We start from the raw sequence: 72,089 nt of genomic DNA on the forward strand, positions 1-72,089 counted from the left end.
AGGATTAACTGAATCCCCAAAGGACTCCTCACTGGTTCTCTGCACAACTGTGGATGTAACAACACGATCACTGAGATAATACAGAAAAATCACCAGTACATGGCCTTCTCCAGCGTCAGCCTCCACACACACGTTTACTTTTGGAACAACTGAAGGTTTACAGCACTGAAGCTTTTGGCAGATCTGACGTAGCATGTTTAAATGAGGTGGGCGATCGCTGTACAACTTAAATGGACCGATAATAAACCACCTACAGTTTCAGGATGAGATATTTGAGATATGAATTTACACCTATGGGATACTTAATGTCTGTTTAAATTAGAACATTTCTGAAACTGGTGCTCCCCAGAGGCAGCATAAAAAACACAGCAATGAATTACAGCCACCAGTTTGATTCCCTGTATTATCTACTCAGCACAGTGACTGAGACTTTTACACATGCTGAACATTACAATTCATTTAAATTGGATTTGTTTGTGAAGTTTTTCTCTACTTTTCTGTATCTGTTGGTACCTCTCTGCTGCGATTTCTGTGCTCATGCAACGTTTTGTTTCCCTGGGGGAACAATAAAATTATCTTTAAAATAACAACATTGCACCCTTTGAAAAGATGTTTTCTCTCCATATTAGCTGCAATAACACATTCTCCCAGAAAATGACTTAAAGTAGAATGAGCCTGTTAATGGCCTTACAGAATTATATGCATTGTTTTACTCTAAAAGTGCAGTTTCTACTTGGATTATATGTAAAAACATACTGAAGTTCTGTAAATCCCCACAATTACTGCTGAGGCCCAAACATTCCTGTTAAAGTTCATCAGTCCCTTCAGGGTTCACGTCTATGCAGCATGTGGAACTTGAAGCAGCCCAGTTTACTATTGTATGAACACATATTCATCAAGGTCCAGGGTTTCAAATGCACAACAGTACAGGCGTGGCATAAATGCTCTGAGCATTTCTCAGCCAGCTGAGGTTCATGATCACTGAGGACCCAACCAGGGCCCCATTTCTCCAAAATATCTTAAGGCTAAGATGATCTTAGCCCATAGACAATGGGATTAACATCATCTCATTCTTAAGATGCTTTTAGAAAATGTGTTATTCTGGCATACAATCCTGGTCCAAGTCTTGATTGTGTTTGTTACTGTGTGGTACTTTGATTGAACACAAATGTGTTTATAATTCATAGTAACCGACCCTTTTGTATGTATGCACTAATGGAAATATAATATCAACTGAAAGAATAATGCTATTATGACAGGGCCTAAAGATCAGGTCAAAATTCAGGAGCTTCATCGTTTCACTTTACATTGTGATTTTTTGCTGCATATTACCCAAAAGTAATAACTACCAATCAAATTGCCACAACGTAAATGTCACATACATTGATCCTACCTGCAGGGCCCTTGAGGGGCAAAGGGATCTGGGGGCCTGGGGGTCAGTCACCTACTGGTTTGGTATAATAATATTATGGCTCTGTGATCTCTGTTTGATGTGTTATGTTCTGTCACAGTGTGACCGTAATATAACTATTGGCCAGTAATTTAATTGAGTTGTTGATCAGTAATTGAATATGTTTATGTGAACAGTTTATCTGTCTGCTGTGAGACTGCAGAAAGACAATAAATCAGACTGATCATCACCCTAACCCTAACCCAATCTTCTGTGTTTAAAATTTAATCCAAGTAGAAATGCTTCTTATATGTGTTCGCATGTAAAGTAGTTCGACTGTCAGCTGATAAAAACATTCAGCCAAAGGAAGTTAGTTTGTCTTTGAGTCGTGTTTGGATGTAAAACCTCAGTTTGTCTGCAGATAAATAATGTGGCTTCATGAAACTGTGAAGACATTCCTGTCATTCACAGCACACACACGCATGCATGCACACACACACAAACACACGCATGCACGCACACACACACACGCATGCACGCACACACACACACACACAAACACACGCATGCACGCACACACACACAAACACGCATGCACGCACACACACACAAACACACGCATGCACGCACACACACACAAACACACGCATGCACGCACACACACACAAACACACACACACGCATGCACGCACACACACGCATGCATGCACACACACACACACACACACACAAACACACGCATGCACGCACACACACAAACACACGCATGCACGCACACAGATGATTGCAGTGGTGAGTGATGTTTATGTTTCTTGGGTTGTGTTTTCTTTCCTTGGTGAGGAGATAAAACTGAGGTTGTGGTGGGATTTGACCCCAGATCAGCCATGGCACTAGATTATATTACTGATTATCATGTAATCTTATTGTTCCAGCAACAGGAAACGAGATCAGTTACTTCCAGTAGTTCAGCCTCTCTGTAATAAAAAACAAGTGTTTTTTATTTAAATTGATTAACAGCTTTATTCATCATCTCCCAGAATCTAACATGCTAAATATAACACACAGGTTACAGATGTCACCGCGTAACAGCAAAATAAACACATACTGATCAGCGACTGAAGGTATGTGGATACATTCACATGTCATTTTAATTTCATAGAACGTGTCAAGTCAGGTTTTAAGATATTTCAACATGAAGTTCAGGATTTACAGCATGTGCATAATATTCCATCAAGACCAAACACGTAATTTAATTATTTTGTTTCAGTTGCTTCTTGTAAACCAAAGACGCAGCTGAAGTCCACCAGAGACGAGCAGGCAGCTGACATCTGCTAGCACAACATGATCTTCATCTTCTTCTTCATTGGTGAGTTCAGCTCCATGTTTCTGTCTCATCTCTCATTAGCAGGAAAGATGGACATGAACATAAAGAAACTGAAGTGTAGGACAATATCAGGTGTGTTGATACAGGTAGGACAGTATCAGGTGTTAATGCAGGTAGGACAGTATCAGGTGTGTTAATGCAGGTAGGACAGTATCAGGTGTTAATGCAGGTAGGACAGTATCAGGTGTTAATGCAGGTAGGACAATATCAGGTGTGTTGATGCAGGTAGGACAGTATCAGGTGTGTTGATGCAGGTAGGACAGTATCAGGTGTGTTAATGCAGGTAGGAAAGTATCAGGTGTGTCAATGCAGGTAGGATAGTATCAGGTGTCAATGCAGGTAGGACAGTATCAGGTGTTAATGCAGGTAGGACAGTATCAGGTGTTAATGCAGGTAGGACAGTATCAGGTGTGTTAATGCAGGTAGGACAGTATCAGGTGTTGATGCAGGTAGGACAGTATCAGGTGTTGATGCAGGTAGGACAGTATCAGGTGTGTTGATGCAGGTAGGACAGTATCAGGTGTGTTAATGCAGGTAGGACAGTATCAGGTGTGTTGATGCAGGTAGGACAGTATCAGGTGTGTTGATGCAGGTCAGACAGTATCAGGTGTGTTAATGCAAGTCAGACAGTATCAGGTGTGTTGATACAGGTAGGACAGTATCAGGTGTTAATGCAGGTAGGACAATATCAGGTGTTAATGCAGGTAGGACAGTATCAGGTGTTAATGCAGGTAGGACAATATCAGGTGTGTTGATGCAGGTAGGACAGTATCAGGTGTGTTGATGCAGGTAGGACAGTATCAGGTGTGTTAATGCAGGTAGGAAAGTATCAGGTGTGTCAATGCAGGTAGGATAGTATCAGGTGTCAATGCAGGTAGGATAGTATCAGGTGTTAATGCAGGTAGGACAGTATCAGGTGTGTTAATGCAGGTAGGACAGTATCAGGTGTTGATGCAGGTAGGACAGTATCAGGTGTTGATGCAGGTAGGACAGTATCAGGTGTGTTGATGCAGGTAGGACAGTATCAGGTGTGTTAATGCAGGTAGGACAGTATCAGGTGTGTTGATGCAGGTAGGACAGTATCAGGTGTGTTGATGCAGGTCAGACAGTATCAGGTGTGTTAATGCAAGTCAGACAGTATCAGGTGTGTTAATGCAGGTCAGACAGTATCAGGTGTGTTAATGCAGGTAGGACAGTATCAGGTGTGTTAATGCAGGTAGGACAGTATCAGGTGTGTTAATGCAAGTAGGACAGTATCAGGTGTGTTAATGCAGGTAGGACAGTATCAGGTGTGTTAATGCAGGTAGGACAGTATCAGATGTTAATGCAGGTAGGACAGTATCAGGTGTGTTAATGCAGGTAGGAAAGTATCAGGTGTGTCAATGCAGGTAGGATAGTATCAGGTGTGTCAATGCAGGTAGGATAGTATCAGGTGTGTTAATGCAGGTAGGAAAGAATCAGGTGTGTTGATGCAGGTAGGACAGTATCAGGTGTGTTAATGCAGGTAGGAAAGTATCAGGTGTGTCAATGCAGGTAGGATAGTATCAGGTGTCAATGCAGGTAGGATAGTATCAGGTGTTAATGCAGGTAGGACAGTATCAGGTGTGTTAATGCAGGTAGGACAGTATCAGGTGTTGATGCAGGTAGGACAGTATCAGGTGTTGATGCAGGTAGGACAGTATCAGGTGTGTTGATGCAGGTAGGACAGTATCAGGTGTGTTAATGCAGGTCAGACAGTATCAGGTGTGTTGATGCAGGTAGGACAGTATCAGGTGTGTTAATGCAGGTAGGACAGTATCAGGTGTGTTAATGCAGGTAGGACAGTATCAGGTGTGTTAATGCAGGTAGGACAGTATCAGGTGTGTTAATGCAGGTAGGACAGTATCAGGTGTGTTAATGCAAGTCGGACAGTATCAGGTGTGTTAATGCAGGTACGACAGTATCAGGTGTGTTAATGCAAGTCGGACAGTATCAGGTGTGTTAATGCAAGTCGGACAGTATCAGGTGTGTTAATGCAGGTACGACAGTATCAGGTGTGTTAATGCAGGTAGGACAGTATCAGGTGTGTTAATGCAGGTAGGACAGTATCAGGTGTGTTAATGCAGGTAGGACAGTATCAGGTGTGTTAATGCAGGTAGGACAGTATCAGGTGTGTTGATGCTGGTTGGACAGTATCAGGTGTGTTAATGCAGGATCAGGTTGTGGATATTTTGGCAGGAAAGTCTCTCAGCAGACATGTGATCACATGTTGATCTCTGATAGAGAATATTTCCACTTGCTGCTGCTTGTTCTTCCTCTGAGTCATGTCAGATTTGAATACTTTCCTCCACAATTCATAACAGACTCTTCTGTCTTCGTTTGTTCTTCCTTCCTACTCAGTGCAGAGTGGGTTGTTGCTAAATCAATAAAGTCAAATAAAAATCTTGTGTTTGATGGAAATTAGACACAGCAGTACAATCAGTCATGTGTTACCTCAGGCTGACAGTTTTCAAAGATCACATGTGAACCTCCCTGCTTTAACTCAGGAAATGTCCCAGTCTGTCTGACAGTATCATACATGTATATAATCTATAAGACATTGCTGCAGCACTTGATTGAATCGACATAATGTTCCTCCTGAGTGAAATATTTAAACCACATAGTCCATGTGTTTATGGCTGCATCAGTCCATCATATGGAAATATTCTTCATGTCTGCTGCATAATATTACACACATTAATCCAAAATTCTGATAGATTTGGGATCTGTGCTACTATTTAAAGTCTTTGACCATTCTGTTGCCTCTCTTTGCAGGTCTTCTTCCGGCAGCTTGGCTCCAGGACCAGCAGGACCAGTGCCCCCGCGGGTCCTGTAATCCCCAGCTCGGTGACCTAATGGTGGGTCGGGCTGCTCAGCTCTCAGCCTCTTCCACATGCGGCCTGGATGGACCACAGAACTACTGCATCATTGGATACTTGGAGGTCAGAGTTCAAATTTCAACATGGGCAGGGTTCAGGTCTGAACATGGACACAATGGTTTCTGTATGTAAGATCAAAGATTCTCCACAGAAGCCTTTAGAATCCATGAGTGAAATAATTGTGTTTGTTTAAATGTTATTATCACCAAATGATCACTTTCTTTATAAAAAACACAAATTTCTCAATACTGAGTTCAGTTTTTCTAAACTCTTCATACACTCAGCAGCACAGCAGCAGACGTGGACTAACCTGTGGAGAACTTTTTTCTCATTCAAACTCAACCACCACAGAATCTTTGTATTTACACTCCATTAAAAACAAACAAACAAACAAACAAAAAGTTAAATTTAAATTTAAAACCAACATAACACAGAATGACTAAATTGGAGTACAATTTTCTCAATTCTGGTACATCTACATGACAAACAAATAAACAACCCTTTAGAGGTTCTTATCATCATGGAGGTGGAAGGTTTGTAATCAGATTTCTCCTGGATGCAACATAATGTTAGCGGTGATATGGATGAGAGGACAAGGTTGACTAGCACAGCTGAAAACACTATTTATATGTGTAGCTATCCTGCACATATGCATAGTAGATATATACATGTTTGTTTTGTATCACATCACTAGAATTACTTCAGGAAAATAATCCTACTAAACCATATTGCAGATTAATTTCTGTAACAAATGCTTTAAGAAGAATCCAGGTCCTGATTCTGTTCCTGGATCCTGATGAGTAGATGGCGCCTTGCATGGCAGTCTCCTCCATCAGCGTATGAATGTGTGTGTCAATGGGTGAATTTACTATTTGCCAGGTCCAATTATTTTTTTATATTGGTTTACACACAAAAAAACAGAAATCCATTATAAAAAAAACAAAAGCTCCTTGAAAGACAATAGTAATAGATGGAGAGTTTTTCCTGCTGCTGCTCATGGGGGGATGTTGGGTCTCTGTAGATTAAAGAGTTCGGTCTAGACCTGCTCTATGTGAAAAGTGCCCTGAGATGACTTCTGTTATGATTTGGTGCTATATAAATAAAATGAATTGCTTGTTAGTGTTTTAGGTAACTGTAATGAGTGACAAAGTTTTCTTATTTGGAGACAAATGTCAATATTACTTAAAGTCTTAGAGTCGATCCTGAAGTGAACATCAAGTGTTTTGGATGTGAGAATAACTGTTGTGCTGAGCTGGTGCTATATATATATAATGTATATATATGTGTGTATGTTATGTATGTATAAATATACACATACAGTATGTGTGTATATTTATACATACATATACATACACACATATATATAATGTATATATATGTGTGTATGTATATGTATGTATAAATATACACATACAGTATGTGTGTATATATATGTGTGTATGTGTGTGTATATGTATAAATATACACATACAGTATGTGTGTATATATATGTGTGTATGTATATGTATGTATAAATATACACATACAGTATGTGTGTGTATACAGTGTGAATACATATGTGTGTGTATATGTATAAATATACACATACAGTATGTGTGTATATACAGTGTGAATACATATGTGTGTGTATATGTATAAATATACACATACAGTATGTGTGTATATATATGTGTGTATGTATATGTATGTATAAATATACACATACAGTATGTGTGTGTATACAGTGTGAATACATATGTGTGTGTATATGTATAAATATACACATACAGTATGTGTGTGTATACAGTGTGAATACATATGTGTGTGTATATGTATAAATATAAACATACAGTATGTGTGTATATACGGTGTGAATACATATGTGTGTGTATATGTATAAATATACACATACAGTATGTGTGTGTATACAGTGTGAATACATATGTGTGTGTGTGACTAAACCGCAGCTGAACTTTGTGGTTTTTTTCTTTCTCTCTCTCTGATTGATGCATTTCTGGCTCATCGTCTATATTTCATACTGGAACATGTTCTGATCTGTTCACTTCTCCTCAAGGAAACACTTCACCTCATTACTTTTTACTTCTTTCTTTTTTCTCCTCCTATATTCACTCTGTCTCACGTTTCTTCATTCTTTAGGATTTCTATTTCCTCACAGAAATATTTGGTGTCAACCACAGTTTTTGTATCATACAGAATAAAAAGATTTGTCTTAACATTCAAATTACACTGATTTGATGCATTTCTGCCAAAGTTGTTCTGATACTGCAAATGTAGTGATGCAGTGATACAAATGCACTCTTCTGTTCAAACTATACCACATAGGAAGCATGGTTTTCACAACATTTACCACACATGTAGACACTGAGTGCAGATTTCAGATGAGTCACAATGTCCCCATTGCTGTTCCTGATGAAGAGAAATCTGTTTCTGTTATCACTATGAGAACATGCAGAGGTACAAAAGTTTTGACTCTGTAATCACAATGAAGTGAAATGCAAAGAGACAAACCAGTTTGTCCATCTGGTGTTTGCTAAAATGGTTGCAAAGAGAGTAAGAAAGCAGCTGTGATGTGTTGGTGTGAGAATGTAAAGGGATAAAACAGTTGGACCTTTGTGACCTTCCTCTTTTCACATTTGGAAAATGAACAAACTCAAATCTCATGTGCAGGTCACATGACTATGGTGATGACCTCACAGCTGTGAGGACGTCACTGGCAAAGTGTTGTAATGACAGTGAGGTTAGGATGGAAATGGTGGGTGTTTTAATGTTCATCCTGTAAAGAACAGTAACAGCCCCTCAAGATGACGACCGTCGCTGTATGTAAATCCTGCAGATGTTGTCTACAACAGCAGCTGGACTTGTTTTAGAGTCTTGAAGATTTTCCACCTCATCCTAAAGACTTCTTCAGTTCCTGTAGGTGGAGTCTGGCTGAGTGAGAAACAGTCCACAGGTTTATTCCAGGTTTCAGTGACAGGAAATCTATGAATTCATTCAGAATTAAGCTTTTATTGTTGAGTGTTGAACAGTGTTGAGTTGATTTGCTTTGTCATTGGTTGTGAGGACTGAGGAAAGGGACGTGTGGTTGTAAGCTTAGCTTATTTTATGGGTGCAGAGACACCATTTTTACTAGCATAGCATATTATTTGTAGAGCAGGACTGAAAAGTAAAATATTTCACTGGTAATTTGCTTACCTGGAGACTCAATAAGATAAAAATAGATGTTGGGGTGGGACACCTCTGGCTATTGAGTAGGGTTATTATAACTGACATCTTGATGTATCTCGCTCATTCTATGGCAGGCAGAGTGGACATATATTTACTTGACAGTGTTTTTAGATGATTCATAAACTTATTTAATTCTGGTGGTTTTCTAGTGGTTTTGTTTTGACTATTTTACATTAAAGGCTATGGTGAGTGTCATTTCTTTCCCCCCCTAAAGGGGTGGGGACATGTTGCAAGCCAACGTTCCCAGAAGTGCTGGTCTGATGTATGATGATGTAATGAGGATGTTGGGTGGGACCACAGAGATGCAAGTAGGTCTATCTGTGGACTCGCAGTATCTTCACAACACACCCACTTGGTTAGGTTTAAGCATGAGCAGTGAGATGGTTAGGGTTAGGCGTCGGGGGGGGGGTGTCATGTAGTGAAGTGGCTGTGTCACAAGTGCATAATCGCCTTGGGGGATGGGGCGTCACGTCCCCCTCAATGTATGAAACAAGGAGTTTTGTCGCCCCAACATTTGTAAATGACACAACATCAGATTCCCCCCAAAACTGAAAGAAAGCTCATTTGTTTCCCTTAATATTCAGTGTTGAACCGATTCAAAAACGCACTGGATGTGAATCATTCACAGAAAACCTCCTTCGTCTTATTTGTGTTCATGTCCAACAGTGAACCAACAGCAGCTCGTGACCACACGTCCCGTAGATTCAGGTCTGTTCTCTATTCTTTGTACGCCATGCACAGATCTCTGATCTACTCAGGTTCACTCAGTCCAGCTCTGAATATATATTTTGGTCCATAAAATCTTTTTTGTAAAGTAACAGAGCAGAACTTGAGTCTTCTTGAAGCGTTGGAGAAACATAATAGACACACACAGGCCGTGGATGTATTAAGGATGAAGGCAGCAAAGTTATTTCTACAGCAGCAGTTTCTGCACCCGTCTCCAGTGTTTCAGGCCCTCCTGCAGCAGGGTGGAGTTGCTCCGTGAATCAGCTGGCAGGAAAGGCTTTCTGGTCAGGACAAGTTTAGAGTGACAACCACTGTGAAAAAACTAAAAAAACATATTATTGATAAGTATTGATCATTTTCATTTAATGTGTCTTCACCCAACAGGAGGAGCAGAAATGCTTCACATGTGACTCTCGGCTGCCATACAATCGCAATAGCAACCCTGACAGCCACCGTATTGAGAACATCATCACGACCTTTGACCCCGAGCGTAAAATGAAGTGGTGGCAATCTGAGAATGGTGAGCTTTATCCAATCAGAGACTGAAGGTTTCTTTCATTCAGTTACATCTTCAGGTTCTTTGATAAGTTTTAAATGAAGCAGTGATTCATCCCAAAACCAACTCACATCTGGTAGATTTAGGGTCCGTTCCAGGAAGCAGGTTCGACAAACTCTGCGGGACTTTTGTCTCCCCCTTCTGGCAATGAGAGTAAAGGGGGGCGCTTGTGATTACCTGGCATGCAGCAGCTCTCATGCACACACTGAGTGACAGGCACACCAGTAAAAACAGATATGTTTTGATGGTCCACCGGCCCACTGGGCTTTGTCCCAGTATGCCAGTACACCGCTGGCTGTAACCTACTGTTGTGGCAGTGGATACATTTATTTGAGCATCACACAACACCTGTGAAATGACCCGTTTCACTATCAGAATTTGATCCATTCGGTTTGATAACATTTGGAAAGTCTAGAACAGCCACACAATTAGCGTGGGAGTGTCACCCCGACATGAGATTTAAAAACTCTGTATACTGTGCACAGATCCTGAGTCAGAAGAGGAAAAGTCTCAATGGTTTTATTCGATGTTTTCCATTAATTCATCATTTAGCAGACTTACCTTAATGATGATAAAGTGGAATCTGACTGCATCAGGCTGCAGCTACATTACATTTTAAATATGTTTGTTCAGCTTTGACGGACAAAACACAGGAAGCAGCAACTGAAGCTGAAAAATATAGTTAAAGATTTAAAACATAAATAGATCAAAGACACAGAGACGTGACTGTAGCTCACAGTCTGATCAGTAATAATGTGTTTGATTATCGAGGTTAAAATACAGCAGATTTTAAATGCTTAGACGTCTGTTTGTATCTCAGCTCAACATCATTCAGTGATGCTGCTCACTCAGAAATATTAACATAGACACTCACTGGCCACTTAATCTAATGCAATCCAATACAACAGCTTCTCCATGAATTCTACATTTAATAAGTTTATATATTTTCAGTTTTTGTTGACATTGTCAGAAAGGTGATACCACCACCAACACCACCACCCACTACAACCTCAATAAGAAACATAAAGTAGAATTATCACCTTTTCCTCATCTCAGAGTTAACAAACTGAGAGTTTTCACTCAACCTGCTTCCTGGATTATTTCCCATGATCCACAGTTTTAGTCAGTAATTGGATCTATTGTTGCGGCTATCGGTTGCTTGTTAAAGAGTTTCTGGTCCATGTCTGAAATTATCATGATTTATTAAATGTTGCACTATATTTAATCTCTGAGTGTGCATAAGTATCCACTATATAGTGCCTCAAATTTCCACAACGGAACAAAAAATAGTCCATGTACTCTCTGAGAGTGAAACTGAAAGTGATGGTTGTGCGACTCTACAGCTGACAATGAGGACATAGTGAGATGATGATTAGTTGTCAGTTTACTGCTCACTGTTGATTTATCTACTGAGTGTCTGTTTCAGAGGGAGAGATTTCAGACACGTCCCAGATCTCTGAGCACTGTGATTTATAGGAACATTGGAACAATGTAAACAAAGAAGAAAACATGTTTTATAACAGTAAAAATGTTTTAACATAATATCCAATGATTCTACTATAATAATCCTGTTTATGAACTCACCTGTGTAACTGTGTCTCTGCTGTGTCCTCTGCAGGAGTTCATCAGGTCAGCATCCAGCTGGACCTGGAGACCATGTTCCAGTTTAGCCATCTGGTCCTCAGCTTCAAGGTTAAACACTGAACATACGCTACCTTTTCTGCACACCTGTTCAGATGATTAATTAATGAGATGGTAGCTGATTGGCTGATAACACCTTCACATCCTTTCAGTTTATTTGTACAAAGTTACTCTTGAACTGTTTGATGTATCAGGATTATTGAACCGCTTCATGATAGTCTGAACTTTTTGCTCATATTTTGATTTGATCCGCTGCCTGTTTCTCTGTGAAATCTTATTTCTGTGAAATATTTTGATGATCACTTGCAGGCCGTATTATTATAAAATTTAATGTATATAAATCATATTACAGCCAAGGACACACAATGCTGTGTTTAGATATTTATTTTCACTTTTTAACAGCCAAACTATGAGTCCAATTTTATCTGCTGACACAAAATATAAGACAGTCCGGCCCTGTGGTGCCAGAACACATCCGAGTGTGCTGAAACTCAGCCTCAGTCAACCAACTCTGCTGTATCCCTGGACTTTTGTGATGTCACACCTTGTAATGGCACACGAGACACCTGATTCCCCTCTGTGGTGAGACAAAGTGCAGCAGGAGCTCTCAAACACATGTCCACCTGAATATATGATACAACACAATATCATATGCTAAAATATAACACGATACATTACAATATGATATGAGTGCATCAGCAGCAGATACACACCACCCATTTCTTACATGAGACTGAAATACTAAAAGTTACTGGGAACAAAACCACACCACAGGGACAATAAGTCTTCACTGCATGACTGACCTGACAAGAAAATGACCCTGTGATGTCACTTCCTGTGCTGTCTTTTGACAGAGTTTCCGTCCTGTGGCCATGTTGGTGGAGCGTTCGAAGGACTTCGGACGAAGCTGGAAGGTTTTTCGATACTTTGCGGAGGATTGTTCGCTTCACTTCCCTTCAGTGTCCGATCAGACGGCAGACGGCATCGACGATGTCGTCTGTGACAGCAGATACTCGGGATCAGAGCCGTCATCTGACGGAGAGGTTATATACAACAAAAACACACACTTACATCACTTCCTGTCTAACATCTGTTCCACTAGCTTTTCTGACTCAGTACAATTGATAATTGATCAACTCTGTCTCCTCGAGATTGTTTATGCTTCATTTTTGTAGCTCACGGTATCTGAAGGTTGAAGGTCAGAGGTTGGGTTAGGGTTAGAGGTCAGAGGATGAAGGTCAGAGGTTGGGTTAGGGTTAGAGGTCAGAGGTTGAAGGTCAGAGGTTGGGTTAGGGTTAGAGGTCAGAGGTTGAAGGTCAGAGGTTGGGTTAGGGTTAGAGGTCAGAGGTTGGGTTAGGGTTAGAGGTCAGAGGTTGAAGGTCAGAGGTTGGGTTAGGGTTAGAGGTCAGAGGTTGGGTTAGGGTTAGAGGTCAGAGGTTGGGTTAGGGTTAGAGGTCAGAGGTTGGGTTAGGGTTAGAGGTCAGAGGTTGAAGGTCAGAGGTTGGGTTAGGGTTAGAGGTCAGAGGTTGGGTTAGGGTTAGAGGTCAGAGGTTGGGTTAGGGTTAGAGGTCAGAGATTGAGGGTCAGAGGTTGGGTTAGGGTTAGAGGTCAGAGGATGAAGGTCAGAGGTTGGGTTAGGGTTAGAGGTCAGAGGTTGAAGGTCAGAGGTTGGGTTAGGGTTAGAGGTCAGAGGTTGCAGGTTGTAGGTAAAGCAGGTAGCAGGCTAATGTCCCACCTGTTATTGGTATAGACACTAAAACACCTTGATTCAGTATTATGACCACTTGGTTTAGGGCAGAGGGGGGTAGAGAGGTCAGAATAACAAACCAAACAGCCCTGAGTAGAATTACACAAAACACATCTAGTCCCCAAACACAGCAGCCAATAGCACGAGGGAGAAGAAGGATCTAGAGCTCCAGGAGCAACACAGCATATTATTAATACATTTAAACAGTCACACATTCACAGATGGGAGAATACAACATTCAGCTTCAGGAAAGACGGATGTTTCGGGGCTTCAAGCTGCTTTTTCAGTATTTAATCAAGACCATGATCTTTCCTGAAACTGAACCAGGAGCTCTGAGGATCAAAACAACCAGAATGAACAAAACCTTCATCAGGATTTAGAGTTTATAGTTCCAACTTCTAAACAGAGATTATAAAGATCTTATCATCTGCACAGAGAAATGAGAACACATAAAGAGAATATGAATGACACATTAAACTTGTTTTAATAGTAACTGTTTTATAAACATGATTATGTTGTGAATGCATCATTTATACATCTGATCCCTGAAGTTTTTCTCAGAACATGTTTTATTCTGTTTGTCCACCAGGTGGTGCTAAAAGCTCTGGATCCAATCTTTGAAATAGAAAACCCGTACGCTCCACAGATCCAAGGTGAAGTGGCATTTACACCAGAGAATCCTGCTCTCTAATTGGCTGGCAGCTGTCTGTCAACATCACATACATCAAATAGTTCAGGTCAACAGTTTAACGCTCTAAAGAACTCAATCATAGAGAGCCGAAGTCATGACGTCACATCCGGTTAGCCTCCATACAACTAGCTTCTGTAACTCAACACAATCACTCATTCAGCATTTCTTTCATCCGTCTTTCTAAAAAAAAAAAAGCGTGTTCCCGGAGTTTACTTTTCACTTTCTCAGACCACTCGGCTCCACTACGGCAGCTGCTATCAGACATTTAAACCTTTGTTATTTTGAGCCCCCATTAAATGAACTGTAAGTGTGGCATTGTGGGTACTTAGCCTGCAAATGTCCAGGATTTATGGGAAATGATGTTTGTTAAAGGTAGCTAAAAACATAAATATTGACTAAATAATGATATTAGATAGTTTTTCAAAAAAATTACTGTATCTAAAGATATGAAGCGAGCCAGAACATCCTGTTGAGAAAGCTTCTGTTCCAAGGCAGGATTCTTACTTATTAGCAGAATAAAGGCCTTTACACACTGTGACCACGACAAATAAATGACACAAGAATGTGAAGTACTCGCCCACGAATATTTCCCATCAGAACTATTCACACCGGCAGCAATACGAATCTGCCACAGAAACACAAATTTGCGACAGCTCGTTCTGCTGTCAGTCAGCCTGGTGAAGGCAGTTTATCCTCTCAGTTTCCCGGAGCTGCAGCTGACAGACGACTGCTTCTGTAGACAGAGTCGTTGTGGATCGGATATAACGCTCTCCTCTTCAGTTGTTGAGTGAGGAGGAGGACAAGATCATTATCATATGATGATGATGCTCTCTGACCTGCATTCAGTGTCTCTGTCCACAGAAGCAGGGTTAGGGTCAGGTGGCCGGACAAACTGCCTTAACCATGCTGACTGACAGCAGAAATATACTGCAGAGTCCTGCATCGGGTCGGTAAGCCGCAAAAAAGTCAGCAATGAAAATGATTTGCAGTATTTTTAACATCTAAATCAACTGATAGCCTATTATCAAGTCTAATCAGCTGCCAGGTTTTTTATTGTGAAGTGAAGTGGTCGGTGGATTACCATGAAACTTCAGAGTATATTGCACACTGTCATACAGCATACAAGTGAGCAATCATCATAACATTAGTATGCAACCATTGTGTTTGTGCACTGGCATGTATAGATGTCAGTGACTGTGCAGTGCTGTCTTTCTTGCAGAGACACGGATTATGACACGCAGCAAGTAAAAATAAAGCACTTTAAAATGAGTGACTGTGTAGCCTATGTATCTAATCACAGGTTGGGTTTTATATTTACGAGTCTGGAGGGGACTGGATTTGACATGGAGATAATCGTGGGTAACGGGTAGGTTTTGGTACTGAGCTTTGCGGGTGCAGGTTTACGCTTCATAATTGGTTGATGCTTTTATTTGCTGTGAGAAACTCAGAAAAATCGACCTTGTTCTGAAAAAATTATGCCACTTTTTCGCTGCATAATATTTGCATTCTGTGTGAAAGAACTCATGACAAAAAAATATGGACTTGTTAATTAGTCACATGAAAAAAATGCCTTTATACACATCGATGGGATTCTTAATGAAGTTTTCCTACTTCTGGAATGGAATCCGGAAGTTCTGGTCTGACTTTGGCTCTCTATGTTAACCTGCAGGTAACCATAGCAACAGGACTGATTGATCGGTTAATAGAGTGGTGGAACAAACTTAACACTTCAGAGATGATAACAAATTTACCTTCACTGAGTTTATTATCATGCACACTGTGGTTATTTCTGTGAAGAACTAAAGTACTATATAAGTATTGCATATTACATACTTTACAGTAAACAGTGCAGCACAGGCTGATGGCTGTCATCAGCTGTGAAAAACTGTTTGATCTGAACAAGAAGAACATATCAAACATTTTGATTTTGTTTTTTAACCATCTCCATCGTCCTCAGAGCTGATCACCATGACCAACATCCGGGTCAACTTCACCCGTCTCTTCACGCTGGGAGACACCCTGCTCAGTCGAAGACGCAGGAGCCCTCAGGACAAATATTACTACGCTCTTTACAACATGGTGGTCCGAGGCAGCTGCTTCTGTAACGGCCACGCCAGCCAGTGTATGCCTCTGGATGGAGGACGTGGTGACGTCTTCACCCAGCCTGGCATGGTACAGATTAGTTCTGGATCAGCACAGATCAGTTCTGGATCAGCACAGATCAGTTCTAGATCAGCACAGATCAGTTCTGGATCAGTACAGATCAGTTCTGGATCAGCGCAGATCAGTTCTGGATTGGTACAGATCTGGATCAGCACAGATCAGTTCTGGATCAGTACAGATCAGTTCTGGATCAGCGCAGATCAGTTCTGGATCGGTACAGATCAGTTCTGGATCGGCGCAGATCAGTTCTGGATCGGTACAGATCAGTTCTGGATCAGCACAGATCAGTTCTGGATCGGTGCAGATCAGTTCTGGATCGGTGCAGATCAGGGGCCTCATTTACAGAATAGTGTTTAGGATCATAAAACATAGATAAACATGTGTATGCTAACAAAACTTTATCAGGTTTGCACACACGTCTGCATACTTTTTTTCTTTTTTATAAATCACTATTTACTTGACGGTGAGCTTCGATGTCCCCGTGTCTCCACCAGTAAACGGTCTGACAGTGTGCAGCATCCACCTTCATGTCTGACCTCTTTGTTTCACTTCAGGAACGATTCGTTCATGTGTTTTTAATGCTACTGTTGTTCTCCGCCGGAACACCGGCAGAGAACGTTCATGAGGGGTTTTGCATCGAACATTTGTGATTAATTGTGGAATATTAGCTTCATCTACAAATATGCATTCATGACTGATGAGACCACACACTCAATATCTAAAAATATCAAACACTATTTACTTCAAAATCGAGCATGCAGGAGTTTCACTAATTTACACAATCAATGAGTGTAGGTGCTTGTCTCTTTTAACACTAAGAGGTGCTTATGGAACAGTATGGTTTACTATAAGCATAAACACATGCAACACTGCAATTATAATTAATGTTTGATATGATGTGAAATGAAATGTATGAGAAGAATCGTTACAGAAATTGGCTTCAATTCATTACCTCACCATCTGTCCCCAAAATGTTCAAACGCCTGGGTCGGAGTTTACAGGTGCCACATTCTCATCACGTTTGTTTTTATAAATCCAAACTTTTCATGGGAAGTGGCGTTCAGATCTTTCAAGTCCTGTTTTGTGCGTATGCAGCATTTATGAATGAGGCCCCTGATCTGGATTGGTACAGGACTGTGTTTTTTCAGTTCTTTTTTTATTAGTTCTAAGTGACTACTAACAAAAACACTAAACTGACACTTTACTTATGTGTAAATCAGCTCTGTAACACTGTCCAATTAGAAGCAACCAGCTATGTAAACATAGCTGGTTGCTTCTAATAAAGTGATTGTAGCATGACGAGCTGTAACATAACTTCCACAAATAACAATGTTAGGAGACAAAATATAAAATTAAGTTAACAGCCAATACTTTGTGAATGTAAGTGTGTTGTTTTATTTCTAGAAATATGTGTGTTTTAACTTAGCAACAGTTTCAGCTGCAGTTAGTAGCTGTAAATATTTAGCAACAACTGTAATGTGGCTGCAGGTTTATCCATGTCTGTTTTGCTGCCTTCAGATGCTGCAGATTTAATTAACGGAAGGAAATTAATACACAAAGCATCTGTGTCAAACCTTTTTACTTTTGTTTTTATGCCTGTATTAGATATCTGATGGTTGTGAGATGACAGGAAAGGAAGGGAGAGAGATGTGGAACGACAGGCTACCTGTGGTTTCAGGTGATTCTGCAGGTAAAGATGTTTTCTGTTGTTCAGGTCCACGGACGATGTGTTTGTCACCACAACACAGCCGGAGAAAACTGTGAGAGATGTCAAGACTTTCACCACGACTCCCCCTGGAGGCCTGGAGGAGAACACGACGTCTGCAGGAGTAAACACTTCCATTCACTTTACCCGCTTCCATTCACTTCACCCGCTTCCATTCACTTTACCTGCTTCCATTCACTTTATCCGCTTCCATTCACTTCACCCACTTCCATTCACTTTACCCGCTTCCATTCACTTTACCCGCTTCCATTCACTTTACCCGCTTCTATTCACTTTACCCGCTTCCATTCACTTTATCCGCTTCCATTCACTTTACCTGCTTCCATTCACTTCACCCGCTTCCATTCACTTCACCCGCTTCCATTCACTTTATCCGCTTCCAGTCACTTCACCCGCTTCCATTCACTTTATCCGCTTCCATTCACTTCACCCGCTTCCATTCACTTTATCCGCTTCCATTCACTTTACCTGCTTCCATTCACTTTATCCGCTTCCATTCACTTTACCTGCTTCCGTTCACTTTACTCGCTTCCGTTCACTTTACCTGCTTCCATTCACTTTACCTGCTTCCGTTCACTTTACCCGCTTCCATTCACTTCACCCGCTTCCATTCACTTTATCCGCTTCCATTCACTTTACCTGCTTCCATTCACTTTATCCGCTTCCATTCACTTTACCTGCTTCCATTCACTTCACCCGCTTCCATTCACTTCACCCGCTTCCATTCACTTTATCCGCTTCCATTCACTTCACCCGCTTCCATTCACTTTACCCGCTTCCATTCACTTTACCTGCTTCCATTCACTTTACCCGCTTCTATTCACTTTACCCGCTTCCATTCACTTTATCCGCTTCCATTCACTTCACCCGCTTCCATTCACTTTATCCGCTTCCATTCACTTTACCTGCTTCCATTCACTTTATCCGCTTCCATTCACTTTACCTGCTTCCGTTCACTTTACTCGCTTCCGTTCACTTTACCTGCTTCCATTCACTTTACCTGCTTCCGTTCACTTTACCCGCTTCCATTCACTTCACCCGCTTCCATTCACTTTATCCGCTTCCATTCACTTTACCGGCTTCCATTCACTTTATCCGCTTCCATTCACTTTACCTGCTTCCGTTCACTTTACTCGCTTCCGTTCACTTTACCTGCTTCCATTCACTTTACCTGCTTCCGTTCACTTTACCCGCTTCCGTTCACTTTACCCGCTTCCATTCACATTATCCGCTTCCATTCACTTCACCTGCTTCCGTTCACTTTATCCGCTTCAATTAACTTTATCCGCTTCCATTCACTTTACCTGCTTCCATTCACTTCACCCGCTTCCATTCACTTTATCCGCTTCCGTTCACTTTATCCGCTTCCGTTCACTTTATCTGCTTCCATTCACTTTACCCGCTTCCATTCACTTTACCTGCTTCCATTCACTTCACCCGCTTCCATTCACTTCACCTGTTTCCATTCACTTTACCCGCTTCCATTCACTTTACCTGCTTCCATTCACTTTATCCGCTTCCATTCACTTTACCCGCTTCAATTAACTTTATCCGCTTCCATTCACTTTACCCGCTTCAATTAACTTTATCCGCTTCCATTCACTTCACCCGCTTCCATTCACTTTATTGTTTTTGTGTGTGAACATGTCCGGATGTCTTCGTCCTCGTCAGGGTGTAACTGTCACGGTCACTCGGACTCGTGTCATTTCGACGCCGCTCGTTTCGAGGTGACGGGAGGCGTGAGTGGAGGCGTGTGTGACGACTGCCGCCATGACAGGGTGGGGCCTCAGTGTGAGCGATGTCGCCCTTTTCTGTACCAGGATCCTCAGAGAGCACCGGAAGACCCGCACTCCTGCATACGTACGCTTCAACTACTTTCATTCTTCTATTTCACCGCTATCAACACATTTCAGTTGTCGTTTTGTTTATTTTCAACTCAAAATAATTAAAGATTCCTGAATCCACGTGAAACGAGATCCACAGAGTGACCGAACATGTTTGCACAATAACTGATTCCAACAGTGAACATTGGCTCCTCTTCACTAGAAGGAAAGTTTATTTTAGTGTCATGATGTTATAATTTATCTCACAAGTTAAAACTTGTGTGTTTGTGCTGAGAACACACTTCATCTCCAGCTGACCTTTGTCATGTGACCCAACAAACACATGGATAACTTTCTCTAAAAGTATAATGTAGTCTGTGTTTCTGGATATGATACCAGACAGTCACTGTTTGTTTTTCTTGTAGCTTAATGTTGTTGTAGGACAGAAAGCTGAAGGGAAGTGAAACCTTTTAAGAGCAACAATCACAGTTCTGAATGAGAAACAAAAAATATTTAAAAGAAAAACCCATTTCTACAAACACAGCACTATCAAACTGACAAAATAAAACCAAATTAATAAATATATACATTATATATCTGCCATATATCCACAACTGTCACTCATCACATATGATTTCCCAGAACATCAGTTTATGCAAAAATGACCAGAAAAAACACAACTCAACATTTAAACTAAGATGACTCAAACACATTTTAAACTAAACAAATTAAAATTAGAACTCATCACCAACGAAACAAGCAGAGTCTAAATCAAACCATCCAGATGAAAGATTGCCTTTGAACAGGCACGTTACATATTACAGCATGCCAGAACAGTGTCCATGGATAAACACCGCCACCTGCTGCCAAAGCCAGAAATAGCAGCTGAAACCTTGGAAGTACATCAGAGTCAGCTGTGGATTACTGAAGCAGCAACATAACTGTAAATACAAACATCACCAAGTTCATCAACAACTTCCTGAACTCTTATAATCCTGATGGACTTTAGAGAAAGACTGAAGCGTTTATTTGTGTGTTAATATGAAAAGGGTCAGGGCTGACATGATGATGTAATGATGATGTAATAGTTGTGTTTCTGTGATTTAGCGTGTGATTGCGACCCGGCCGGCTCGCAAGGCGGCGGTCTATGTGACCCGCTGAACGGTCGATGTGTCTGTAAAGAAAACGTGGAGGGGCGACGCTGCGACCGCTGCAAACATGGCTTCTTCGGTCTGACGCAGGAAGACCCAGCTGGCTGTCAGAGTGAGAATTTAAACATACACATCATCACAAATGTGCTGAAATCAGCTCTTTATAAAGAAAGTTTCCTGTGACCCTGATGTTCATGTTTAATGTAATATAATTTATATCATATATAATTAAATGATCTATAAGTTTATATGTTGAAAATATGAGAGAATTTTGGGTAACATTTTATGTTAAGTCTTGCTGTTCAGCATTTATAATCAAGTATACAAACATTGATCAATGATTTATAACAAACTATTATAGTTTTAGCAAATATAAGGACATTTGAATTGATTGCTGCTGATAAATACTGAATGTTAATAAACACTTCTGAGTTATAGTTGGTGACTAATACATTAATAAACAGCTGACAGCTGTGATATTATTGATGATTATTAATACGTTATAAACATTTATTGACTCTTTATTGACTGGTTATTGATGATAATAGGACTTACAGTAAAGTTTTACTACAGCTTGAGATGCTTTGATTCTTCTTGTAGAAACAGTGAAGCTGTAAGTTTGTTAGATTTTGTTTGTTTGTCTGATTCTTAAAGTTTTTATTTTTATATGTATATTTATTTATTTATGACAGTAACAGCTCGACTATTCATCAGCTAAATGTCTCAATGAGAGATGACATATCGATGAGAGACACTTTTAGAATAAAAGATGATAAATAATGCAGGATTTCTTCTGTGTGTGTGTATTTTACAGTGTGCAGGTGTCATGTGTTGGGAAGTGTCGGGTCATGTGATCAGCTGACAGGAAGCTGTGAATGTGAGCGTCTGGCGAGCGGAGCACTGTGTGATCAATGTGTGGTAGGTTAACTGACACCTGGTGGCCTTTTTATTATCTGCTGCATGTTTGACTCATAACCACATCCACTGATTCAGAGGAAACAACAGAACAAACAAAAAACAAACATGAAATAAAATGTATGTATGGATAAATTTTCAGTCATGGAAAGTAGAAATAACAGATAAATAAACAAAGAGGCTGTACCAATGGTTAAATACCTGAAATAATGATAAGTGTGTGTGTGTGTTCAGGCAGGTTTCTGGGGTCTGGGAGACTCTGGGTTCAGGTGTTCACCCTGTGACTGTGATACTGGAGGAGCTCGCAGCATCACGTATGTTTTGTTCTTTAATCAATATATAAATGAAGAGGAACTGATAAAGGTCAAGTCAGTTTTACGTCTACAGAAAATTTTACAATCTGTCCAACATGTGACTCATTGATTTAAAAAAACTCCAGAAAATGACCCTTTAACATAAAAAACAAATCTGTACAGAACAAGAGAACTCACGGTAGAATCAATCATAAATATGATCAGCTTCTCTTCACAGCTGATTGGTGTAAACAGCAGATTGACATGAACTCACTTCCTGGTTTTTCTTTTATAGCTTCCTTGGTTTTCTGCAAGGAACCATGTGATGTCATCACTTTGCCTACTTCCTGTCTCCTAAGGTGTTCTTCACACGACGGGCAGTGTCACTGTTTACCCAACATGGTGGGCCGGCGCTGTGCTGACCCCGCCCCCGGGTACTTCCTGCCTCCGCTAGACTACTTCCTGTACGAGGCGGAGCTTGCCGCCCCGCTAGATGAAGAGAGCTCTTCTTCTACTCCTCCACCATATTCATATGCATATGATTCCTCCTCTTCTTCTTCTCTGGTGTGTAGCACTAATGAGTGTGTGTGTGTGTGTTTCATTATGAGTGTAACTGAAGTCCTGCAGCTGCCGTCAACAACAGAAAACATCATGTCATCATCTCTGTTTCTGTGTCACATGTTCATGTATTGAAGTCTGCAGCAGAGGAAACCAGAGAAAAGATGATGAGCTCAGACCAACATATCATCAGTGTGATCTTTTTAAAAGAAAGATTTTATCCAGGTTTCCAAATATATACAATCAACATCATAGAATTCCCTCAATACTAATGACAGAACAAAGTGAACAGATTTACCCCACAATATGTGGGTTTATGTGAAGTATTAATAAACATAAATAAATGTATCTCTATCGATTACACCTTCGTCCTTCATCCAGTGAGACTTCTACGGCCTGATCAGTCCTTTATTATCATGTCCATGTTTTTATGAATTTCAATCTAATATTTATAATTAATTAATAATTTAAACAGCTGTCTGTGGAGTTTACACTTCTGTGTGTTTCTCAGTCCATGTGGATTTACATGATAACATGGATGCGTGTTTCTCTCTGGTTTGTCCTTTAGCGTGTGTTTGACATGTTGTATGTTTGTGTGTGTATTCTCAGCTGAAACCATCTGTGCTGCCGGAGTGTGAACAGTATTACAGAGAGCAGGGCTATGACTTCAAGCTCTCCAATGGACGAATGGTTCTGGTCCGGAAGACTCGCCGTGCCCGCCGGAGGAGGCAGGTGCAGGTACGTTTGATTTCACCGTCAGTGATCGATGACCCAGTCAGATCATTCTCATCACTACGGACTTCCCTCCTGCAGCACAGCGGCATCCCACTGGAACCGGGTCATGCCTTGCAGATCATCCCTCGTCAGAGGACACCTGAACAGCCAATCACCTGGAGCGGCCTGGGATTGGTCAGAGTTCTAGATGGAGCAGGGCTGAGGTTCACTGTTGACAACCTTCCTTCCTCGATGGATTATCAGCTGGTGATCCGCTATGAGCCAGAGGTGAAGAGAACTGTTCTGGTTCTGGTTCTGACAGAATTAGCTGCTATGCTAACACAGAGCAGAGTAGTTCTTTTTAAATATATACTTTACTTTAAAGGATAATTTCACACTGAAAGCAAATATAGAAACATAGAAAACATTTTTACACCACTGCCAGGAATAATTAACACTGAATGCCACAGTTAAACAAACACATTCAAAATGGCAACTGGATATAAAACTTTATAAGAACTCCAACTGTTGACCAAATGATGATCTCACAAGTCCAGTAAAAATAAAACAAACATTATTGACATTAAAAATATAAAGTCTTTTTCTTATTTGTTTTACTCCTTTAACGTTTCATCTGGTTCATTCAGACACCAGCTTGTTGTTTATAAATAAGAGCCACTTATAAAAAATAGATTAACATGCAAATAAACCATTTTATTAATAATAATTATTAATATCATATATATTAGTATCATTGTTGATAATACAAACCTAGTTGACCTTTAAGATTATTCTTTGGCTGCTTTAATGTGGACTGTCATGTCTTCATGTATTATAACCTCAGCTGCTCTTGCTCTGCAGTCTCCGTCTGATTGGCTGGCATCAGTCAGCATCATCATGCTGTCACCTGGCGACGGTGGCTGCAGCAGTGACCCAACAGGAACTAAAACTCTGACTCTTCCCGGAAACTCCAGGTGAGACACCATCAGTAAACAGAAGAGTCTATTAACCTGCACAAAGGTCACATGGTTCAGGTGTCACGTACAGATGCTTTAAGTCTGAGGACCACCTGACGCTGCATCAACCACAGCACAACATGACATCATCCGGTAAGATGCTGCATTAGCCAATGAAACAGTGTCTTTCTACTGTTTCCCACTAGAACACCTGCAGGAGGCATTCTGGTCGTTTCATCAATAAGTGAACAGGAAACTATGTGGGTCATCTGACTCTTCATTGAAAGACTTGTGTATGTAGTTGTTTATTGTTTGTTTGTTTGCAGAGGAGGCGTTCTGGACTCTGCAGTGTGTCTGAACGCAGGCGGTCGGTACTTTGTGGACATCACCTTGAACAAACAGCCCGGACCTGAAGGCTCGCACATCCTGATCGACTCGGTGAGAACGTCTTCATTTGTTCAGTTGGAATTCATTCAGAGTGAATGATATTTCATTAAGCCACGCCCTCTGAAAGTGATCGATCAATCATAATTTAGCAAATGCAACATGTGGCAGCAGGTGTGCCAGTATCTGTTTAAGCGATGTACATGGAGTCAGAGAGGTCATTTTTATCTTTTCTAAATCCAAAAACACAAGAACAAAAGTGTAAGGATAGTTTACTTATTTTACTTTTTCAGATGGGTCTGATTCCCAACATAGAGTCCATCCGTGACTTCTGCTCCCAGAACGACCTGGACTCTTTCCGTCGCTTTCGCTGCGTTGGATTGGCTGTCGATCTTGGATCACAAGAGTCACCGCCGGAAGTCTGTGAGAGTCTTATCGGGAGCATGTCGGCACGGATCCACAACGGAGCCGTTGGTATGTATTTTAACACAGAAGGACAGGCCATGTGGAGGTGACTGAAGTGGACACAAAAACACTTTTATGCAACGTTATGTCCTCTTTAATATTTATTTTTTTCCCTTCATGGTTTTTGATGTTTTTTTTTAACTTCTTGTAGTGTTGTTCTCTGCTGCATGTTTATCTCTGTTTCATCTGTTGGCAGTTTGCAGGTGTAATGTCGTCGGCTCTCTTGGACCATCCTGCAGTAAACTGGGCGGGTTGTGTGAATGTAAACCCAACGTGATTGGTCGTTGCTGTGATACCTGTGCACCCCTGACTTTCGGTTTTGGACCCGACGGCTGCAAACGTGAGAAACTGTCACAATGTAGATCCAAAAATACTTTTGAAATACTGCAAGAAGAAGAAGAAGAAGAAGAAGAAGAAGAAGAAGAAGAAGGAAATCCTTCTGAACTGAGTTTAACTAAGAATGAAATGAAAATATGAAATATGAAAATCAGTCCATGATGATTTGTTCTCTGCTGTTTCATTTGCAGCATGTCAGTGTGACCCCAGTGGTTCAGTGTCGGAGCTGTGCGATCAGGTTACGGGTCAATGTGCGTGTCGCTTAGGGGTGACGGGTCGCCGCTGTGGCCGCTGCCAGACGGGATTCTGGGGTTTCCCACAATGTCGACCCTGTGAATGCAATGGATTGTCTGATGTCTGTGACGAACAGAGTGGAGAGTGTCGGAACTGCAGAGATCATGCAACCGGACCACACTGTGACAGGTCGTGTATATGAATATATTATATATATGTATATATATATATATATATGTATATATATATATATATATATATATGTGTGTGTGTGTGTATGTATATGTATGTATGTATGTAGAGATGTAAAACACTGGACCACACTGTGACAGGTTATATATATATATATTGTATAAATATACAGATGGGTGACAGATTAAAGTAAAACCTGGTCCAGGTCTGAGTGCTGAACCCCCTACAGTGAGGGGGTCTGGGGGCTCTGTTATGCTGGCATGGTTTGGGTCCACTTGTCCCCTTAGAGGGAAGGGTCACTGCTAATCAATACAAAGTAGTTGTGAGTGATCAGCTTTATCCTGTGATGAAACATGTCTATCCTGATGGGAGTGGTCTCTTCCAGGATGACAATGAATGGTTTGAGTATTAAATGATGTGAATCACATGTTATGACCTTCACAGTCACCAGATCACAACCCAGCTGACGTGTTAGACAGCGCTCTCCATCATCATCATCACAGCACCACATGAGGAAGATCTTTATGAACAATGATGTTCATCCCTCCAGAAGAGTTCAGAGACTGTAGAATCAATGACAAGGCTGAGGAATATTTATTTATTTATAATTAGGGATGCAGCAATACCACTTTTTCAGCCCAAGTAGCGGAACTTACATTTGGGTATTTACCAACAACGAGTACCAACAGGAGTAATTAATAATACTGACTTTGGGAACAGTTTTTGTTTTCATCAGATGTTTTTCACTTTCTGATTCAACATGATGCTGTTGCAGACATCTAAAATGTAACATTCAGTTTTGTGTTTTACTAAACTAACAGGGCCACCACATTTTGACAACACGTAATCTGCGACTCATTTAGTGTATTTCACCACCACACAACATTCAACTATAGCAGAACAACTGAAATGGTCATCATATGTTAGTGCTGTCTGTAAGGATTAATTGTTTTTTTTTAAAAAGTGAGAGGCAGGTCCTTTCTGATGAAAACAAGCTTCTCTTCATGATCAGCTGTGAGCCTGTTTCTGTTTTCATTTACGATATGTGACACTGAGCTAAACAGCCTTTCACTTTCCACACTACTGCATAGTGCTGAGGGGTATCTGCATGACATCTGGGCCAGAGTGGGAAACTGCACTTTGTTGAATGGCAGTACCTACTGGAGCACTACTCAGTGATGCTGTTGACTGCTCATCTGCCATCTCACACACACTGTCCTGGGCCTTTGCTCGGCTTTCTGGCTGGTTCAACCAGATCCTCCCGCTCGTCTGCCAGCATCACCTTCTCTTTGGCCTCTGTAGCGCTGTTGATGTTTGAGAAAAAAATATCTTTATATCTAAAACAGTGACAAGCTAGTATGTTGCCTTCAAAGTTAAATACTAAAAGGTTTTTTATATGGGGGGGGTGTTGCATTTATTAGACAGCGATAGTCTAGAGATGACAGGAAATGAGGAGAGAGAGAGATGGGAGATGACATGTAACAAAGGTAAACTACAGATGTTGCATTTATGTGGCATGCATCGGAGCACAAGCAAACAGAACTTTTCAGAATGCCCCAAGTCTGAAGCATATCATGAAATGCACATGCTATAACTTGGCTGGTATGTGGTCTCTGAAACTGCTTTGCTTGTAGAATGGCTCTGTAGGCGGTAAAATCTACATCAGTCCACTGCACAGTTAAACTGATGAAAGACACTGGGCAGACACTGCTACTCTAAAATGTCCTGAGGAAGAGCTTCTGTTATGTTTACCGGCCATAGGTTGTCTCTGGACATTATCTCTTGCTTCTCCAGCGTTTGCTGCAAAGTTGGTTGTTGCTGTTTCCTGCTGCTAGGATTAGTAAACCCTTTGAACTCTATGTTGTGTTGCTTCATTAGATGTTTGATCAAATTACTTGTGTTAAGGAGACATTTTTCACTCCTCCTGACAATTTAGTAGAGCACAGTTGGCGTCTCTCTCTCTCTGCTGTCTCACAATATCTCAAAATTACTGGCGATGCTTCTCCTCTGCCTACCTGCTCAAACAGGAGGTTAAAGTAACTTTGTCAGGAAATTTGTATCAGGTGCAATTGTATTGGAGCAGTTTTACAAGTACAACTATATGAGCACAGCACTGGACTGCTACCCGATACTTGTATATAAGAATATATATATTATTATTTTATATATATATATATATATATCAGTGGACCACACTGTGACAGGATATATAACTGTAAAAATATATATACAGTACATATAATAAATAACACTTTACTAGATAGTCAAAAATGCTTTACATGATCTAGAAATAAATTAGACTGAATGCTAACTAAGACAGCTCTAATTCTGAAGAGACAGTACAGATAACCCATTGTCACTTCTGACTTAAGCTTTAAGGTCTAACACAGTCAAGTAAACTTTATTTATATAGCACCAAATCACAACAGAAGTTATCTCAGGGCACATTTCACATAAAGCAGATCTAGACTGTACTCTTTATTTTACAGAGACCCAATATTCCCCCATTGACAGGTTTTCAGACACACCAGGAATAGACCCAAATGCACAACTCACAGACAGTTCAGGGTTTCCAAAAACCTGAGTCTTTACTGAGTTGGCAGGTTCAGTACACAAGCAGTCAGTCAGCAGAGGCAACCAAAACATAAAGGGCAAGGGAGCACACAGATGATATACACAAGGAAAGGGAGGGTAGTTAGACACAAGTGGATGACATTAGGGGATAATGATGATGACCGGAGCGGGAAACACACAAGGGCAGGAAGTGGATCTCAAACGAGAGGAGAAAAACAAGATATGTAGAATTGAAAGGGAAAAGCAAAAACATGATGAAACATATGCAGTATATAACTAAACTGAGCACACCCCTGTGCAATATCACTGAAATGTTAAATGATTCAAAATTATATTAGGTTTAAATTAAATAAGATTTGATCTTATTTGTAATTAAAAACAAGCAGGTTAGATAGACTCCATTGAAAACACCTCAATGCAACAACAGTGAGCATACCTGAGACTTCCAGTTCAGACTAACAGCCTGAACCAGGTTATAAAAGAACCTGTGAACACCACAGCTTTCTCAGTCTAATGCTACATGACTCCACATGGTGAGAAACCGCCTGAACAAGTAAGAAACCAGATTGTGAGACTTCATAAAGATGGGAGAGGGCACAAGATCATCAGTAGGCTGCTGAACATGAGCCCAAACACAGCTGCAGCAGTGGCGAGCAGGTACAGGAGGACTCATACTACCAAACAGAAGGTGCGAAACAGACAGGCAAGTGCTTCTGACTTGACACCAGGATTATCTGTGGAAACTGGTGTTTCAGTTATGCTGAGACAGTGTGAAGTCAACACTGCATGAAGTCAACCTCAACAGATGACGTCCAAGAAGAAAATGGAACAAAACTGCAAGATTAAACTTTGCCAAAGAACATGAATGATGAATACTGGCAGCACATTCTTTGTTCAGATGAGAATGAACAGAACTCGGATGTGAAGTATGATAGAAATTAAAATATATACAAGCAGAGTTCTGTAGATTTTCTGGTTCTGATGCCATACCTGCTTTACTGATGCAGGTGTGTGGAGGGTTACTATGGTAGCCCTGACTCCAGGCAGCCCTGTCAGCCATGCCTATGTCCAGACGTTCAGAGCAGCGGACGGTTCTTCGCCACTTCCTGCCACAACAACCCACAATCCCTCAGTCTCACCTGCAACTGCTGGGAGGGACACACAGGTAGGAGCTGACCTCTGTTTCTCACCTGTTTACCTGCCTCTTGTTACTCAGGTGATTTTCTGTTAGAGGTTCAGGTTCATGTCAGTACAGAAAACATCAATGTTGGACAAAACCAAAGGTCATTGACAGATTCAATCCCACAGATGTTTGTGTCAGACAGCAATCATCCTGTGAGTCAGTCTTCAGGTGTGTTCAGTTAGTGTGCTCAGAAGATTTGACATAAGAGGGAAGCAGAGTGTTTAGAGAATCAATACAACAATAAAAGACAAATATTAATTTGTTATTGTGCATAAACTTTTGTTACTTTTACTTTAAACGTGAACACAGTGAAAATGTTCCAATGGAAATTAAAACTGACCATGACTCTCAGGTCCAAACTGCAACAGATGCAGTCCTGGTTTCTATGGTGACCTGACAGTGCCGGGCATCCGCTGTGAGGAGTGTCCCTGCAACAACAACATTGACCCGGATGACCGAGACGCCTGTGACAGCGTGACGGGAGAGTGTCTGCACTGTCTCCACAACACAATGGGACCACGCTGCCAAAACTGCAAACCTGGTTACTATGGCAATGCCCTGGAGCAGGACTGCAAAGGTAAAGATGAGAATAATAACAATCATAACAATAATAATAACAGCAGCAATAGTCGGGGAAGGACACCTACAGAACCGCAAAGGTTCGGCCTGTATCCCAGGGTTTCATGTATTCATGTATTTAGTATACTTCTGATTGATTTCCCAGAGTGCTCCTGTGACCGGCGGGGGACAGAGGTGACTCAGTGTCCTCTGGGGAGTCCCTGCTTCTGTGATTGGAGGACTGGACAGTGTCCCTGCAGGACAGGCGTGATTGGCGTCCTCTGTGATGAGTGTGAGGACGGATACTGGAACCTGGACGGAGCGTCGGGCTGTCAGCCCTGCAGCTGTGATCCTGCTAACTCTCTCTCCAACATCTGCAACAAGGCAAGACGTCCACCAGTCACTGCACATGATGACACTGTCCTGTTCAAGTCAAAACAACCACGTGGTCCAGATCTTCATCATATTCACATTATATTTCTCTTTACATGCAAACACTTGTATTCTTTATGTATCTACCTCACACAACTGAACAGAAAGTGAAATGTGCAACTTTAAGTAATTACTAAAGGATGATAAAACTAAATAAAGCTGTGATGTGTCCAGGTGTCAGGACAGTGTCTTTGTCGTCCTGAGTTTGGAGGAAGACAGTGTGATGAATGTGGAGAAAATCATTTTGGGAACCCAGATGTGCAGTGCATGTGTGAGTGAAAACACAAATGCCTTGAACATTTTCTTTAACCCTTTCTGTGACAGAAGTCATTATTTGTCTGCTAGTTTTTCAACTGTTATTTAATTTCATCACATCTTGTTCTTAGCTTGTGACTGTAACATGGAGGGAACTGTGCGCCCGTCATGTGACCCTGAAACCGGCGAGTGCATGTGTCGGATTGGTGTCACTGGTATTTTCTGTGATGAGTGTGCTCCCGGCTATGACTCGAAGTTCCCAGCATGCGAGGAGTGCCACCCCTGCACCACCCTCTGGGCCGAAAACGTCACCGACGTCCAGCGTGCTGCCCAAAGGATGAGAACCTTCATTCCTCGCCACGGTGATGACTTGCAGCCTGGTTATAGTCACCACCAGCAACAGATGCTGGAGATGCATTCCAAGCTGGAAGGTCTCACCAACCTGACAGGACTTTCCCCGCAGAAGGTGGAGAAGGTGGAGAAACTATATCTGAAGATCAGGTATGTTCAGTTATCATCTGATGTGTATATCTGTGAGTTTACAACTTAACACAACAAACTGTCTGAGTGAATGAAAACACTGTCAGAGTGTCTACGTGGATCCATAGAGTGTTCATTTAACTTTTTGTTGGCACTTTTATACTATTATGGACTCAGGGGTGCCAGATTCATTTCAGAAGAGTGGGGGACAAAATCTCTGTCTGTTAAGGTCTTTTCATATTTTCCGCATCCAGCATCCACAGACGGCTGTGGACTTGGATGTAGACCGTGGACTTGCATGCGCACACGGTTCCATTCATTTTTCGGGGGACACAGATACACTCCACATGTTGAAGCGTGACAACTTTCCAGAGTTGTGCATATTACAAATTGCAGTGCAGTGTTTTTCGGATCAGCCTTTTAATGCAATAATCTGTTACTCCAACCAGACTGCTGGATCATATTTCATTGTCTCAGCGGCACTTTAAACAACACGGTTGCACCAATAGCCCCTAAATTGTTTTACACAGGACTGTTTTCAACGAAATCTTCAGTCAGACATGGGGGGGACCAAGTAGATATGGGGTTTTAGGCTTATCTTGGACTTTTAGCTACTTAGAATAAAAATGTCCTGACTGCTATGATGGAGCCTCAAATTCATCCATAAGGCTGCTTTATTACAAACACTTCTATCGTATAAACCTGAGTGTAACAGCTGACCTATTGATATACAGCCAATGGTGTAGATGTGTAGCAGAAAACCAGAACTTTAATTACTGTCAGATCATGACCGATTCAGTGCAAATGAAGAGACCACTGCTGAGCCATGTGAGTAAATGCACACATCGCTCTCTCACTTTAAGGACGTACTTATAGTTTCTGCTGCTGTGTGATGCTGCAGTCAGCTGTGACCCACAGCCAACTGTGGGCAACAAACAGAACATCAGTACTGATGTTTCTGCAACATCCCGGATTACATTCAGTCACATTAATAGCTGGAGCCTATTCTGATGGACATTTCAGTAGGTTATGTTATAGATGCAAAAAACATGAAAGTTGGTTTGTGATTGTCGACAATTTGAGGATTTTGTGCTCTCTGCAGTTTTCTATATGGATCAATCTGTGTGCTGAAATGTGGAGGAAAGCTTGAAACACTGGAAACTGATCCGCTTACTATAAAAAGTAATTTTACTGTCTGTACTACATCCACTGCTTGTATGTGCCTTGTTATGTGCAGCACCATATTTCTCCCCTGTCACTCCACTCTGTTACATTAAAACACCAGTTTTGAGGAGCAGAAATATGTGGTTAATGGTTTAATAATGTTTATTTCAGTTCCACTTTGCCTGTTCAGTAGTCTTTGTGTTAATTTTAGTTTCAGTCTGAAATTATTTATATGAGGATGTATTGCTGTGTGGAATAAGCTCACAGTGAAACTTTACTCTGTTTTTGTCCTGCTGGTACTCACATGAAAAAGATCTTCTACATGGACAAGAATTCATGAGTGAAGCCAGATATCAGTCACTGAAAGATGACACTTGTTGATTCTGATGACAGATTTTGAGTTTATTGTGATGAAAATAAAATATTTTTTATAAACTGTTGGATGACTGAAGTCTGAAATCGTGTCTTATGTTTGGTCAATTTCTGCTCCGTCAGTACCTCTAATGATAGAAACAGAAAGAGGTGCATCATTGTTACGCTGCTGAATGAACCTGTTTTCTTTTTGTAAAAAGTTCAACTCTGCATTTTCTTCCTCACAGGAAGCTGAAAGATGGTATCGACCCCAACATGATCCTGATCAACCCGTCTTCCCTCCTCAACTCTGACATTGACAACATTCAACATGAGTTCAAGAAGCTGCTGAACAACCTGAAGCAGAAACTCACGGAGCAGCCGGATGACGATGATGAAGACCTGGAGGGTACAGAAATGTTGTTCTTAAATATCTTAACTTAACATTTCAATATTTCCATAGCTGGAGTCTCAGCTATATCAAAGATGATCAAATAATGGGAAGCAAAACTTTGTCAATATGGCTGATTGTTTGTAGAATGAATTACCAAACAGTAAATTTAATTTCTTAAAAATCAAATCTGTAGCATCATTTGGGAGGTGAAAGTGTCTGAATGAGGGTTAGTAATTAAGGGTTGAGTAATCAGTGGGCGCTATAGAGCCAATGTGCCAAGCTCAAGCCCAATCACTACAGAACTTTACAATTTTTGTGAGTTCTGATATGTTTGCCAATTTTTCAAGCATCCCAAGTCCTTCATAAATGCAATGGCGTACTAGAATAATCATCTCTACAAAAACAGTAGGTTCCTCACACTTCTTTCATGCTCAGGCTTTAATAATAATGTAAGTATGATGAACATGTTGTATATCTGTATATATCTATATACTGCTGCTGCATTAGCTCCACTTCTTCTTCTTTTGTTCATGTGGAAACTCTGTGATGTGTAGAAATATTGGATGAGATCCAGAAGCTTCATAAAGCCTTCCTGTCTGACGAGAAGAGAGTGAAGAACGCTAACAAAGCTCTGGAGGACTCCATGGACACCAGACAGGAAGTCAAACACAAACTGAGCACGTGTAGCAGCAGAGGAGACCTGTCGCCACTGGAGAAGACGGTCAAAGCGCTAAGCGTGGTCAACCTTAACCGCAAGGTGAGTTTACACCTGCAGTCACGTGACCTCGATTTACAAACTTTCCTCCAGCAGGAGAATCTCTGACTGTCATGTGACATCAACCCGAAGGCTGTTTGTTACTGTCTGTTGTTGTGGTCTGATACAGATCTGTGGAGGACCAGGACTGGAGGACTGTTCAGGATGTGGTGGCGCTCTATGTGGTCTTCTGGGAAACAGGAAGTGTGGAGGTCCAAACTGTGATGGCGTTGTTCCTTTGAGTGTAAAAGCTTCAGAGACAGCAGAGAAAGTGAAGGACAAACTCATCACACTCCCTGGCAGACTGCAGGAGTCCAAGAACAAGGCAGGTTCATACTGGGGACACTGGGAGCACGGGGACCAATGGGAGTAGTGTGGTTTGTACTGGGAGCACTGCTGTTTGTACTGAAAGTAGTGGGAGCACTGGGAGCAGTGCTATTTGTACTGAAAGTAGTGGGAGCACTGGGAGCAGCCCCTGTCATGTGTTTTCAATCAGACAATCCAGATGAAGAGGCTTTTAATTTGAAGGGTCAGACCAGAGCAACTACATTATTCTGAATAGCTTAACCTGAAGTGAAGCTCCGCCTTCTGTATGATGTCATATTGCACTTTATGATGATACTGCTATCCATGAACACATGAGGACTGATACTGACTCTATGAACACATGAGGACTGATACTGACTCTATGAACACATGAGCAGGACTGATACTGTCACGTGGCAGCTAAGCAGGTGAACCCAAGTGTGAACACAGACAGGCCAGAGACAGGGTTGGAACGGTAGGGCAAAGTTAGCCAGGTGAGATGCAGGGAATGATTCACAGCAGAGCCAGCCAGAGATCCAGAAGGTGAAGGATGGAGCTTAGTGGGTCTGGGTTAGGAGAATGGAGCAGACAAGAGTTCAGGACACAGGGGCTGAAGGGCTGAACAGATGGACCTGCAGGGAAGAGAGAATAAGGTTCAGACTGTGTACAAGCAACAGGTAACTAGCAAATAAGCTGATGGAGCAGAGGCTAAAATCTGGCAGAGTGGATGTGGCAGAGCTGGGAATATATAGGCAGGATTGATTACAGGATGAGGTGCAGCTGGTGATGCTCTGCTCTGACTCCAGCACACCTATCTCCACTCGGACAATCACACACACACACACACACACACACACACACACACACACACACACACACACACACACACACACACACAGGCAGAAGAGGGAGAGAGCCGCTGGAGGAGTGACAATTAGAAAGACAGAGGCTGCATCTCAAGTCTCTTAAATTGCATCCATGTTTCCCTCGCTGGCGTCTTCGTCCCTCCCACCGAGGATGCAGGAGAGACGCAAGGAAACCAAGCAAGGAGAGGAAACAGGAAATGTGTTTTAAGAGACATGAGACGTCTGTTTCTGATGACGGCAACAGCTGATCACAGCTGGATCAGCTGATCACAGCTGGATCAGCTGTCAGTCAGCTGTAGAAACTTCTGATGGAGTTTGTGTCTGTGCACGTGTGCACTGTGTTAACACTAATAAAGGTTCACAGTTATCACTGCAGCAGCTGTTTCCTCTCTGCAGCCTGTTTCCTGTTTAACAAACATAAATAAAAACCTGCATTCTGTATTTATACTGTGTCCTGCTCAGACACACAGGAACCATTTCTACTGGCAGAATGCGTTTATACTATTTATTGATTATTTGTATCTGTATCTGTTGATAATCCTGATAGTGAATTCATCATTCAATAACCCAGAATATGATCAGAGTGTCTCCTGAACACTGGGAAATATGTATTTGGTTAAATGTTTCAGGGAAAATGGAAATGATGTAACTCATATCAAACCCGACGTTCAGGAAGTTTCAGCCTCACATGTGACTGAATGTAAATGACGATAAATGATGTAAAATATAAATGTGTTGAACTGTTATTATGGATCAAATTAAAGTCAGGAAGAGTCTGTCTGTCAGCAAGAAACAGTTTAATGGAGGAAATAACATCATGAAAAGAAAAACCTTTCTAATACATGAAGAAAGTTGTTTTTGGTTCTTTTATTGATCAGACCGACAATTAACTGATTTTAACTATATGATGAATCAGAAAACAAATAAAGCATAAAACTCGGGAGTGAACCACATATTTAATCTGTAATCTGTCACTTCGGTGTGAAACTGCAGTGATGTATCAGATCAGTCTGATCAGCTGCAGCGTCCAATCAATAACTGATATCCAATAAGGGGGCGTGTCGGCTGGTAAAAGACTTCCTGCGAGGCTGCTCTCATGTTTCCTCCTCGCTCCTCAAAGATCTCTCCTCGCTCCTCGCTCCTCGGAGCAGAATAAGAGACTTGGGACGCTCATCTAAATGGCGCATCAGGAACAACTTCCAGTTCAGGCGAGGAGACATAAAATAAGAGACGTGAGACGTTCCCACAGAATTAGATGTGGAGGGAGTGTAACAGATACTGACTATGAACACATTAACAGACTGATACTATCTATGAACAGATGAACAAGATAGAAGTCGTTTACCTGGATGACATGTTGCAGCTCTTTGCAGTGGCTCTTTCTGATTCTGCTTTTCCTTCCTGTAGTATTTAAAACTGATCCAGTGACTAAACAGCACTGGATCAGTTTATCTTCTTATGTAGACCATTAACAAATTTCCACTCAGCATGATGTCCACGGCTGTTAAGCTGCAGTGTAAACACATTTCATGGGTCAGAGCTACTGGATAAACACTCATATACACAGAAAACACTGAGACTCTTCACTGCCTCCCTGTAAAATAAGTGATATTGTTACTGTTTCTTCTCTTTCAGATCAATGATGCCCAACAGGTGGCTCAGGACACTAAAGCCCTGACCAAAGACCTCCAGGACCAGATCCACAACAACATGGACACCTTCGAGAGAGAAAAGAACAAAAGCAAGGAGCTCATCCAGCGTGTCAAAGACTACCTACTGGGTCAGTGTTCAATATCAATCGATCAATATCAGTGATCAATGTGGTCTCTGAGTGCAGTGTTAGTCCTGAAGATAAAGAAGAAGCTGAATGAGAGTGAAGGACGGATCAGTAACTGAGACAAGAAACATTCATTCATTCACTGTTTTTACAGGAAACCGTCTTTGTCCTCACCTGCAGCTGTTCAGATGTTTACTGACAGGTCACAACTTAACTATTCTGGTTTTATGTCAGCTGGTGCTGCTGATTCACCCTAACCCAGGAGACATAAACAAGCGCATTTTCATGTACTGCTCACAAGGACTTATTGTACATTAAACTCTACATAACACACCCGTTGAGATGACGGAACACAGGTCATGTAAAACAGTTTTATACTGATTCTGATACAACTGAAACCTGGTTATTGATCATGTTGTGTCCCGACAGATGAGATGGTTCCTCCAGAGGACATCGAGAAAATGGCCCGAGCAGTGCTGGACATCCAGCTGCCACGATCACCTGATGAGATCCTGTCCATGATCAAAAACATCAACCAGATGCTGTCCAGTGCCACCAACTTCCAGGAGGACCTGAAGAACTTGGAGGAGCACACCAAGACTGCCCAGGACCTTCTACAGAAAGCTCGGGAGCTCAAGTTAGTGTCTGAAAATATGAAATAACCATTAGATCTCTGAAAAAAACATTTGTGTAAAACACAAAACTTTAACTGAAACACGAACCTTTAACTAAAACATAAAACTTTTGAAGTAAAACACAGAACTTTAGAACATTAACCCTAAAGTAGCTTTGTGAAAACACTTAACCTTAACCCTTTCCCCTAATCCTAACCATAACACATTAGCTGGTTTATTTGACCTCCTGACTTTCCTCTGAAGTGATGGACTCGGTGAGTCTGTGAGTGTAATGTCTGGAGCACAGTCCTGCTTCCTGGTGGAGAAATCTTAGTATGTTGAATCTGTGTTGTTACATTTTGTTGTTTAGGGAACAGACAAAGGACATTGATATGACAAAGATCAGCAGAGACATTTATGAAGCAGAGGAAGCTCAGGATAAAGCAAATGATGACCTGGAGACGGCCAGCCGAGACAGTGACACGGCCAAAGACCGAATGCGAAAAGTAAAGATTGTTAAATATCTTCAATATTTGAAATATATATCAATTATTATTTTTAAATGCATTTATGTCCTCAGATTACAGACAAACTGGATGTGAAACACATCTGTGTTTTCAGATTACAGACAAACTGGACAACGTCGAATCGAAGCTGATGAGTCGTCGACCTGAAGAGCTGCTAGATGACATCGATGCCCTTAAGAGGAAAACTGAACAGAACAGAGAGCAAGCCAGAGAGGCCCGAGAGGCTGCAGACTCAGCTACAGACAGCAGTACAGACGCACAGACGGTAAGACTACAGATGCATGGACAGTAACAGACAGGAAGTACTATAGTGTAGTTCGAACACTTGGAGTGATTAAAGTGTCTGTCAGCAGTTTAAGTCAGCAGCAGTTACTCATGAGTTACTTTAGTTTCACCTGTAATAACCTGCAGTATTGTTGCTATGGTTACCACAGTCCCCTGCCAGCCAATCAGAAATGTCCTTGTGATGCTCTGACTGTCTCTCTAACAGGAGCTGGATGATGTGAGGAAGCTGTTTGAGATTTTAAAGCAGAAAAACAAGAACCAGACAGTTCAAGACGAAGCTGGAAAACGGCTGAAGAGCATCGTGGATGAGGCAGAAATGCTGAAGAGACAAGTGGAAGACAAACTGCGACGCATACAAGGTAGTATTTTTATCATAAGTACTTTAACTATTATTAGTTTTTCTATTGTTACTTTTTAATATAAATACTTTAATCATTGTTACTTTTATTGTAAAGACCTTCATTATCATTACTTTCTCTTCCTTTTTTAAATGAGGTCAAAACAGAAATATTATTGATTGGCCCAAAACTTAAAAGGGACTCTTCAGAATGAGATACCTAGCGAACAAATTAAATCATACGTTACTAACCTGGGTGTGATTTTAGACTCTGAATTAAATTTTAATTCAAACATAAATTCTAAAAAATCACCTCAGGAATTTTGCAAGAGTTCGATCATCTTAATAAAAAAAGATGCAGAAAAAATCATTCACGCATTTGTCTCTAGTCAAATTGACTACTGTAATGCACTTTTTACTGGACTCTCCAAAAAATCAGTAAAACCACTACAATGCACTCAGAACTCAGTTGCCAGGCTCTGAACCAGAACCAGGAGTGAGCTCATTACACTGATTTCAGCTACTCTGCACTAGATGCCAGTTACTTTTAGTTTTTTTGACTTTAAAATTCTTTTAAAGGTTTATAAAGCAGTAAATGGTTCAGCTCCAGCCTATAATGCAGAGCTACCATAACCACATTTCCCAGCCCAGAGGTCCTGTGATACCCCGCTGCTGCTTCCACAGAATTGCACACATAAAAACATGAAGGACGCTTTATGCACCTGAAATCTGGAACATCTTACCTGTAGAAATGAAAGAGGCAACCTCAGTGAAGTAAAAACTTATCTATACAGACTTACCTTTGATTAACTTCCTCCCCAGCATCTACCAATGTATTTTTATTGCACTTTTGCATCTAATTTTTCATGTATTTAATGCTTTTCTTTCTTATTTGTAATGTTTTTCTTTTGTGTTGTACAGCCCCTTGAGTTACAACTACTGTATGAAAAGTGCTATACAAATAAACTTAGTATCAGCAGTAGTAGTACAGTAGTAGTATATGCAGTGGTAGTAAAGTATCAATGTTCTGTGTTGTCAGATGTGGAGAAGAAGATCCAGCAGCTGATCAACAGTAAACAGCAGAAAGCTGATGAAGTCACCCGTTTGTTAGAAGAAGTGGATTCTCTTCGCCGGGAAATTGCCAAACGAGCTGAAGGATACATCAGCTGCTCATCCTGAGTACTACATCTCCTAGATACTACACCTAAATACAACACCCACTAAATGCTACAGCATTTTTAGGATTGAAATCATCTGTAATTTGCATCAGACACTCAATCATCATGTGGCCTATTTGAGGACCCGACCCTCACATTTGAAACCTTAAACACTATTAAATACTTAGAATCCATCTGTATTTTTATTAATGTTTCAGGAGTTTTGCTGTCATTTCCAGGGTGATGTTTCATATTTTGTTTAACCACATGCTCATGTAAATTAAATGTTTGTTTATTTCTCACTTTTGTTTTTATCTCTCAAACATTTAAAACACAGATCTGAACTTTCAGAGAATTTATGTATTCATACTTTTTTTTTTCTTTTACATGGTGTGTTTTCCCAAACCATAAAAATATTTTACTTTTCAACTACAGCATATTAAATGATATGTGAAAAATGTTTCTACATCATCGGACCATCATTATAATATCTGAAATATATGTGATAATAAATCTTAAGGGGTGAGCTGTGACCAGTCCTGTATATGTGTGTTTAGGATGGAAGCTGGTTTTGTAGAGCAAGAATGTCTGTCTCTTCGAAGAATAGTTTAATGTCCAGTTTGTGAGTTTATGTGAAGTTTAGTCCTTTGCATGGAGTGTTGTCCAGAAAACATACTGATCTGTCAATGGGGATACATTTTAGCTGGATAGATGGGTTGTGGTGCTATTTTTCCCCAATAACAGTACCCTTGGTCTGCAGTAAAATATCACCTTTGAATTCGAAGTCACTCCTGGTAAGAGTTATTTCTAGGAATTGTGGTAATTTCTTATGTCAGTATCCATGGGGAATAGGATGACATTCACAAGGATATGCAGCTGTTTGATTTTCTCCACAAATTCATAAGTATCCTTGATATAGTTGGTGTGTCTGACAGAGAGAGGATTCAGATATCGGTTGAGAACTCTGCTGTAAAATAAGTCTCGCTGTAATGGTCAGACTATAGGTCTCTCAGGGGGAATTTTGTGCGATTTACTCCACTTAATGGGGTCTCTGTGTATCTTTGGCAGGATATAAAATGGCTGTAACCTCGGCTCAGAGCTGCTCAACACATGTGCCTTCCGTTTGGCATTAATACATTTTTTGTTGTACAGGGATTGGACAACTTTTTCCACTATGGATATAATGATAAAAACTCCATTGGGACCTCCTCCAAATCAGTTATTTTTAATAGCTTTTTTCTGAAGGTGTATTGACTTGGAACCAATTTGTGTGTGCCCATTATTGAGTGTTCCACATCTAACTGTACCAACCACTACTCTGTGTGACCAATGGAAGTGGGAGAGTGTTGTGTGGTGTGTGTATTGTGTGTGTGTCTGGTGTGGTGTTTGTGTGGTGTGGTGTGTGTCTGGTGTGGCGTGATGTGGTGTGCTGGGTTAGGAATTTAAGGCTATCTCGATGAATCCCCCTGCTTTGTCCATCAACTGGGAAGTTGAAGTGTGGAGCCAAAGGTAATGTACTGGCCACTGCATGTCATCAGCAGCCCTCAACTCCACTATCCACTGTTTTGATTGTGTCATATATTTCCTATCTGGGGTCATTATGCAGGCTGACTTGGAGTCCTTCTTTTTGTGGATGGGTTATTGAATTGTTAGATGTTCAGGAAGTCTTTAAGTTTGAGAGCAGAGTTCTAAGAGGTAATTGAAGCTTGTTGTTTTTGTCTCTGTAGAATTTGTTTTAAGGGTTGATTTTTAGGATTTTTTTATAGGACACATCATTAGTAGTGGACCCCAGGGTCATCTGCTGTTTTGGCCATTATTGCTAGACACTCTTACTCGAGAGGGTTAGGGTTGGGGTTGGGGTTGGGTTAGGGTAGGGTTAGGGAGTTAGGGTTGGGGTTAGGGGTTAGGGTCAGGGTTAGGGTTAGGGTTAGGTTAGGTTAGGTTAGGGTTAGGGTTAAGGGTTAGGGTTAGGGTTGGGGTTAAGGGTTAGGGTTAGGGTTGGGTTAGGGTAGGGTTAGGGAGTTAGGGTTGGGGTTAGGGTTAGGTTAGGTTAGGTTAGGGTAAGGGTTAGGGTTAGGGTTGGGGTTAAGGGTTAGGGTTAGGGTTAAGGGTTAGGGTTGGGGTTAAGGGTTAGGGTTAGGGTAGGAATGGGGGTAAAACGGGGTTTGTCTCACTGGACAAAACGGGACAAACGTGAATAACTTTTGATAGGGAGGTCATAGAGACTTGGAACTAAGCTCCATCCCCACTAATTCAGGAACGGCCTTTCCAACAGTGCCACCCACGAGCATGTGCGAGCTTCCGGTCCTGAGATACGTCACTTCTGGTTTTTGAAATGGCTGTATCTCAGCAACAGAAGGTCGTAGAGACATGGGTCCAAGACTGGCACGTTCAGAGCCCCCAAATTAGGTCTGATGCCACCCACTCTCGAGTCTCTATGACTTTTGGTTCCCGAGTTATAGAGCAAAATGTCCTCCCCATTGGAAATGAATGGGATGAAAATTTCACCGTGTGGAGGCCGAAATCGAGCACGCAGAAAGTATTTAGGAGCACGTTTCAGGTCATTTGGAGTCTATTCGTACCACCCATGGAGTGACTTTTCGAAAAATCCTGACACCCATGAGAGATGAGGTAGGCGTTAAGGAACAAGAGGTAGGTAAGTATTTTGAAGGTAAGTCGTGGACTGTTTGGTCTGGCCTGTGTTTGTGTTTGTGTGTGTGTGTGTGTGTGTGTGTTTGTGTGTGTGAGTGTGTGTTTGTGTGTGTGTGTGTGTGTGTGAGTGTTTGTGTGTGTGTGAGTGTGTGTCAGTGTGTGTTTGTGAGTGTGTTTGTGTGTGAGTGTGTATGTGTGTGTGTGTGTTTGTGTGTGTGTGTGTGTCTGTGTGTTTGTGTGTGTGTGTGTGTGTGAGAGTGTGTGTGTGTGTGAGAGTGTGTGTGTGTGTGTGTTTGTGTGTGTGTGTGTGTCTGTGTGTTTGTGTGTGTGAATCACATGATTTACATGTGTTTCCTGTGTATTTTCTTAGTATACAGAAATATATAAAGTACCACAGAGCTTATAATGTGATACAGGAACAGATCAGTGCTGAATACTAGAAAGACTGAACACTAAAAACATTCACAGATCTAAAAGTGAAGGTTCACATCAGAAAGTATTAATGCATGTATCAAATACATGACTTACACACTCTCATCTATGTGCACGACATACAAAATATAGTCTACAAAGCTGACATGTTAACACTAGGGGTGCAACGGATCACAAAACTAACGGTTTGCATCGTATCGGATTTGAGTCACGGATCGGATCATTTTTTGGATCAGCAAAAAAAAGGGGGAGATAATAAAACTTTGTTTTCCATTTATTCTGTAACACTCTTACAGCACGAAACAGCAATGAACTTTTGCCCATGGTCTTAAATGAAAACATTCAAGACAAACAACATTTAAGATGTCCAATGCTTAAATAAAATAAAATAAAATATATGAAATATTCAATGCTCAGTTATTGCAATATGAGGCATGATACCTTCCTCTTTTAAATACAGTAGTGAATGAAACCGCCTCTGTCCACATCATCAAAACTTGATAACTTAGAAACATGAACACACGTCTCGTCCTGCAGCTTGTTGAACGAGCCACCAAATAAACATTCACCGCTAACGTCAGTTAGCAGCTAGATGCTAATTAGCTGCTCAGCTGCAGCACATCAAACAGCGTGTAAACACACCTACAGTCGTCACTTCGGACTCGTTAGATGCTGGTTGGATCGTTGCTCTTCAAAATTCCTGTTAGCGACACGCTGTCTGTCCATGCCTTGTACTTACAGCAGTTTGTTTACTTTGTCTTAAATGAGACATTAAATTTTGCAATTAATCCACAGTTCATATGCCTGCTGAAGCGTGGGGGAGCAGCCAGACCTCCTGCACTCATTCACTAATCACAAAAAATCAACAGGTGACTGAACAAACACTCCATTAAAAACAAGATCAATTCCACATGAATGAGTGAGTCCAGACAGCTCACTGTAACTTCAACAAGCAAACTACCCACAACACATTATATATATATATATCTCTGCTGCATTCTTGTTAAGGAGATAAATTCACACAACAGCCACACAGAGAGACATTTAACCATCAGAGATGAAATTAGCAACCAAAGAGACAGAGAGAGAGAAGCTGTATCTGACTCATGTTATCTGATGTCTTCTTTCTATCATGGAGATGAAGTATTCATGTTATAACATCCATTTGTGACTGTTGGTCATCTTATTTGTTAGTTAACAGAACTTTATGGCTGCTGGTTAACCAGTCTGATATCATTAGCAACAATGACAAACAAGCTAACTCTCTCAATTCTATTTTTACATTCTGTATTCTATATAAACCCTGTGCTTCAGAACAGGAAATCCATTGAGATGAAGGTACAAAGACTGTACATTCTGCTTTATGTGCATCTTTTTCTGAGGTTTGACTTAAACATTTAAAAAAACCACAAAACAAACAAAACCTGAGTGACAAATGTTAAATGTGAGGAGAGAGACCTGGCCGACACCTCTAACAAAATAATACAAATGAACAAAGAGGACACAGAAAGTCAAACTGTCTCAAGTTGCTTTGGATGTTGTTGGCTGCAGAAGGAGAGAACGTCACTGTGTGAGAAGGTTTTGGTTGGTTTTCTCTTCACACTCTGCTGGTTAAGATGTTTCCTTCAGTCTGCTGCTGCAACTAAACACACTTTAAAGTCAAACTAACTGCTTTCAACAGAGCGTTTGGTGGAGGTTTGAAACCCTGATGTGAATCATTATCTGCTGCACGCTGACAGTAAATGAGAAGCCGAGCAGAAAGCTGATGTGATCTGATGTGTTCACTTTGTCTCCTGTGTGTTTCGCTCTGGATTCTCTCATGATGGACTCACCTGACATCAGTGACATCACACAGGTGTCATGTGTTGTATCAGCTGAGCTGGAAGTCAAACTGCAGCACCAACAGTCAGACATCAACACATCTGATTGTGTCCTTATAAGTGCAGTTTTAACACTTTGTTTCTGTCTTTTTCTTTTATTGTCACAAATCAAACAATAATTGTATAATTTGATTTTCAGTGTAGAGAGGGAGAGGTGCACTAAACTGACCAGAATATCATGGAAATGCTAATTATATTTGGGGGTCTGACATTCAAAATAAAACAAAGTGTAAAAGTGTTATTGATACATTAGAAACTGATTTATTAGCATGAAACTGTCACATACAATAAATGAGTGAACATTCAGCAGAAACACATGTGCTTTAAATTCTGTCAAACATCAGATTTTTTTCATAAAAACAGCAAAACAAAGATAAAACATTTGATTTCACTCGATAACTTTTTCTTTTATTCAGTTACTTTAACTCAAAAAGCAAATATTCTTAAAAGAAGCAATAATACATTTCAGCTGAATAAGTAGTTTATAGTATATAAAAGACAGTGAAGAAAAAAGATATAAACTCATCAAACATCTGGATGGATTTTTAAATGATTTGTTGACTCAACATTTATCCAGATGAGACCATAAAACTCTGGATTCATCAAAATATTTAAGTAAAAAACAGTTACAGCTGTTCACATGAGAGAAGTTAATGATGATAAAATATAACTATATAAAGATAATTATGTTACAAATGGTCCAATCAGATCTCCTCTCTGCTCTTCTTCTACTGGTCTTAATAAAGGTCTCACTACTTCCTGTTGTGGCACTGAGCGTTGCTGCTGGATGTAAATCAGAAGCTGTGGAATCGACCAGTATGGACGTCATTCCTCGCCGTACTGGGCTGCAAAAACCTGGCTGAGACTGAGAGGAGAGATGAACCCAAAGATGATTTTCTTCTTCGGTGGTTTGTGGCTCCTTGGAGGTCCTACTCTGCTCCCTGGGCTCCTTCCTCTTCAGCCGGCTCTCCTTCAGCTCTGGAAACACCGAGGTTATAAGAATCCAGCTCAATGTTCTCCTGTGGGCCTGACTTCTGCCCCCTGCTGGCCTGGAGAGACATGACAACACAGATCTAAGTTACTGCATCACTCCTCTCTTCAGTTCAATATAAACAGGCTGAGTGCTTCATTTCAACCAGTCCTCTAAACAACAAACATGTGTTCAGTACCTTCAGGATGAAAACGACGACAGCGACGACCAACAGCAGAGTCACCGGCAGGACGACCGGTCTGATGATATGAACTGTTGGATCTGACGAGACACATTCAGTCATCACATTAGATCACATGACATCATGAGAACAACAGCTCCCATCAAACAGAAACTTTAGTGACGTTAAATCTCCTAAAATCACTGAAGTGTGAAGCAGCTTGTTGATTATAAGTTCATCTGATCTCCTCTGTATGCTGATGATGTTGGACAAAAACAACTCATGTGTTTACAGCCGGTTTGAAAGAATGAATGAAAGTCTGCTGATTGTCTCCTTAAAGCTCCTGTCTGGTTGAAATGATTCAACTGATTGTTAACAATCAACATCTTTACATGCAGTTAAATCAAATGTGATCCTGGTGAAGCTCTGAGTTCTCCTGATGACATTCAGCTCATCATGTAAAGTCCTGTTTATTATCATTATAGTGCTTATCTGGCTTCACTGACTCGTTTGCTGTCTTTTACTTTTCACTACAACACAGTTGTTATGGTTCAATAACATTAAAGAAGCCGGGAAGGAAACAGTTTACAGTTCCTTCATCAGATTCTGCCTCAGCTCTCTGTAGGTCGCTGGGTCGGTCCTGCTGCCTGATGACTTTTTATCATGTTTTACAAACATGGAAACAAAGTCAGTGTGACGTCTCAGTTCCACTGAGCTTCACACTCTGCTTCAGCTTACCTGTGACAGTGAGAGACAGCAGACGGCTCTCAGAGGAGAAGTTATGAGAAAAAACATAGACGCCATAAACACAGCTGTAGCTTCCTTGGTGGGCGGGGTCTGCAGCAGGAAACAGGAAGTCAGCAGAGTGATTGACAGCTGGCTGGGTGTAGTTGTGTGCCGTGTTGGAGGAGGTGAAGGTGAGCTGGAAGGAGCCTCCTGGGTACTGAGGCTGGACGGAGCAGCTGATGGTGAAGTTGGAGCCCCGACGCACCTGAAACCCCTGCTGCTGGGCCTCGGAGACCCCGTCCATGGTAGAAGACACAGAGATGATTGGTTGAACCAGCAGGTCTGTAAACACAGAGAGATGATGAATCCTTCTTCCTCTGTGAGAAGCTGAATGTTATTTTCTCCTCATTAGTTTGTTCAAATTAAGGCCTTTTCTTGCTACACACAGACTACTCATGTGTGTACGACCCCTGTGACCACTAGAGGGCCCCGTTGCACCAACGTATTTCTTCTCTCCTCAAATATAAATTAACACCAAATGTCCTTTTGTATCGATCTAAAATACAAACATTATTTAAGCTCACAATGGCTAAAATAAAATGTGTGTATAGATCAAAAAGCAGTTTTTAATCCGAGAGCTCTTTGTCTTACAAGCAGGGCTGTAGTGGAGGCTAAATGCACGTAAACGCCGTTTACCCACCTCTCAAATTCTGAAACAGTGTTTAAGCAAACTTTCCATCACTTTACAGCTGTTAGCTCAGACTGGCTTCCTACCACAGTTTCTGTTGGAGCTTCTAGGAGCGCTTGTTTTGTTTTCTGTTGGAACATTGTGTCCTTTTATGAGACACGGAGACGTCTGTTACTGTTAACACAGACCAACAAACCACCACCCACTCCTGCTGCGCTGGTGTTAAAACAAACAAACCCTCCGTGCTGAAGCGAGCAGGCAGACTGGAGCCGCTTTCATGAGACAGATGAATGAATCAGAGTTCAGAGGATCATATATGACATTAACTGACATGCGGCATCAAATAATAATCTGTCAGACAAAAGACAACAAAGTAAGTAGCTAGAAGAAGTTTTATAAATTGACATTAGTGTTGTTTAAGCATCTAGTTTATCTGCTGCTGCTTTATGTTGGGCCTCAAACCATGAGGTCACACAAAGAAGGCCTACATGTAACCTGTGAGGCCTGACCACGAGGTGCTTGTTCCTTTGTTTTCCCCGAGATAAAGGAATAGTGCCAAAAATGCTGCTTAGACAATGGGAGTCCATTACAAACTCCATTTCCAAGGATGCTTTGAGATTTTCACACCTCAGCAGGGAACAGTCAACATACAGTCCCTCATTGGTGGAGACGCTCCTGCACAGCGGAGCATCCTGATGATGCAGCTGTGACATCACCGCCCCTTTAAAAACTGAACGGGCCCTGAAGCACACGCCTTTCCCATGTCACTGAGCTAGGGATAACTCCTGATCCTCTGTGAGTCAGCTGACTAAAGGGGGTACCCCACACACGTGTTTTCCCCTCATCGAAGACTCCCCTCGCTGGACGAGACGAGACTTCGCCCGTATTCACCCGAACACATTCCCGGATCTGACAGAGACCGCTGCTGCAACCAGCGTCCTCAAATTCCATCGAGAAGGAAGAAACTTCTTCACCGAGTCAACTCTGCTGTTCTCTCCGCCACGCCACCGAGAGCCAGCTGCTGTGCTTTCTGTCGACCGTGCGAGAACAGCCACCGTCTGCATCCGAGCCAAGGACAAAGCCGGACATAAAGACGGATTACACACAAACCCAGCTTGCTTTCTGAAGCGACCCAAGTAAGAGGTATAAGTCTGGGCAGAGGCAGTGTTAGTTGTGTGTTCTTATCACAGCAGTTGCTGTTGTTTGCCATTTGGCTTTTAGCTTTATTGCTACTTTTTGTTGTGTTGTTGACGGACCGCCGAGTCCATTTTTCTCTGTTTACTCTGAGGAGTATTTTAAGTTTGCTGCCTGTTTAGTTGTGTTCACCACGCTAGACTGTTTTGAGTTCACGCAGAACTCATGCAGGCCTCACGCAGGACTCACGCAGGACTTACAAAGATTTCAGTTACTATCATAACCATAAACCCAGTATCTGGAGCTCGAACTGGATGTGTCTGCCTCTGCCTTTGCCTCACGCGGGACTCACGCAGGACTCACGCAGGACTCACGCAGGACTCACGCAGGACTTACATAGAACTCACGCAGTACTCACGCAGGACTTACATTTGACTTATGTAGGACTCACATTTGATTTAGGTAGGACTCACGCGGGACTCACGCGGGACTCACGCAGGACTTACATAGAACTCACGCAGGACTCACGCAGGACTTACATTTGACTTATGTAGGACTCATGCAGGACTCATGCAGGACTCACGCGGGACTCACGCAGGCCTCACGCAGGACTCACACAGGACTTACATAGATTTCAGTTACTATCATAACCATAAACCCAGTATCTGGAGCTCGAACTGGATGTGTCTACCTCTGCCTTTGCCTCACGCGGGACTCACGCAGGACTCACGCAGGACTCACGTAGGACTTACATAGAACTCACGCAGGACTCACACAGGACTTACATTTGACTTATGTAGGACTCACGCAGGACTCACGTGGGACTCATGCAGGACTCACGTAGGACTTACATAGAACTCACGCAGGACTTACATTTGACTTACGTAGGACTCACGTAGGACTTACATTTGACTTAGGTAGGACTCACGTAGGACTCACGCAGGACTTACATTTGACTTATGTAGGACTCACGCAGGACTCACGTGGGACTCATGCAGGACTCACGTAGGACTTACATAGAACTCACGCAGGACTTACATTTGACTTACGTAGGACTCACGTAGGACTTACATTTGACTCACGCAGGACTCACGTAGGACTTACGTAGAACTCACGCAGGACTCACGCAGGACTTACATTTGACTTATGTAGGACTCATGCAGGACTCACGTGGGACTCATGCAGGACTCACGTAGGACTTACATAGAACTCACGCAGGACTTACATTTGACTTACGTAGGACTCACGTAGGACTTACATTTGACTTAGGTAGGACTCACGTAGGACTCACGCAGGACTTACATTTGACTTAGGTAGGACTCACGTAGGACTCACGCAGGACTCACGCGGGACTCACGCGGGACTCACACAGGACTCAGGTAGGACTTACATTTGACTCACGTAGGACTCACGCAGGACTTACATTTGACTTATGTAGGACTCACGTAGGACTTACATAGAACTCATGCAGGACTTACATTTGCCTTAGGTAGGACTCATGCAGGACTCATGCGGGACTCACGCAGGACTCACGCAGGACTTACATTTGACTTACGTAGGACTCATGCAGGACTCACACAGGACTCACGTAGGACTCATGCGGGACTCACGCAGGACTCACGCAGGACTCACGTAGGACTTACATTTGACTTACGTAGGACTCATGTAGGACTCACGTAGGACTCAGGCGGGACTCAGACGGGACTCATGCAGGACTCACGCAGGACTCACGCAGAACTCATGCAGGACTCACATAGGACTCATGCAGGACTCATGCAGGACTCACGTAGGACTTACATAGAAGTCACGCAGGACTCACAGAGGACTTACATTTGACTCACGCAGGTCTCAAGCAGGACTCACGCAGGTCTCACGCTGGACTCACGCAGGCCTCATGCAGGACTTACATGGAACTCACGCAGGACTCACGCAGGACTTACATAGGACTCACGTAGGACTAATGCAGGTCTCAGGCAGGCCTCACACAAGACTCACGCGGGACTCATGCAGGGCTCACGCGGGACTTACGTGGGACTCATGCAGGACTTACGTAGGACTCATGCAGGACTTACGTAGGACTCATGCAGGACTTACGCTGGACTCATGTAGGACTCACGCAGGCCTCACGCAGGACTCATGTAGGACTCACGCGGGACTCACGCGGGACTCACGCAGGACTCACGCAGGACTCACGCAGGTCTCACGCAGGCAGGCATTGCAGAAAGGAACGGAGGATGGATTTTGTTTTCCAGTGACTGGTGAGTCCTGCTGTATTAATTATCTATAGAGGTGATTAAGATTGTTGTTGGTAATGCTGGACTTTGCTGCTGTGAGAAATATGGCCTAATTTCTATCTTTCAGAAAATCTTTCCTTTATTGTCTTTTTGTTGAGCAACATGAGTGAACGTTTACCATCGGAAGACCGGGTTGGCAGTTTAGCTAATGCATGTGTGGGAGAAATAACCAGGTTAGCATAGTTTCAGCTTGTTGAGCCGGTGCTTTGAGTACATTTGTTAACAGGTGTCAGAAGGTGATTTTGTAATGGACTTATTCTTAATGACGTAGTTTTTATATTGTTTAGATGTTAGTTGTTGGTGATGAGTGCACTTCAGCCTCTTTTACACAGCCCGTTCAAAGCGGGAATACTGCGCCTGTAATCCGCCTCGCTGTTCTGTGTGACAGCCGGCACGGCGGGACCGGGAGCTGACGCTGTTGTTTAGCCCGTATTCAGACCACATCAGGCGGTGCGGCGTACAGCTGCAGGGTTGAGGAGGTGTGCAGGGATGCAGGTGTGTTTGTGCTTTGGAAAGTAACTGCTGTGAAACAATCAGAAAATAACGTTTTAATGATCTGATTCATCAGCTTCCTCACTAACGTTACTAGCGCTCCCTCTCTCCATTCACTCTCTAGCTTACTCGACCACAGCTGCTCTCTCTCTCTCTCTATCTCGTCTTTTTTAAAATGAGTCGGGAAGCAGACAGAAAAGTCTAACTTAACTTTAAAGTTGTCAAACAAAGAGAAATGTCCTCCCCTCGTCCTAGTAACGTCTCTTTACTTGCTTATGGCAGAGTTTACAGCTCTGATCAGTCTGATCTCCGTCACGCCTCTGAATCCAGAACGCCGCTACGCTATGAAAAGCTCACACGGAGGCGGCTTTATGCCGACTCACTCTAAAAAAGTAAAGGCAAAGGCGTCTTTATGGCTATAATGCATTTCTCTGTATAAAAGAGGTGTATGTGTGTGTGTGTGTGTGTGTGTGTGTGTGTGTGTGCAAGACCCCACAGTCCGCTACTGCCACTGACTATCACTGTGACAGAGGAAGGAAAATATTACTGTCATAGATGATGTCACTGATGGACTTACCTGAGCAGGTGAGCTCCATGATGGAGGAAGAGGAAGATGATGATGCACAGTCCCTCAGTGTAGATCCAGACTGAACACAGTCAGAACTGATCCACCATAAAGATCTGCGTGAGGATTCATATCTGCTTCCTGTTAAAACAGCAGAGCCACAGTCCAGATCTCTGCAGGCTGCTGCTGCTGCCTTCAGGGTCCAGTCAGAGTCACCCACTGGTCTCCACTCTCCCTGTTTCACTTCCAGTATACCTGCACAGCGACTGGCTCCTCCCACCAACCTGACGCTCTGTGGCTCTGAACAGAAACAAGAGAGTCATCAGTAAAAGAATAAAGTGAGTTTCATTAGAACAGAAATGAAGCCAAATCAAAGCTGCAGCTCCTCTTCTACCTGAGCAGGTGAGTCCAACAGCTTTGCCAGGTGAGCAGGTGCTTCTAGCTGAGTCTGATCTTCCACAGTCCAGGAGAACAGACTCATGGCCTCCACACTGGAACTCTTTGGTCCACATCGGAGCCTCCACTTCTCCATAGAGCGCCCCCTGGAGGACTGAAGGAGCCCCACAGCCGAGCTCCCTACAGACCACCTCTGCATCCTGCTGGTCAAAGTCAGCTTCACACACTGAGGACCATGACTGCTCAGACTTCACCTCCAGTCTGCCTGAACACAGACTAGTCCCATTCACCAGCCTGACAGAGTCTGGAGAGAGAGAACCATCATTAGTTTGGGGAATATTTACCTGCAACATTCATACCAATAAAACTTTTTAGAATATGAAAGTAAGAACTGATAAAGAGAGAGAGCACATTCATACCTGACTCAAGTCTTTATTTATAGGAAATATTTCAAGCTATTTGTAGGATTTGAACTTGTTTTACTCAGGCTCCATCTTGTGGGAGCATTGTGGGAAAGAGAAACACATAGAAGCAGCCCAGACGTCAGGTGATGGAGACACATGAACACATTAAAGCAGGAGGCAGAACAAACTGGTAAAGTCTGACTTCCACCTGTATGTAGATGAATTACTGTTCTGAAAATATCTTTAAAAGCACAAACTGTTATCCAAATGTAAACTAAAGGACATCCTAACAAACAAAAGTCAAAGCACAAGATTAAAACCTGCTATAAAAGGACTAACAGATCTTTGAATACAGGCACTAACACTACACAACAACTCTATTAACATGATGATTTCTACAGCTGTTAAAAGGTGGGTGACCTCAGTAACTGTTGGAAACACAGCACTAAAACTGACAGATAGTTTCTGTTATAAACACTAAATGCTGATTCATCTAGAAGTCAAACTGTTGTCTTGATTTGGCTTTAAGTTTGAGGAAATGAGTTCCTCTTAAGTCAGTTGAGTTGTTTAGTTATATTACAAACATGGATCTATATTAAGGAGCATATAGACGGTGTGGCTGAGGTAAGGTAGGGTTTACTCAAGCTTTTTTTACCACTACAGCCCTGCTCACAACAAACCAGTTTCACAGTCATCATCAGATTCTCACATGTTGACGTACTGACGTTGATGGCTGAGTCGGTCAAGTCTGACAGTCTGACAGTGACATCACTAGATCAAGGACAACGTTTACACACATATTTGATGCACTGTCACTATGGTTTGCAAAAGGACTTATCCTTCAGTGATGATGATGATGATAACTGAAAGTCTTCTGTTTTAATCTTCATAGTGATAATTGTGTGTAATTTGTTATTTCTTTGTAGTTCATTTGCACCTTTAGTTTCATTAGGCCCTAAAAATAATACTGTAGTTGTCTGATTTGGGATCAGACTTGATCTTGCTGGTGTCACTTTATTACACTCAATTTTATGTTTATTCTTTTTCATCAATTTATAGTTTATTCAAAACATTTTGATCAAAATATTTTATTTTGTTTATAGTTTGTTTTGATCTTGATGTTAATGCAGCTAAATTCCTTAAATGAAGTTTTTTATGAGTAAAAAGTAGAATTTGTTGTCATATATATGCAGATGGAATATGATGCAGATTTGGTTTGAGTAGAAACGGCTTTGGTTGAAATAAATGAACGTTGATCAGTGAGAGGTGATCACACAACACAGAGAACTCCTACATTCATGTGTAATACAGAGGAGTCAGAGAGCAGAGGAGGAAACAGATTAACATCCTCAGCTGCCTTCAGATCAGACAGAAAACAGCTGATCAACATGTTAATAAGACATTCATACAACACTGCACGCACAATAGTTTCCATCAGAAACAAGTAGTGAACACAACACTGACATATCATCAGCTTTTAACTTGATATATTGAACTTGTTAGCAAACAGTTGCTTATTTGTTTAGGCAGCAAGCAACAAGTATATGAATTAGTAATGTAGTTGTTGCTTGTAAGGTGGATGTGACTGAGCTGCTCAGGAGAACTGCAGGGTGTGTGAGTGAACCACAGCAGGTTGCTTAAAGCTGCAGATTGTCTCAGTTTGAAGCAATGAGCCTCCAGGAACAAGCTAACTTCTCTACCCTTTAGGATGCCGTCGTCCTGGATAAGTTTACAGTTCAGTCCAATGGAAACCAGCGACCAGAGGAGGTCCGTCAGGACCTTCAGGACCTTCTCTGCAGGCCCGACCATTTATGAGAGGTGTCATTATTAGTTCATAAAATATTACACATCAGTAATTATAAGGTTGTTAAAACAATTTTATTTAATTAGTTATTAAAATAATTTATGTGATTTTTAAAAAATATTTTGTTTGATTTCAGTTACTATCATAACCATAAACCCAGTATCTGGAGCTAGAACTGGATGTGTCTGCCTCTGCCTTTGCCTCACACAGGACTCACTCAGGACTCACGCAGGTCTTACGCAGGACTCACGCAGGACTGACATAGGACTCACGCAGGACTCACGCAGGACTCACGCAGGACTCACGAAGGACTCACACAGGACTCACGCAGGTCTTACGCAGGACTCACGCAGGACTCACATAGGACTCACGCAGGACTCACATAGGACTCACGCAGGACTCACGAAGGACTCACACAGGACTCACGCAGGTCTTACGCAGGACTCACGCAGGACTCACATAGGACTCACGCAGGACTCACGCAGGACTCACGCAGGACTCACGAAGGACTCATACAGGACTCACGCAGGTCTTACGCAGGACTCACGCAGGACTCACATAGGACTCACGCAGGACTCACGCAGGACACACGCAGGACTCACGCAGGACTCACGCAGGACTCACTCAGGACTCGCGCAGGACTCACGCAGGACTCACGCAGGACTCACATAGGACTCACGCAGGACTCGCGCAGGTCTCGCGCAGGACTCGCGCAGGACTCACGCAGGACTCACGTAGGACTCACGCAGGTCTCACATAGGACTCGCGCAGCACTCACGCAGGACTCACGCAGGACTCACGCAGGAACCACGCAAGACTCACGTAGGACTCACGTAGGACTCACGCAGGACTCACGCAGGACTCATGCAGGACTCATGTAGGACTCACGTAGGACTCACAGGTCTCATGCAGAACTCACATAGGACTCACGCAGGTCTCACGTAGGACTCACGCAGGTCTCACGCAGGACTCACGCAGGACTCACGCAGGACTCACGTAGGACTCACGCAGGCCTCACGTAGGACTCACGCAGGCCTCACGTAGGACTCACGCAGGTCTCACGCAGGTCTCACGCAGGCCTCACGTAGGACTCACGCAGGCCTCACGCAGGACTCACGCAGGACTCACGTAGGACTCACGCAGGCCTCACGCAGGCCTCACGCAGGACTCACGCAGGACTCACGTAGGACTCACGCCGGTCTCAGGTAGGACTCACGCAGGTCTCACGCAGGTCTCACGCAGGCCTCACGTAGGACTCACGCAGGCCTCACGCAGGACTCACGCAGGACTCACGTAGGACTCACGCAGGTTTCATGCAGGACTCACGTAGGACTCACGCAGGACTCACGCAGGACTCACGCAGGACTCGCGTAGGACTCACGCAGGACTCACGCAGGACTCGCGTAGGACTCGCGCAGGACTCGCGCAGGACTCGCGCAGGACTCGCGCTGGACTCGCGTAGGACTCACGCAGGACTCACGCAGGACTCACGCAGGACTCGCGCAGGACTCGCGCAGGACTCGCGCAGGACTCGCGCTGGACTCGCGTAGGACTCACGCAGGCCTCACGCAGGACTCACGCAGGACTCACGTAGGACTCACGTAGGACTCATGCAGGACTCATGCAGGACTCACGCAGGTCTCACGCAGGCAGGCATTGCAGAAAGGAACGGAGGATGGATTTTGTTTTCCAGTGACTGGTGAGTCCTGCTGTATTAATTATCTATAGAGGTGATTAAGATTGTTGTTGGTAATGCTCGACTTTGCTGCTGTGAGAAATATGGCCTAATTTCTATCTTTCAGAAAATCTTTCCTTTATTGTCTTTTTGTTGAGCAACATGAGTGAACCTTTACCATCGGAAGACCGGGTTGGCAGTTTAGCTAATGCATGTGTGGGAGAAATAACCAGGTTAGCACAATTTCAGCTTGTTGAGCCGGTGCTTTGAGTACATTTGTTAACAGGTGTCAGAAGGTGATTTTGTAATGGACTTATTCTTAATGACGTAGTTTTTATATTGTTTAGATGTTAGTTGTTGGTGATGAGTGCACTTCAGCCTCTTTTACACAGCCCGTTCAAAGCGGGAATACTGCGCCTGTAATCCGCCTCGCTGTTCTGTGTGACAGCCGGCACGGCAGGACCGGGAGCTGACGCTGTTGTTTAGCCCGTATTCAGACAACATCAGGCGGTGCGGCGTACAGCTGCAGGGTTGAGGAGGTGTGCGGGGATGCAGGTGTGTTTGTGCTTTGGAAAGTAACCGTTGTGAAACAATCAGAAAATAACGTTTTAATGATCTGATTCATCAGCTTCCTCACTAATGTTACTAGCGCTCCCTCTCTCCATTCACTCTCTAGCTCACTCGACCACAGCTGCTCTCTCTCTCTCTCTCTCTCTCTCTCTCGTCTTTTTTAAAATGAGTCGGGAAGCCGACAGAAAAGTCTAACTTAACTTTAACGTTGTCAAACAAAGAGAAATGTCCTCCCCTCGTCCTAGTAACATCTCTTTACTTGCTTATGGCAGAGTTTACAGCTCTGATCAGTCTGATCTCCGTCACGCCTCTGAATCCAGAACGCCGCTACGCTATGAAAAGCTCACACGGAGACGGCTTTATGCCGGCTCACTGTAAAAAAGTAAAGGCAAAGGCGTCTTTATGGCTATAATGCATTTCTCTGTATAAAAGAGGTGTGTGTGTGTGTGTGTGCGTGTGTGTGTGCAAGACCCCACAGTCCGCTACTGCCACTGACTATCACTGTGACAGAGGAAGGAAAATATTACTGTCATAGATGATGTCACTGATGGACTTACCTGAGCAGGTGAGCTCCATGATGGAGGAAGAGGAAGATGATGATGCACATTCCCTCAGTGTAGATCCAGACTGAAAACAGTAAGAACTGATCAACCATACAGATCTGTCTGAGGCTTCATATCTGCTTCCTGGTGAAACAGCAGAGCCACAGTCCAGATCTCTGCAGGCTGCAGCTGCTGCCTTCAGGGTCCAGTAAGAGCCATCCGCTGGTCTCCACTCTCCCTGTTTCACCTCCAGTGTACCTGCACAGCGACTGGCTCCTCCCACCAACCTGATGGTCTGAGGCTCTGAACAGAAACAAGAGAGTCATCAGTAAAAGAATAAAGTGAGTTTCATTAGAACAGAAATGAAGCCAAATCAAAGCTGCAGCTCCTCTTCTACCTGAGCAGGTGAGTCCAACAGCTTTGCCAGGTGAGCAGGTGCTTCTAGCTGAGTCTGATCTTCCACAGTCCAGGAGAGCAGACTCATGGCCTCCACACTGGAACTCTTTGGTCCACATCGGAGCTTCCACTTCTCCATAGAGCGCCCCCTGGAGGACTGAAGGAGCCCCACAGCCGAGCCCCCTACAGACCACCTCTGCATCCTGCTGGTCAAAGTCAGCTTCACACACTGAGGACCACGACTGCTCAGACTTCACCTCCAGTCTGCCTGAACACAGACTAGTCCCATTCACCAGCCTGACAGAGTCTGGAGAGAGAGAACCATCATTAGTTTGGGGAATATTTACCTGCAACATTCATACCAATAAAGCTTTTTAGAATTTGAAAGTAAGAACTGATAAAGAGAGAGAGCACATTCATACCTGACTCAAGTCTTTATTTACAGAAAATATTTCAAGCTATTTGTAGGGTTTGAACTTGTCTTACTCAGGCTCCATCTTGTGGGAGCATTGTGGGAAAGAGAAACACATAGAAGCAGCCCAGACGTCAGGTGATGGAGACACATGAACACATTAAAGCAGGAGGCAGAACAAACTGGTAAAGTCTGACTTCCACCTGTATGTAGATGAATTACTGTTCTGAAAATATCTTTAAAAGCACAAACTGTTCTCCAAATGTAAACTAAAGGACATCCTAACAAACAAAAGTCAAAGCACAAGATTATAACCTGCTATAAAAGGACTAACAGATCTTTGAATACAGGCACTAACACTACACAACAACTCTATTAACATGATGATTTCTACAGCTGTTAAAAGGTCGTCGATGCAGATTTGGTTTGAGTAGAAACGGCTTTGGTTGAAATAAATGAACGTTGATCAGTGAGAGGTGATCACACAACACAGAGAACTCCTACATTCATGTGTAATACAGAGGAGTCAGAGAGCAGAGGAGGAAACAGATTAACATCCTCAGCTGCCTTCAGATCAGACAGAAAACAGCTGATCAACATGTTAATAAGACATTCATACAACACTGCACGCACAATAGTTTCCATCAGAAACAAGTAGTGAACACAACACTGACATATCATCAGCTTTTAACTTGATATATTGAACTTGTTAGCAAACAGTTGCTTATTTGTTTAGGCAGCAAGCAACAAGTATATGAATTAGTAATGTAGTTGTTGCTTGTAAGGTGGATGTGACTGAGCTGCTCAGGAGAACTGCAGGGTGTGTGAGTGAACCACAGCAGGTTGCTTAAAGCTGCAGATTGTCTCAGTTTGAAGCAATGAGCCTCCAGGAACAAGCTAACTTCTCTACCCTTTAGGATGCCGTCGTCCTGGATAAGTTTACAGTTCAGTCCAATGGAAACCAGCGACCAGAGGAGGTCCGTCAGGACCTTCAGGACCTTCTCTGCAGGCCCAACCGTTTATGAGAGGTGTCATTATTGGTTCATAAAATATTACACATCAGTAATTATAAGGTTATTAAAACAATTTTATTTAATTAGTTATTAAAATAATTTATGTGATTTTTAAAAAATATTTTGTTTGATTTCAGTTACTATCATAACCATAAACCCAGTATCTGGAGCTAGAACTGGATGTGTCTGCCTCTGCCTTTGCCTCACGCAGGACTCACGCAGGACTCATGCAGGACTCATGCAGGACTCACGTAGGACTCACGCAGGACTCACGCAGGTCTCACGCAGGACTCACGCAGGACTCACGAGGACTCACGAGGACTCACGCAGGACTCACGAGGACTCACGAGGACTCACGCAGGTCTCAAGCGGGACTCACGCAGGACTCACGCAGGTCTCACGCAGGACTCACGCAGGACTCACGCAGGTCTCACGCAGGACTCACGCAGGACTCACGAGGACTCACGCAGGACTCACGTAGGACTCACGCAGGACTCATGTAGGACTCACGCAGGACTCACGAGGACTCACGAGGACTCACGCAGGTCTCAAGCGGGACTCACGCAGGACTCACGCAGGTCTCACGCAGGACTCACGCAGGACTCACGCAGGTCTCACGCAGGACTCACGCAGGACTCACGTAGGACTCACGTAGGACTCACGTAGGACTCACGCAGGACTCACGTAGGACTCACGCAGGACTCACGTAGGACTCACGCAGGACTCACGTAGGACTCACGCAGGACTCACGCAGGACTCACGCAGGACTCACGTAGGACTCACGCAGGACTCACGTAGGACTCACGCGGGACTCACGCAGGACTCACGCAGGTCTCACGCAGGACTCACGCAGGACTCACGCGGGTCTCACGCGGGACTCACGCGGGACTCACGCGGGACTCATGCAGGACTCACGTAGGACTCACGTAGGACTCACGCAGGCAGGCATTGCAGAAAGGAACGGAGGATGGATTTTGTTTTCCAGTGACTGGTGAGTCCTGCTGTATTAATTATCTATAGAGGTGATTAAGATTGTTGTTGGTAATGCTGGACGTTTGCTGCTGTGAGAAATATGGCCTAATTTCTATCTTTCAGAAAATCTTTCCTTTATTGTCTTTTTGTTGAGCAACATGAGTGAACGTTTACCATCGGAAGACCGGGTTGGCAGTTTAGCTAATGCATGTGTGGGAGAAATAACCAGGTTAGCATAGTTTCAGCTTGTTGAGCTGGTGCTTTGAGTACATTTGTTAACAGGTGTCAGAAGGTGATTTTGTAATGGACTTATTCTTAATGACGTAGTTTTTATATTGTTTAGATGTTAGTTGTTGGTGATGAGTGCACTTCAGCCTCTTTTACACAGCCCGTTCAAAGCGGGAATACTGCGCCTGTAATCCGCCTCGCTGTTCTGTGTGACAGCCGGCACGGCGGGACCGGGAGCTGACGCTGTTGTTTAGCCCGTATTCAGACCACATCAGGCGGTGCGGCGTACAGCTGCAGGGTTGAGGAGGTGTGCGGGGATGCAGGTGTGTTTGTGCTTTGGAAAGTAACCGTTGTGAAACAATCAGAAAATAACGTTTTAATGATCTGATTCATCAGCTTCCTCACTAACGTTACTAGCGCTCCCTCTCTCCATTCACTCTCTAGCTCACTCGACCACAGCTGCTCTCTCTCTCTCTCTCTCTCTCTCTCTCTCTCGTCTTTTTTAAAATGAGTCGGGAAGCCGACAGAAAAGTCTAACTTAACTTTTAACGTTGTCAAACAAAGAGAAATGTCCTCCCCTCGTCCTAGTAACGTCTCTTTACTTGCTTATGGCAGAGTTTACAGCTCTGATCAGTCTGATCTCCGTCACGCCTCTGAATCCAGAACGCCGCTACGCTATGAAAAGCTCACACGGAGGCGGCTTTATGCCGGCTCACTGTAAAAAAGTAAAGGCAAAGGCGTCTTTATGGCTATAATGCATTTTTCTGTATAAAAGAGGTGTGTGTGTGTGTGTGTGTGTGTGTGTGTGCAAGACCCCACAGTCCGCTACTGCCACTGACTATCACTGTGACAGAGGAAGGAAAATATTACTGTCATAGATGATGTCACTGATGGACTTACCTGAGCAGGTGAGCTCCACGATGGAGGAAGAGGAAGATGATGATGCACATTCCCTCAGTGTAGATCCAGAATGAACACAGTCAGAACTGATCCACCATACAGATCTGACTGAGGCTTCATTTCTGCTTCCTGTTGAAACAGCAGAGCCACAGTCCAGATCTCTGCAGGCTGCTGCTGCTGCCTTCAGGGTCCAGTCAGAGTCACTCACTGGTCTCCACTCTCCCTGTTTCACCTCCAGTGTACCTGCACAGCGACTGGCCCCTCCCACCAACCTGACGCTCTGTGGCTCTGAACAGAAACAAGAGAGTCATCAGTAAAAGAATAAAGTGAGTTTCATTAGAACAGAAATGAAGCCAAATCAAAGCTGCAGCTCCTCTTCTACCTGAGCAGGTGAGTCCAACAGCTTTGCCAGGTGAGCAGGTGCTTCTAGCTGAGTCTGATCTTCCACAGTCCAGGAGAGCAGACTCATGGCCTCCACACTGGAACTCTTTGGTCCACATCGGAGCCTCCACTTCTCCATAGAGCGCCCCCTGGAGGACTGAAGGAGCCCCACAGCCGAGCTCCCTACAGACCACCTCTGCATCCTGCTGGTCAAAGTCAGCTTCACACACTGAGGACCACGACTGCTCAGACTTCACCTCCAGTCTGCCTGAACACAGACTAGTCCCATTCACCAGCCTGACAGAGTCTGGAGAGAGAGAACCATCATTAGTTTGGGGAATATTTACCTGCAACATTCATACCAATAAAGCTTTTTAGAATTTGAAAGTAAGAACTGATAAAGAGAGAACACATTCATACCTGACTCAAGTCTTTATTTATAGGAAATATTTCAAGCTATTTGTAGGATTTGAACTTGTCTTACTCAGGCTCCATCTTGTGGGAGCATTGTGGGAAAGAGAAACACATAGAAGCAGCCCAGACGTCAGGTGATGGAGACACATGAACACATTAAAGAAGGAGGCAGAACAAACTGGTAAAGTCTGACTTCCACCTGTATGTAGATGAATTACTGTTCTGAAAATATCTTTAAAAGCACAAACTGTTATCCAAATGTAAACTAAAGGACATCCTAACAAACAAAAGTCAAAGCACAAGATTAAAACCTGCTATAAAAGGACTAACAGATCTTTGAATACAGGCACTAACACTACACAACAACTCTATTAACATGATGATTTCTACAGCTGTTAAAAGGTGGGTGACCTCAGTAACTGTTGGAAACACAGCACTAAAACTGACAGATAGTTTCTGTTATAAACACTAAATGCTGATTCATCTAGAAGTCAAACTGTTGTCTTGATTTGGCTTTAAGTTTGAGGAAATGAGTTACTCTTAAGTCAGTTGAGTTGTTTAGTTATATTACAAACATGGATCTATATTAAGGAGCATATAGACGGTGTGGCTGAGGTAAGGTAGGGTTTACTCAAGCTTTTTTTTACCACTACAGCCCTGCTCACAACAAACCAGTTTCACAGTCATCATCAGATTCTCACATGTTGACGTACTGACGTTGATGGCTGAGTCGGTCAAGTCTGACAGTCTGACAGTGACATCACTAGATCAAGGACAACGTTTACACACATATTTGATGCACTGTCACTATGGTTTGCAAAAGGACTTATCCTTCAGTGATGATGATGATGATAACTGAAAGTCTTCTGTTTTAATCTTCATAGTGATAATTGTGTGTAATTTGTTATTTCTTTGTAGTTCATTTGCACCTTTAGTTTCATTAGGCCCTAAAAATAATACTGTAGTTGTCTGATTTGGGATCAGACTTGATCTTGCTGGTGTCACTTTATTACACTCAATTTTATGTTTCTTCTTGTTCATTAATTTATATTTTATTCAAAACATTTTGTTCAAAATATTTTATTTTGTTTATAGTTTGTTTTGATCTTGATGTTAATGCAGCTAAATTCCTTAAATGAAGTTTTTTATGAGTAAAAAGTAGAATGGGAGGCAGAGCTTTCAGCTATCAGGCTCCTCTTCTATGGAACCATCTACCGGATTCAGTCCGGGGTGCAGACACCCTCTCTATGTTTAAGAGTAGGCTTAAAACTTTCCTTTTTGATAAAGCTTATAGTTAGGGCCGACCAGGCTCGCCTTGGATCAGCCCTTAGTTATGCTGCTATAGGCCTAGACTGCTGGGGGACTTCCCATGATGCACTGAGCTCCTCTCTCCTCCTCCTCCTCTCCATCTGTATGCATTCATGTAACATCAATGCATGTCACTAACTTTGCTTCTTCCCCGGAGTTTTTTGTGCTGTCTCATCTCACAGGAAAAGCTGAGTCCCGGGCCGAACCTTCGCGGTCCTTCACAGTCCTGATGGCATCCTTCCCTGGCTGTTGCTGCTTGTGCTTGTTGTTGTTGTGATTTTTTTTCTTCTGTCCCCCCTCCCCCTTTCCCTCTCTCTTTCTCTCTCTCAACCCAACCCGTCAAAGCAGATGGCCGCCCACCAAGAGCCGGGGTCTGCTTGAGGTTTCTACCGGTCTTTTTTAAAATGAGTCGGGAAGCCGACAGAAAAGTCTAACTTAACTTTAACGTTGTCAAACAAAGAGAAATGTCCTCCCCTCGTCCTAGTAACGTCTCTTTACCTGCTTATGGCAGAGTTTACAGCTCTGATCAGTCTGATCTCCGTCACGTCTCTGAATCCAGAACGCCGCTACGCTATGAAAAGCTCACACGGAGGCGGCTTTATGCCGGCTCACTGTAAAAAAGTAAAGGCAAAGGCGTCTTTATGGCTATAATGCATTTCTCTGTATAAAAGAGGTGTGTGTGTGTGTGTGTGTGTGTGTGTGTGTGTGCGTGTGTGTGTGTGCAAGACCCCACAGTCCGCTACTGCCACTGACTATCACTGTGACAGAGGAAGGAAAATATTACTGTCATAGATGATGTCACTGATGGACTTACCTGAGCAGGTGAGCTCCATGATGGAGGAAGAGGAAGATGATGATGCACAGTCCCTCAGTGTAGATCCAGAATGAACACAGTCAGAACTGATCCACCATACAGATCTGACTGAGGCTTCATTTCTGCTTCCTGTTGAAACAGCAGAGCCACAGTCCAGATCTCTGCAGGCTGCAGCTGCTTCCTTCAGGGTCCAGTAAGAGCCATCCACTGGTTTCCACTCTCCCTGTTTCACCTCCAGTGTACCTGCACAGCGACTGGCTCCTCCCACCAACTTGACAGGCTCTGAACAGAAACAAGAGAGTCATCAGTAAAAGAATAAAGTGAGTTTCATTAGAACAGAAATGAAGCCAAATCAAAGCTGCAGCTCCTCTTCTACCTGAGCAGGTGAGTCCAACAGCTTTGCCAGGTGAGCAGGTGCTTCTAGCTGAGTCTGATCTTCCACAGTCCAGGAGAGCAGACTCATGGCCTCCACACTGGAACTCTTTGGTCCACATCGGAGCCTCCACTTCTCCATAGAGCGCCCCCTGGAGGACTGAAGGAGCCCCACAGCCGAGCTCCCTACAGACCACCTCTGCACCCTGCTGGTCAAAGTCAGCTTCACACACTGAGGACCACGACTGCTCAGACTTCACCTCCAGTCTGCCTGAACACAGACTAGTCCCATTCACCAGCCTGACAGAGTCTGGAGAGAGAGAACCATCATTAGTTTGGGGAATATTTACCTGCAACATTCATATCAATAAAGCTTTTTAGAATATGAAAGTAAGAACTGATAAAGAGAGAGAGCACATTCATACCTGACTCAAGTCTTTATTTATAGAAAATATTTCAAGCTATTTGTAGGATTTGAACTTGTCTTACTCAGGCTCCATCTTGTGGTAGCATGAAGAACGACACTGTGGTGGACAGCAATGCATGATACCAGAAATAAATATGTACAACTTTAAAAGGAGGCGTCTCTCTGTTATAAGGTAGTCACGCCCCCTCATAACTCTGTTCACAGGAGAATAATGGATGAAGCTACAGCTAATCTGAATTAGACTCCTCCTGTTTTCCTCTGTCAGGTTATTGCTTTCAGCAGTAGCAGCTCATGCTATCAGACCTCAGCTCAGACTACAGTGAACTGTAATTGTTAAAGCTGGTCTGAGGTAGGGGTGCCCCCTGAAACCTGGTTCTGAATTGGATCCAGTATTAAACAGTTAAAAACCTGAGATATTTTTAAGGTCAGTTCTTTTATCGGTACTTGAAGAAAACAAGGAGTGAGATTATTGGATGGTAAAATCTGGTTTTGGTTCTGCTCGTTTCAAGCAGTATCAATAAAGAACTGGACTGATAAGGAGTATTGATGAGAGTAGTAGTATTGATAAAATCCTAAAGAAACTGATCACTAGTCTGAAGTCAGTACATCTGATCATCATGTTGACACTGAGCTGACAGAGAGCAGCAAACTGGTCTGTTTACACTGTTAATGTGAATGATTAAATATCATATACATACAGTATATTGTAACTCAAAACTACTACTACTCCTGCTTTCTCTTGTAGTGTGACATGTAGACCCCCTGTGTTTTTTTACACTTCAAGTCTATTTCTGTTGCATTTAGTGAAGCGTAATCTGCACAGACGGCTGTAAACATCCTGCTGTATATGTGTTTTAGGGATGTATGATATTGGATGTTTTGCCAATATCTGATATTATATGTACAAATGTTTTTCCAGCTGGCTGAGGAGACTATTACACATGCAATCATAGATTCTACTAAGTATCATTAAGAAAGACGATTTATGAAGGAAGAACCTCGGAAGACTGGAGTTCAGGAGCTCAGCATTTAAAAAATTAAAGCATTAATGAACCTGCCAAGTGGGAGCAGCAGTAGTTTTCTTAGAGTTTATTAGACAGACAGGATTAATGTGTTGGATTTAATCTTTGGTCCACAGTCTGAAGCAGAGGGTGGCAGTAATGCACCTGATACGCTGGTTGACACCTGCTGTTATAAACCAAAAAGAAGTAGAAGAAAAAATGTTTTCCAACAGAGTGATACATCCTGTCAGCCGAGGTGTTTCCTATCTGTGCAGTTGAACACAGCAGCTCCTCCTGGACTGTTTCACCCTGACGGTCCCGGTGTTTCCTCTGCAGGCTCCACTTCACTCAGCTGCCCGACAGACCTGCTGCTTCTTCCAACCTGAATAACTAACCGGTGCTCGGTGCTCGGTGCTCCGGTTGGATCCAAACGGAGAGTCGGGGCCAGCTGGGAGGCTAGCGTGTTAGCTGCAGCATGATTGGAGGGAAGCACAGCTAGCTAGCCTCCGCTAGTAATAAAAAATGATGGAGTTATATGAAAAGGTTGGATGGTCGTCACTGGCATCTAGAAGGCAGCAGCAGACTGTGTCTTCATTTATAAGGCCTTGCTTTCTTTGCCAAGTTATTTAACATCTTTAGTTGAGCTCAGAGCTGAAAACCATGACACCAGATCACAGAGCAGTTTAGCTTTAAAAGTTCCTAATACAAGCTCTGAACTGGGGAAGACTGGTTTCCAGTTTCCTTACTACTGGAATGAACTTCAACACAGTTTACTGTGCACTCACATCCAAAGATTCATAAGTGACAAAAGCAGCTGGCAGTGGTTCATTTCCAATGAAAGCTGGAGACGAAGGGCTTCAGACGCCTTGGCAGCAGCGAGCAGCACGATGTCAGCACCAAGAGCTACAAGCTGAAGTTCAGCAGAGTTTAACTTTATGCAAATAAGCAGCAACCAACTCAGATCAGGATTTGATTTTCTACTCACAGAAACCGCTGTACTAAAGTTTCTAGCAAACATTTTTTACTACGGTATTAATATTAGGCTATTTCTACAATTATTGTTCTAGATGTATTCTATAACAAGCCTATAATGCTTTATTCCACAGGATACTCAGCCAACAATGTGGTTTTGAAAATAAAACAGCTTTTTCATTTTTTAAATGACAGAAATATACTGAACACATTTTTCTTCCTAAATAATATAAAGTGGAAGCATGAAAACATGATCATCCTATAGCTCTACTACAAACATGATATGTGACACAACTGAACGTGATGTCTGCAGCGCTGCTTGAACGACCCGCCCCCTGCTGATGACTGTTATGGGGCTGCAGTGAGCAGCCGGCGACCAGAGCGCCCCCTGCAGATGACCGCTAGAGGGCTGCAGTGAGCAGCCAGCGACCACAGCGCCCCCTGCCGTTGACCGCTAGAGGGCTGCAGTGAGCAGCCAGCGACCACAGCGCCCCCTGCCGTTGACCACTAGAGGGCTGCAGAGAGCAGCCGGCAACCAGAGCGCCCCCTGCTGATGACCGCTAGAGGGCTGCAGTGAGCATCTGGCGACCAGAGCGCCCCCTGCCGATGACTGTTATGGGGCTGCAGTGAGCAGCCGGCGACCAGAGCGCCCCCTGCAGATGACCACTAGAGGGCTGCAGTGAGCAGCCGGCGACCACAGCGCCCCCTGCTGATGACCGCTAGAGGGCCGGCAGTGAGCAGCCGGCGACCAGAGCGCCCCCTGCAGATGACCACTAGAGGGCCGGCAGTGAGCAGCCGGCGACCAGAGCGCCCCCTGCCGATGACCGCTAGAGGGCCGGCAGTGAGCAGCCGGCGACCAGAGCGCCCCCTGCCGATGACTGTTAGGGGGCTGCAGTGAGCAGCCGGCGACCAGAGCGCCCCCTGCCGATGACTGTTAGGGGGCTGCAGTGAGCAGCCGGCGACCAGAGCGCCCCCTGCCGATGACTGTTAGGGGGCTGCAGTGAGCAGCCGGCGACCAGAGCGCCCCCTGCAGATGACCACTAGAGGGCTGCAGTGAGCAGCCGGCGACCACAGCGCCCCCTGCCGATGACCGCTAGAGGGCTGCAGTGAGCAGCCGGTGACCAGAGCGCCCCCTGCCAATGACTGTTAGGGGGCTGCAGTGTGTAGCCAGCAAACAGCCAGCGACGAGAGCGCCCCCTACAGATGACCGCTAGAGGGCTGCAGTGAGCAGCCAGCGACCAGAGCGCCCCCTGCTGATGACGACTAGAGGGCCGGCAGTGAGCAACCCGCAACCAGTCATCGACCAGAGCGCCCCCTGCCGATGACCGCTAGAGGGCTGCAGTGAACAACCAGCGACCACAGCGTCTCCTGCCGATGACCGTTAGGGGGCTGCAGTGAGCAGCCGGCGACCAGAGCGCCCCCTGCTGATGACTGCTAGGGGGCTGCAGTGAGCAGCCAGCAAACAGCCAGCGACGAGAGCACCCCCTACAGATGACCGCTAGAGGGCTGCAGTGAGCAGCCAGCGACCAGAGAGCCCCCTGCTGATGACCGCTAGAGGGCTGCAGTGAGCAACCAGCGAATAGCCAGCGACCAGAGCGCCCCCTGCCGATGACCGCTAGAGGGCCGGCAGTGAGCAGCCAGCGACCAGAGCGCCCCCTGCCAATGACTGCTAGAGGGCCGGCAGTGAGCAGCCGGCGACCAGAGCGCCCCCTGCAGATGACCGCTAGAGGGCTGCAGTGAGCAGCCGGCGACCAGAGAGCCCCCTGCTGATGACCGCTAGAGGGCTGCAGTGAGCAGCCGGCGACCAGAGAGCCCCCTGCAGATGACCGCTAGAGGGCTGCAGTGAGTAGCCAGCGACCAGAGCGCCCCCTGCTGATGACTGCAAGAAGGCTGCAATGAGCAGCCGGCGACCAAAGAGCCCCCTGCTGATGACGACTAGAGGGCCGGCAGTGAGCAACCCGCAACCAGTCATCGACCAGAGCGCCCCCTGCCGATGACCGCTAGAGGGCTGCAGTGAACAACCAGCGACCACAGCACCCCCTGCCCTTGACCGCTGGAGGGCTGCAGTGAGCAGCCAGCAAACAGCCAGCGACCAGAGAGCCCCCTGCAGATGACCGCTAGAGGGCCGGCAGTGAGCAGCCAGTGACCAGAGCGCCCCCTGCTGATGACCGCTAGAGGGCCGGCAGTGAGCAACCAGTCATCGACCAGAGCGCCCCCTGCTGATGACCGCTAGAGGGCTGCAGTGAACAACCAGCGACCACAGCGCCCCCTGCAGATGACCGCTAGAGGGCTGCAGAGAGCAGCCGGCGACCAGAGCGCCCCCTGCAGATGACCGCTAGAGGGCTGCAGAGAGCAGCCGGCGACCAGAGCGCCCCCTGCAGATGACCGCTAGAGGGCTGCAGTGAGCAGCCAGCAAACAGCCAGTGACGAGAGCGCCCCCTGCCGATGACCGCTAGAGGGCTGCAGTGAACAACCAGCGACCACAGCGCCCCCTGCCGTTGACCGCTAGAGGGCTGCAGAGAGCAGCCGGCGACCACAGCGTCCCCTGCCGATGACCGCTAGAGGGCCGGCAGTGAGCAGTTGGCGACCAAAGCGCCCCCTGCTGATGACCGCTAGAGGGCTGCAGTGAACAACCAGCGAATAGCCAGCGACCAGAGCGCCCCCTGTCGATGATTGCTAGAGGGCCGGCAGTGAGCAGCTGGCGACCAGAGCGCCCCCTGCAGATGACCGCTAGAGGGCTGCAGTGAACAACCAGCGAATAGCCAGCGACCAGAGCGCCCCCTGTCGATGATTGCTAGAGGGCCGGCAGTGAGCAGCCAGCGACCAGAGCGCCCCCTGCAGATGACCGCTAGAGGGCTGCAGTGAACAACCAGCAACCACAGCGCCCCCTGCCAATGACTGTTAGGGGGCTGCAGTGTGTAGCCAGCAAACATCCAGTGACGAGAGTGCCCCCTGCAGATGACCGCTAGAGGGCTGCAGTGAGCAGCCGGCGACCAGAGAGCCCCCTGCTGATGACCGCTAGAAGGCTGCAGTGAGCAGCCAGCGAATAGCCAGCGACCAGAGCGCCTCCTGCCGATGACCGCTAGAGGGCTGCAGTGAACAGCCAGCGACCACAGCGCCCCCTGCCGATGACCGCTAGAGGGCTGCAGTGAACAACCAGCGACCACAGCGCCCCCTGCCGATGACCGCTAGAGGGCTGCAGAGAGCAGCCGGCGACCAGAGCGCCCCCTGTCGATGACCGCTAGAGGGCTGCAGTGAACAACCAGCGAATAGCCAGCGACCAGAGCGCCCCCTGTCGATGATTGCTAGAGGGCTGCAGTGAGCAGCTGGCGACCAGAGCGCCCCCTGCAGATGACCGCTAGAGGGCCGGCAGTGAGCAGCCAGCGACCAGAGCGCCCCCTGCAGATGACCGCCAGAGGGCTGCAGTGAACAACCAGCAACCACAGCGCCCCCTGCCAATGACTGTTAGGGGGCTGCAGTGTGTAGCCAGCAAACATCCAGTGACGAGAGCGCCCCCTGCAGATGACCGCTAGAGGGCTGCAGTGAGCAGCTGGCGACCAGAGAGCCCCCTGCTGATGACCGCTAGAGGGCTGCAGTGAGCAGCCAGCGAATAGCCAGCGACCAGAGCGCCTCCTGCCGTTGACTGCTAGAGGGCTGCAGTGAACAGCCAGCGACCAGAGCGCCCCCTTCCGTTGACCGCTAGAGGGATGCAGTGAACAACCAGCGACCAGAGCGCCCCCTGCCGTTGACTGCTAGAGAGCTGCAGTGTCTCAGGTCTCTCTTGCAAAACAGACTCAGATGTCTGTAAGAGCCATAATTGACCGTAAGTAGAATTGAGTTTTGTTATATTTTATGTTATTGCAAGGAAGAGAATATATTTATTATGACATAAATTATGTTTGTTTATTGAAATGAGTAATTTGTTTGAATAGTGAGCTCATATTGAGACGTGGCTACTGCACATGGGCAGAAGGTTACGCTTGCTTTAAGAAGTGACGTTTACGTTAGAAGAAAGTCAGAAGAAAGTTAAGAGTTGAACTAATCAGGTTTTTGACCGTGTAAACGTATGAACTGTGTTAATGTAACAGAACAACAGGTTGGATATTACCAAGTTCTCCATTTGAGAGAAGCTCAGTCGGATTTCTTTTGGATGGTCAAAAGATGAATGAACGGATCTCTGCCCTTCTGTGGAGTTGTGGATTATTAACAACTATGTGAATACGTGTCAACAAGTTCTCCCTGGCTGGCTTTCTAAAGGCTTTATAAAAACACTGGATTTCACCCCCATAATCTCAATGAGATTCCTGAATAAATAAAGCTTCATAATAAATATACATTGTTGGTTTTATAGATGAATTTTCTGATCTTTTCTCTGTTATCATACCTGAGTCTGACAATATTCTGATAGATTAAAATAAAGAACTAACCAGCAGTAAGATAACTTTATATCTAACTGTAAGAATCCAAAATGTTTAACAGCTTTTAAAACTTGATATCTAAAGATTAATTCTGACACCAGCAGATCAGTGTGGTGTTAACATGTATCGCTGTTTGATGATAACAGACTCTTTGCCTACCTGAGCTGTTGACACTGTTACAGAGGTTGATGTTGAGGTTGGCAACGATGTCCAGGAGGAACGAGGAGTCGATGACACTGAACATGTGAATTTCATCAGGATCTGAGGCGATGGTCCTCAGCTGAGTCTCGTTTACATTATTTACACCTGAGAGAAAAATGTTAAAACTGAACCATAAAAACTTAAAATAAGAAAACAATTTGGTTGGCAAAGTAATAAAATTACTGTTTCCTGCTGCTTCCTGCTCCTTAATTAAACCTGAATTGACAGAATATGCTGATGGTTGTGCATTTTTAATCCCATTAAACAGAAATCA

At 43.7% G+C, this 72,089-nt stretch overlaps 1 protein-coding gene across 1 annotated transcript; it reads left to right on the top strand.

Annotated features, from left to right (window-relative positions):
• Nucleotides 1-2,449: 2,449 nt before the first annotated feature.
• lamb4 (laminin, beta 4) lies at nucleotides 2,450-40,714 on the top strand. The gene is made up of 35 exons (XM_067591049.1): nucleotides 2,450-2,511; nucleotides 2,658-2,756; nucleotides 5,568-5,734; nucleotides 10,007-10,142; nucleotides 11,797-11,870; nucleotides 12,674-12,862; nucleotides 14,156-14,219; nucleotides 16,215-16,429; nucleotides 18,135-18,249; nucleotides 19,818-20,006; nucleotides 21,077-21,232; nucleotides 21,935-22,038; nucleotides 22,270-22,349; nucleotides 22,688-22,892; nucleotides 23,496-23,624; nucleotides 23,700-23,888; nucleotides 24,462-24,574; nucleotides 24,883-24,994; nucleotides 25,234-25,414; nucleotides 25,602-25,745; nucleotides 25,933-26,164; nucleotides 29,749-29,906; nucleotides 30,277-30,501; nucleotides 30,649-30,866; nucleotides 31,089-31,185; nucleotides 31,301-31,670; nucleotides 33,413-33,573; nucleotides 34,113-34,315; nucleotides 34,443-34,637; nucleotides 37,120-37,264; nucleotides 37,691-37,898; nucleotides 38,246-38,381; nucleotides 38,497-38,667; nucleotides 38,893-39,046; nucleotides 40,064-40,714. Exons 2-35 carry the CDS (start codon nucleotides 2,732-2,734, stop codon nucleotides 40,201-40,203), a joined length of 5,400 nt encoding a protein of 1,799 aa, XP_067447150.1. The 5' UTR covers nucleotides 2,450-2,511; nucleotides 2,658-2,731; the 3' UTR covers nucleotides 40,204-40,714.
• The last annotated feature ends 31,375 nt before the right edge of the window (nucleotides 40,715-72,089 follow it).

This window comes from Thunnus thynnus, chromosome 5, assembly GCF_963924715.1.
Source record: "Thunnus thynnus chromosome 5, fThuThy2.1, whole genome shotgun sequence".
Taxonomy (NCBI): domain Eukaryota; kingdom Metazoa; phylum Chordata; class Actinopteri; order Scombriformes; family Scombridae; genus Thunnus; species Thunnus thynnus.

Bases quoted from the DNA above. Each gene is read 5' to 3' on its own strand.
- lamb4 (XM_067591049.1), top strand. From the start codon at position 2,732: ATGATCTTCATCTTCTTCTTCATTG. The intron at 5,735-10,006 runs GTCAGAGTTCAA...TTCACCCAACAG, and splicing joins GCATCATTGGATACTTGGAG to GAGGAGCAGAAATGCTTCAC. The intron at 11,871-12,673 runs GTTAAACACTGA...GTCTTTTGACAG, and splicing joins ATCTGGTCCTCAGCTTCAAG to AGTTTCCGTCCTGTGGCCAT.